This window comes from Solanum verrucosum, unplaced genomic scaffold (assembly GCF_900185275.1).
Source record: "Solanum verrucosum unplaced genomic scaffold, falcon-dt-bn FXZP01000196.1, whole genome shotgun sequence".
NCBI lineage: Eukaryota > Viridiplantae > Streptophyta > Magnoliopsida > Solanales > Solanaceae > Solanum > Solanum verrucosum.
The window spans coordinates 247,608-311,935 of NW_026020420.1; the positions used below are offsets into that span (position 1 = coordinate 247,608).

Consider the following 64,328-nt stretch of genomic DNA (forward strand, 5'->3'; position numbering starts at 1 on the left):
ATCATCTAGACACCTCAACTCGTCTCCGTTGTGTCAACTGAACACTCCAACTTACAAAATAATCATTTTGACACTAGAAAAATTCATGTGTCATGTCAGCATTGAGTGTCGCAAGACACAATAGGAACGAATTGGAGTGTTTAGTTGCTAGTTGAGATAAAGTTGAGGTGTCTAGATGTGCACTCTCAAAGTTGGAGTGCTTATATACCGGTTGGAGGCCAAATTTGAGTGTATGTTTATGTATTCAACTTGTTGTACTTCGATTAATTTCACGAGTACCTGCTACCTCCCACCATCACAAGTACTAGCTAATTCTATCTATCGAAGTTTTTCACAGATGTAAAGAAACCACCTAGTGTTTTTGCCACAAAGAGCATAAGAAGCCAGTAACGGATGTGAGCCTTTCAACCACAACAGTGCCTTCTACTTGAATCAGTGTTACTATTGACTTCTGACCAACTTCAAGTTTTTATATCAAAAAACACCAACTTGCTGATATATACTACCAGCTTACATACACCCCACAAAAATATGGGAAAACTTCAAAGCAACTCATCAAACAAATTCATTTTTTAAAGAGAAGGCATCTGGACTAGTTTGCGTTCACCTCGACTATTTCACCAAATACATGCTACAACATTCAGCTAGCACAAGTATTAAATAACTCATCCCCACCAAGGCTAAGGCAAATGGAAAGGACTCACGTGTCGTTATGTGTCTGAGAAAGCAACAAGCAAATTAATAGAAATTTGTACACTGCAAGAGGTCTTGCACCAATGGAGCAAGCAGATGGTGGATAAAATCATTAAATTTCTTGATATACCAAACAAAACATGGAAATAACTGCACCACAAAAAGAGAAGATAATACAGAAGCAGAACGAAGCCGCCTAGCCCTGAATATTATGGCATAAGAGCTTTACAGTCATCTTGTTTGAAGTATGTATCCTCAAAATCATAAGAAGAAAACTCCCAATTCAGTTCAGTCTGAGAAAGGGACATTACCTTCCGGAAAACATTATCCGTAGAATTTGTTTCTGCAGGTCTTTTGGACTTCACCACCACTTGAGGTTGCCAAATGGTCTGACATGCAAGATAGAACATGTGGAAAAGAGAATAGCTAATAAATCTACTCAAAGAGACAAATCACTCTATCATAGAAAGAAATCTACAGATATTATCAGTCATTCTAAACTGATGAAATTGCACCATGTTAGTAAATGATAGACATCTACAGATAAATACTTATCTCCGTTAAGAATAGTATATTGTGATTCAATTCCAGTCCAAATCTGTCTGAACTAACTCAAGACCTAATTGGAAAAGTTGGTTAGCTTCAGACTGTAGATTGGCGTTGGTACTTTCTCTCCAACAAGCAGCTTATCAAGTTAATATGTCGTAATCCATAGAATATTATATCAACAATGCAAAGTTAATAGCAGCTAAATAGAGGTAGTAAACCAAAGAAAGAATTTCCAAACATGAATCCACGAGCTTAAAACAGTTGATACTACATGCTGCAGAACAAACTTGTCGAAACCTTACCAGTGGTATAAATCTCTTAAGAGTCCCACGAATACTTCCACTCAAAATAGAAGAAACAATAACATTTCCATATCACATATTTGTTCAGAACTGGGCAAGCAAAGAAGAACATACTGCAGAGATTTTATTACTTTCGAGTTGTTCAAAAAGAAAATGAGCATGAAATTTTCCAAGGCAAGAGAATATGGACACCTGAAATCGGTCTACAAGAGGACACTGCACATTTCAATATCAATACATAAGTAGGAACATAAATTCATAGACCTCTAATAAAATAGTGGAACCATGTACATGGTAAATGCGAATCAATAATCACGGGCAACAGCCAGTGCATCGAATCAGTCCATTTTCGTTGCAACTAGGGCACCTCCTCAACTTCCCTTCCTCCTCTTCAAATACTTTTCGACTTCCATTGCAATTTGGGCAGGGTACAAACCTTGCATCGCCACAGCTTCCACAAACAAAACCAGAATGCTTTACTGCAAAGCCTTCCACGAGCTCAGCCAGTTCTCCAGCCTCATGAAGTTGCTTAATCTCTTCTGCACCACCAATGTACTTTCCTCCAATAAACACCTGAGGCAAGCTAACCATTTTTCCTTCCAAAATGCTTTGCAACTCTTTCCTATATGATGAATCCATAGATACATCTCTTTCATCCACACACACCCGAAAACCTCTAAAGATCGTTCGCACTATGCAGCATTCTTCATAAGTCTTCCTGATTCCTCTTAAACTAGTAAAATACAGAACAATCTTATCCTCTGTACCCTTTAAATGGGCATCATTATTGGGCAACAATGAGCTCAATAAACTTGCATTACTCGACTCTAGCTCTATTGTACTAACAATTTCAGGCTGTATTTTATCCTCCTTACCCTTTAAATGGAAATCATTTTCAGCCAACAAACTTGTGTTACTCGACTCTAACTCTATCGAACTAACAATTTCGGGCTTTGGACAATCTTCTGATTCTTTGTACACAAATCTTTTGGAAGACAATGCGTGTCTATAGCTTGAAGCTACATTAGGATCCATTTTAGCAAGCAATTGTTCCTCAGACAAATGCTTCCATAACGGCTTCGAATCCGAGTGCTCAACAAACTCATAGGTTTTTTTCCAACTCACTTGTATCCAATTCATTATGGATATCAAGACTCTTAGACTTAACCTTTCTAGGGGACTCAATCTTGGACTGCACCATATGGAAATCAAAGTCATCAAGTCCTTCCATGAGCTCCCAAGTGTTGATTACTGAATCAGGAGATAAAGGGTCTTGTGGTTCAGTCCCATTTAGGGATTTTGTCATTTGGGTAGGAGGGTTCTTGAAATTTCCATGGAAACTAGGGTTAGGGTTAGGGTTTGGAATTTGGGGGTCAATTAAAACAAGGGAACCATAAGTAGTGGAAGTAAGAGAAACCAAATGATTTGTATCTCCTTTGCACATAGCAGGATGATGAACCAAAGGAGTAGAAAGAGAAAGGGTTCTTGAAACTGGAGTTGAAGATGAATCTGAGTATGAATATGGAGATTGTGAATGTGAAGAAGATGAAGAATTCCATGGATTTTGTGGATCTGTCGTAACAAAGTCATAGGAACGAGAAGCTGAACACCCCATTAATGGATTAATCAATAAAGCTTGAATCTTTTGAACTAAATCCAAACAACACAAATAAAAATGAAATCTTTGAACAGAAATCAAGAACCCACAGGAAAAAAATGAATCTTTTTAGCTCAAAACAACAACTTAACAGTAGAAAATGAAATCTTTGAACAAAAAACAAGAACCCCGCAGAAAGAAATGAATCTTTTTACCTCAAAACAACACCTTAACACAAAAAAAATGAAACCTTTGAACAAAAAACAAGAACCCCACAGCAAAAAAAATGAATCTTTTTAGCTCAAAACAACACCTTAACATAAAAAAAATGAAATCTTTAAACAGAAAACAAGAACCCCACAGAAAAAAAATGAATCTTTTTAGCACAAAACAAGAACTCAACAGAAAAAAATGAACTTAATGAGCAGAAAACAAGAACTTAATGGACAAAAACGAGGTCGTTTTAGCAGGAACAAGAAGCGAATTTTTTGAACAGAAAGCAAGAATTTAGTAACAGAAACATTTAAATCTTGTGGCAGAAAAACATTGAGGTGAAAAGACAAAAAAATGAAAATCTTTTAGCAGAAAGCAGGAGATTTTACAAGGGAAAAAAGTGATATTTTTGACAGAAAGAAGAAATTCTTTTTGGGATAAAAGGGGCAATAGATGTCAAAGTACAGTTGGGAAGATGATGAATTGAATAACAGAAAGGATTGAAAATAAATGCAAGTTATGGTCTGCTTTGGGAAGTTAACATACTAACAGCCAACTTTCAAACTTTAGTTAATTAAATGAGAATAGTAATATAGTCAAATCTTTTTATAACACGCTTTCTCTATAATGGAGTAACATTTTACAGAAATTATGATCAATAATAATATTTCGTTATAACAATAAAAAAGTATCGACACAAAGGATGTTGTTATAAAAAACTTTGATGGTATTTTAGAAATACCAACAATAGTTATGATAGAGAGATAACATTGATGAGTACTATTTCCTTCTTAATCAGAAATTTTGGATTAAAGTTCTAGATATGAAATTACATGAGAAATTTCTGACGTAATAAAATTCTATTTTAAAAAATAATAATAATAATAAAGAAGAAGAAGATTATTATAAGTATTAAAAGAATATTTCTTGTTTTAACTGCATAATCAATCTACTTATGACTAATTCAGATGCACTTATTTAGGAAAAGTCTTAGGAAATACTATTATAATATATGGATAAAGTCAAGTGTTTTATGAAAATATTATTGCTTTCTTGAATCATTATTTTGTTAAATTTTATATTAACACACCCTGCAAAATATTTAATAACAAAAAACAAACAAAACATGTCAGATGTATAAAATATAAGGGTTAATGACATTTATTATTAATAAAAAAAATTGATCTAGTTACAATGATATCTTACTTACAACATCAAAACCTTTAGTTAATTGAGTTGGTGCACTTTTCATCTCTCTGACAGTTCATATGTGTTATGTTATTTGTCACTTTATATTAACGATAATATATTTATTTATATATAAATAGTCAAACATAACATATTTTCTACATAAAAGCCCAAAAATCATATTTTAATGAGAAAATTTCAGGAGCTAACGTAATAGACATAATAAGGCTATATAAATATAGTTTTGATAATTGTGTTTCATTGTTATAGTTTTGTTTGCTATAGAGGTTGTGGTTGTATATTTCTATTTGTTTTTATATTTTGATTGCGAATATACAAATAGGATAAGTATATATAAAGTATGTCTTTATATATTTAGCAATTTTTCAGAACTCCGTTTATATATTTCGCTTGCCAATATACAAATAGGGTAATTTTTTTAATGAATTTTTCATATATAGTATACAAATAGCTAGGATAATCATATACAAAATTCTGAATTTATACAATCATAAACTGAATCATACAAATTCCTAATTTATACAAATTAGATGAATAACAAGATTGGCGAAACAATAGCTGCAAATTAGAATTACCGTAAACATTAGCTATTCTGCCTAAGTTTCCCTATTTTAATTGATTAAAAATAGGATTGAATCATATATCACAAAAATCAAATACATAATTATTCATAAAATATAATTTAGTAATGGCTGTGGGGTTTATAACCACGTTTCATTTAATGTTAATTATTACTAAATCCTTAATTAAGATAGTACAAGTATTGAGCAACTGTCAGAAGAAAAAAGTAAGCATTGATTAATGATTAAGCTAACACCATGTGAACTCAATTGTCTACCAATTACTTTCTTCGTCTCATATTAATTGATTACTTTATTTTTTATACGTATATTAAGAAATCATGAATAAAAAAATAATTTTACTAATTAATCCCTTAAAAACGCCCTGAAATTTTTACAAATAAATGTGAATACTTTTTTAAAGAAATTACAAGAATAATATAGAAAAAAATTAATTAATTTTCTGAATTTCTCTAATATGAAACAACTATTTTTAGTATTGGATAGAAGGAGTATAAGCACACGATTTCATTAATTATCAATTAATAGAAGACCATTTCTCCACTCCATTCTTGTTTAATGAATATCATTAATTTCTAATCTAATATGCTATTTTATTGGATTAGATATCAACCTAATAAATGGAAAAGTGAGTACTAGACTACTAGTTATTGTATTATTAATGCAAAATATTATATATATATATATATATATATATTACTCTATTCAGACAAAAACTATTTGATTCACGTAAACCTATATATATTACTCTGATACACTAAAGAACAGAAAACAACGATTAAATTGGACTTGAACAACATACATAAAATAAAATTTACAAAATGATACAAGATTAAATACCACATACTTTATAATAATTAAAGATTTGTAATTGGATTTGGCAAACTCAAAGAAGCTCTGGATCTCTTTCAAATATAGCCATATCTTGTTCATCCAACTTGACTATAACTTCAACTCCACCTCCACTTTGGTTATCCAATAAATAGAACTACTCGTTGAAAGGCCCATTTTCCATGCTCACTCTAATGGGCCTGCCCCCATCCAAAGTCCCATGTCATTACATAGTTTTTTGGACAAATTACAGAAATCACATACTTTTAAGGTAAAATTACAATTTATTCCTTAAAAATTTATAATTATAGAAATCCCTCAAACGGATACAATAATATAAGTGTTGATGCGCGAGATACATTAATCGTTAAGTAAGATACATTACATTTTATACATGATACACTAATCGGATGTACATTTTATACATGATACACTAATCTGATACACGAAAATGAGGAATTTTGGATATTTGTAAAATTTATAGGGGATAATGGTAATAAGTAAACTAAAAGGTGGGATTTCTGTAAATTTTCCTTATTTTTTTATTTTTTTATTTTTTTTTCACTCGATGTCTATTATCCACATCGGAGCTTCATTATTCTTGATTCGCCCTGCTAGGGCTCCATTATGGGGAAAACGCTCTCTACCAAGGATTTTTTCATATCCAAAGCTTGAACTCGGGACGTTTGATTAAGGGAGGAACAACCTCACTACACCATTTGAAAACTAAGTCTCTTGAAAACTAAACACTATTCAAAAGATGAAGTAAAGAATATAGTTGAAAATTTTTGTTATCTTGAATTATTAAGGTAACACTTATTTAAGACAGTTTTTTTTTTAAAAATAAAACTAAAATGACAATTATTTTAAAATGGAAAAGTAAAAATTAGCCAAATGAATGATTTTAGTGGCTCAAATAGGTGCCTAACATCATTATTTAGTGGCTCTCCGAAGTCAGAGAGATAGGTGGGGGCCGTGGGGCTCTTTTTGACAAACGAGATAAAACACGTTTAATATTTCCTCTAGTCCGTAATAGATAAATTGTTGGATTTTTTTAATAATATAAAATAAGTGAATTATTCAAAGTTTAAAATAATTGTTCGGGGTTTTTTCTATGTTTATCCTTCATCTATTGAGATTCTTAATTACTTCACATTTTCTAGGAGAATAGTTTGAGAATAGTTCAAGATAATTGTTGGGAGTGGGGTCCCAGGTCAGGGTCGGGGTCTTTGGTTGAGGTTGAAAATCAGGTCTCTTGGGTTAAGGGTCCCGAGTTGGAGTTGGGAGTCGGGTCTTGGATCGAGGTTGGGGTAGAGAGTTGGGTCAGGGTCTTGAGTTGGGAACAAGACTAGACTCTCTACCCCGACCCGAGACCAGACTTCCAACCTCGCTGTACCCGACTCCCAACCTTTACCTAAGGCCTAATTAACCTCGACTTGGGACCTCAGTTTTGACCCCGATTTAGACTTGTACCGACTCTCATTCCTGACACCAACCCAAGACCTGACTTCAGTTCCAAACCCCAGATCCAAGACCTAACTTTTCACCCTCTGATCCCTAACCTTGCCCAAGACTCAATTATCTAACTCCTGATTGGAGACTCGACTCCAACCTTGACTCATGATTCGACCCTAACCCTGACTTGAGGCTCATATATGTGTTATTAAAGGGTAGGAATTCAAATCCAATGTCATATTATTTGTCTAGATTATACCTAAATGTTTTGAAGATAATACTTTTTTTACTAATCGAACACCAAAAAATAAGTAAGAAAATCAAACATTTTCCTTCCTACTGAACACACCCTTGATAAATCTCCAAAGACTACTATAAATTTAAAAGAGATAACACTCTTTTATTTCACATATCTCATTATAATACTATTCACACTTTCTATTTTATTTTCACGAATTATTTTACTATGCTATTTAAGAATTACTCTTTCTACATCAACATCAGTATTGCTTCTTACTCTCTCTTACAACAAAACCTCCAAATTTATATATATGAAAAAACACTAGAAAAATAATATAAAATTTGTTTTTACAAATTAATTTTTTTTGGGAGCCAAAGAATTTTCACATGTCTATTACCAAAATTATCACATAGAATAGACCCACAATCCATACTCATAATGGCTTGCGTACCAGAACTAACCATTCTTTAATTGTGTAGTTTTTTTGTCTTAATTTATTTATATATATGTTGAATTTTTATCTTATAAAATAATATTCGATCAGTAAAAATAAATACACGCTCATAGGAATAAACTCTATTAATATACGAGGGCGGAGCAACAATAGAGTTCGACAAAATTCACTAATTTTTTGTATTCAAACTTTGTATTTGTGTTAAATTTTTTATTTAATATGTACAAATAATCTATTCAATAAATTATAATAATAATGGAAAGTGGTTAAAATTACCCCTGAATTATGTGAAATAAACCACTTATACTCTCAATTACATTTTGGGATAAAAAATACCCCGCAGTTATCCCAAAAGACCACAAATACGCTCAACAGTTAACTACCCAAATTTTTAGTCACGTGACAAACCACATGGGACTAAACTCTCCACCTAAGCGTTGCCAACTATGATTTACTTTTAAAAAATTGGACATTAAGCGGCGACAAAAGTCACCACAAAATCTTAAAATATTGTCACTAAAGGGTTTGAGTGAATTTTTAGCAGCGACTAAGGTTGCAATAGCCATTCGCTAGTAAAACCTATTTTTTCAATAAAAAAATATGATAATTAATTTTCGATTGCAACCTAATTTTCTAAAACAAAATAACATGTACTATCACTATTAAAAACATCCAATATTATTACGAAAATCATCAAAATTACTTCTCGACTGAAATCTCCTACTACATTATTGTACATTTATGCATACATATACATATGACATAAAATAAAATAAATAGTGTCTTCAAACTCATCCTTGATCGATATCATTGGTGATTTTTTAAAAACAATGAAGAAAAAAAAACACAAAATCATAATTTAATGCTAAAAATCATTGAAAATCTTAGTGGCAATATTCTGGGCTTTTGTGGCGACTTTTATCGCTTCTAAATGTCTAGTTTTTTTTAAAAAAAGTGAATCCTAGGTAACAACGCTTAGGTGGAGGGATTAGTCCCACGTGGTTTGTCACGTCATAAAAATTTTGGATTTTTAACTTTTAAAGGTATTTGTGGTCTATTAGGATAACGGCGGGGGCATTTTTTATCCCAAAATTTCCTATTTCGCATAGTTTAGAGGTAGTTTTGACTCTTTAAAAAATAATTATATTTCCGTCTCTAGATTCTATAAATGGTAGCTCTAGTGAATAGTTTTACTTAACCAAATATAGAAAGCATAATGGTGCCATCACTTGTTTCATTGATTTCCAAGAAAATAATGAAACCTTCTATTCTCACTCCTCCTACTAAAAAATCTCACAAACTTTCATTTGTTGATCAAGTTGTTCATATGTCTATTTCTATGGCATTTTTCTACCCAAAAATTGGCAATTATGAACCTACACATGTATCTCAACTTCTTGAGAAATCACTTTCTATTACACTTTCATTGTATTATCCTTATGCTGGAAGATTAAATAAGGATGATCATAATTATGTTGATTGTAATGATATGGGAGTTGAGTTATCACATGTTCATGTACATTGTCCCATGTCTCAAATTTTTAGACAACCTTTCACTCATGCTGAACATGTTGTTTTTCCAGTAGATGATCAAACTTATGCCCACAATGAAAGGCAAGTTGGCTACAATGCAGGTAAGTTGTTTAATTTTGCTATACATTAAGAAATGCTAACGACTAACATCAACCAACTTTATCGTCACCATCACGCCAATCCCGACAATACGTATCAACCACCTCCATCATTATAATTGTCACCACTACTATTACTAGTCACTAACACCAATACCAACCATTACCATCACCTCGACTACAAACTATCTCCACCATCATTAGCGAATATAAAACTTTCATTTGTTTAAATGATGATTTTATTTTATTAAATTTATATATTTTTGTATTGTTTTTTGAATTGTATATTAATTATATTTACATATACATAAATTATACATATTTAAATGTTGAAAAACAAATAATTTTAATCATTCAATATATATATATGTTTGTTTTGTTACCTAATATATATATTTTTCTCTTTAGTATGATTTTATATAACATATTAAGGGGAAAAAAAGTTTTTAAAGAATATTTGATGATATTTTAATTTATACCATATATTTAGCTCAAACTTTTGGATGAGCTGAATTAAACGAAAACAAAACAGATTGAATTATTAATAGACGAGTCATGTATCGATGGCCTAATAATGTTGCCTTCCTTATTCGCGAGTCATGACTAATTCAGATTCACGACATGTTGATTAGGTAGGTCATTTTGATTGCGGAGGAATAGCAATTAGTGGATGCTTATTACACAAGATTGGAGATGGTTGCACCGCAAGTAATTTCTTCTACAACTGGGGAGTTTTGAGTCGTGACATAAATGCAATACCACCATCTCATTCTCATTTTGTTGAAGACTCTATTTATCCTCAATCTAAATCCTTCTATAGTATCAACTATCAAGTCTGAAGAATCAACTTATTTAGGAAAAAGGCTTGTATTCCGCATTGATAAACTAAATGCACTAAAAGCCAAAATTGCGCATGAATCAAAAGTACAAAATCCTACCCGCGCTCAGAAGGTGTGAGCTCTCTTCTTTACAAATGCGTTATAGATGCTAGAAAAGTGAATAATTCGGGTTCATTTAAACCGTCTTCCTTGTTTCAACTTGCTAACATGCGTCAAAGGCTCAACCCACCTTTGTCACATGACGCATGTGGAAATATTTTATTTAGTTATTTCGTGGAAATAAATAACGAAAGAGACGTAAATTATTTGAAATTGGTACGTGAAATGAGGAAGGAGAAATTGAATCTTCATACTAAGAAAAATGTGATTATCTCAAAAAGTAATTGAATCAATTGAAAAGGGAAATACACCATTTCATAGCAATGAAATTGATAATTATTTTTGTAGTAGTTTGACTGCATTTCCACTTTATGAAGTGGACTTTGGTTGGGGAAGGCTCCATTAGAGTGAGTATGGGAATTGGGCCTTTTAACAAGTGGTTTTATGTCACGATCCAAAATGAGTCATGAGTGGCACCACACTTAACCTTCTAAGTGGGCGAACCAATGAATTCAAACCCCAACATATATTACTTGTTAAACTTATGAAATACAAATCATAATGCGGAAGCTCAAAACTTATTAAAGTAACCAATCAAATCAACCTTTAAAGTCTATTACACATTATCCCCAAAACCTGAAAGTCATCACATCAAGGACATCTAATCTTCAAATACTAAGTCTAAGAGTATTAAAGACACCAAAATAAATGAATAAAATAGTTTATGCCCAAAACCTAAGGACATCATGTCATGACCAAGAGAATCCAACACGAACTAGAATGAATAGCTCACCCTGGAACCCGATGTGCTGGAGACTGGATAGAGCTGAGAGCGAGCCGAAGTCACTGGTACACTCGTTGCACTCCACAAAAAGAAAACAAAGAAAAACATAAGTAGGGCTCAGTACAGGGCAACATGTACTAAGTAGATATCTTCGGCCAACCCTAATATGTAATGAATAATAGTATAAAATCGACTATGACACTTAGCAGGTGGCGAGCAACAAACAACATGAACCAGTGTCAACAACACTAAAGTAAGTACGTAATCAGTCAACAATATCAAGATCACACATGATGACTCATGCCTCCAAACTAAGCTATTTTGGGAATTGAGTTCTTTGAGATTGAGTACATTCAGTTAATTCAATATGTTTTCCTCTTTAATGTTATCGTGTCGGAACGTGATACCCCGATCCAAGAATACCGTGTCGGAACGTGACACTCCGATCCAATAATACCATGTCGGAATGTGACACTCCGATCCAATGATACCATGCCGGCTCGTGGCATCCGATCCAATATATCATTAATTTATCATTTATTATCACCAGTTTTCACTTCATTAACAATATTTCATCAAGCCTTCTTTATTCAAGGCATCACTTCGATAGAGAGGGTTCAAGATTAGAAATTCCACGGTCTAAGGATTTCAGACCAACCACAAACCACACAACCAAGCTACACAACCACACAATCAAGTACATAGAGAACTTCACAATATCACTCAATGCATATCAATCACTATTAAGAGTCTATCTATCAAATAGAATAAACCATAACCTATCTCCACCGAAGAATCAAACTCAAGCAAACTACTTCTCCAATGCTTTTCCTTTCCTCAATGCCTCCGAACATTTCCAATCTATCAAGTATATGTGCATAATTTGTAAGTTAACGAGTCTATAAACACTCATATTATTCTATGTCTAGCCTAAACCCAAGAACTCACCTAATTCTATAATTAATTTCCTAAAGTTCAATCCTAAGGGTAGGTCTTAATTCTTCCAATTAGCATAACTTTAATGGAATTTAAATAATTCAATACACCTAAAATTTAAGTACCTATCTCAATATATCAAAACTTAATTTATAATAAGATAACTATAGAAAGAATTGAAAATTAAAGTTGAGTTCTACCGCCAGGCACCGGTAACCTTAATTAACCACGGAAAACCAAAACAAAATATAACACAATTAAAACACCTAGAACCCAATATTCCCAATTTTAACATATAAATATCAAAGTTGATTAACCCATCTTAATTATGCATTACCTCGAGAAGTTTTTATCAAATTCTGACGACGTCAAAGTTGAGTTCTCTCGCACATAAGTTGTATTGGGATAGAAATAATAATAACCTTCCTTTTATTTGATTTAACTTTTATTACCCTAATTGTATACCTAACTAATTATAAAAGTAGTAAAAGTGACCCACTATTAATTTTAATGCTATTTTGTTTAACCACCAACTAAATAAATTATTAAAACTACCCATTAATTCTATAATTGTAGTTACAAATAGTCCAAAATATCAATTTAGAATCTATCGGAAAGTATTTTATGAAATAAAAAGCTCTAGTACTTAAAACGACCAAACGGATCGTTATATTTAATTTATTGGATAACCAAAGTGGAGGTGGAGTTGAAGTTATAGTCATGTTGGATGAGCAAGATATGGCTATATTTGAAAGAGATTCAGAGCTTCTTGAGTTTGCTAGTCCAATTACAAGTCTTCAATTATAAAGTATTTGATTTTTGTGTTGTTTTATGTAATCTCCAATAGGTGTTGTATTTTTTAGTTGTTTGCTTTATGTTGTTTATTGTACCAAGGAGGCCGCTTTACCATGTAACATAGGTATCACGTGAATTCAATATTTTTTTATCGAGGCGCTATAGTTGTATTTATGTTATTTTGTACTATTTGGATATTTCGATCGTTACCATGCTCATTTTAATGGGCCTTCCCCAACCAAATTAAAATCCACTTTATATCTCTCTTCCTCATTTTGCTTTGGATCGAGGGTCCCAAGTTAGGGTCAAGAGTCCAGTCTTGAGCCGGGTTGGGATCCAAACTCGAGTCTCGAGTTGGGTTGGGATCGATCCCTCGAGTCAGGATTAGGACTCGACTCCCTACCTTGATTCGAAATCCAACTTATGTTCCCGACCCTGACCCAAGATCTAACTTTTGGCCCCAAGCCCGAGACCCAACTCCCGAATTCTGATCTCCAATCCTAACCCGGGGCTCAATTACTATCAAACTTCCGATTCGAGATTCGACCCCAACCTTAACCCAAGATTTGATCCTGACCCTGACTCATGGTTCAAATATGTGTTGAAGGGTGAGAATTCTAGTATGATGTCATACTATTTGCTTAGATTATATCTAAGTACTCCTGGAAATTGGAATAATATTTTTTTTCCTAATCCAATACTAAAAAGGAATTAAGAAAATCAAACATTTTCCCTTCGTACCAAACATACACTTGGTAATCTCAAAAAGACTACTATGAACTTCAAAAAAATAACACTCTTTTATTTCACGCACCTCACCTAGTCACATTTTCTAATTTTTTTCATAGTCAATTTTCTTACTTATATTGTCTATGAATTATTCTTTCTACTTAATATTGCTTCTTACTCTTTCTTTTTTTTTTTTTTTTTGTATTTTTTTATTTATTTAAAACATCCCAACAAAATTTAGCATGTTATAACTTTACTACAAAATGGTTTTTAACTGAATACTCAAAAATTGATCAGGATAAAATACCTAGATAGAAAAGTAACAAGTGAATGGCTTTAAGCCTTGGCAGCAGTAGCAATCATTCAAAGGCACATGTCTATTACCGAAATTATCACATAGAATAGACCCACAGCCTATAATGATTAATGGCTTGCGTAACAAAACTAACCATTCTGTAATTCAAATTTTTATCTTAATTTACAATTTTCGTAGAATTAATTAGCTCCAAAAACAAGATAGGAATAGACTCTATTAATCTATACAAGGGTGGAGCCACAGTACAAATTATGAGTTCCACAAAATTCATTAACTTTGCTCAAATTCTGTATTTATGTTAAGAAAATTATTTAATATTCTCTTCGTTCAAATTTGATCTCTACTTTTACTTGTCATTTTTGACAAATCAAGAAAAGACAATTTTCCTCCTATTGTGCCCTCAATTTATTAACATTGAGTTAGTGTCTTTGAAAAAATGAAATTAGTAAATATGTTTGAGATCCAATCAATTAATATGGGTAAAATGGTAAACTCGGTATATCAATCATTATTTTTTTAATAGGTGTGACAAGTCAAAATTTGACAGTTAAATCCGAACAGAAGAAGTATGTACAAATAATCTATTCAACATTTAGTAAATTAAAAAAATACATTTCACGACTTATAAATTAAAAATCTGACTCTGCCTCTCTCTCTAGACAGGTTCAAGAGAACTAAGAAGGAGCGTATCCAGGAGGAGGTCACCAGGTTCACATGAATCCATGCCCTCATCCCGAAACCATATATAGTAGTGTTATATTTTTAAAAAAATATTTAAATATATATATGTGTGAACCTACACTCAAAGTATCATATAATGACGTGCGATGATGATTGGGTGCAAGTCTCTATGTGAGATTAGAAATTTGAATATTTTATTTATCTTATTTATTTTCCTTTCTAAAATTGGGTAACACCTCTCCAAGTGGTTGGATCTAGAAAATAATTTTGAACCTATAATTTTAAATTAATGATTTTTAGTGATAAGAACCTAAATGTCAAATTGATCAAATTTATATCTTAAATCTATCTTTTGTAATAATGCACTCATCATCTCAAAATCCTGAATACGTCGTTAAAACTAAAATGCTATAAATTGTAGCTCTGATGTTGTTCAAGACTTGAAAGCATAATGGCGTCATCACTTGTTTCATTGATTTCCAAGAAAATAATCAAACCTTCTATCCTCACTCCTCCTACTAAAAAATCTCACAAACTTTCATTTATTGATCAAGTTATGCATATGTCTATTCCTATGGCATTTTTCTACCCAAAAATTGGTAATTATGAACCCACACACGTGTCTCAAATTCTTGAAAAATCACTTTCAAAACTTCTTTCATTTTATTATCCTTATGCTGGAAGATTGAATAAGGATGATGCCAATTATGTTGATTGTAATGACATGGGAGTTGAGTTATCACATGTTCATATACATTGTCCCATGTCTCAATTTTTTAGACAACCATACACCAATGATGAACATGTTGTTTTTCCTGTTGAGCAACCTTATGCCCACATGCATGAAGGAAATTTAGCTACAATTCAAGTAAGGAGAGTCAATTTGGTTTTTGTTTTGTTTAACCATCTATATTCAATTTAGGGATCATCATTTAAGTCACACTCACAGTACGTAAAAATTTGCAAGTCTATCCACATCAGAACAATTTGAGATATGCAGTATATGAATTTTCATATGCAATTGAAGTTCAAGCACATATGAATGAAGTTTAACTATTTCTGCCTAAACCTCAGCCATATATGACTGAATTCAGTCATGTTTACTAAAGTTTATGTACTTTTACTTAATGCTTATGTACATATTGTTGAAGTTTAACTATTTTTGCCTGAACTTTAGCCACATATATAGCTGAATTCAGTCATTTTTACTTAAGTTCAGCTACTTTTACTTGAAGTTTATGCACATATGATTGAAGTTCATTCATTTTTGCTATGACTTCAAATATGTCTGAGTTTTAGCCATATGTAACTGCAAAACATTTTTGTTTGATATCTTAATTTCAAACACCAGATATCTGAAGTTGTTCCATAATAGGTATTTTTGAAAATAGCTACAAGTTAAATATCAATGTCCAAATAGGATGTACCCCATGGAATTCTTACATATAGTATTCCCTATTAGTGGTGTCAAATGAGCAGAGTAAGCTAAATTTGACAAGTAAAACAGTGTGATGAGTAAATACACATGGAATTACTTAAATTGAATTTGAACAAGTCAAAATGAGATGAGTCAATAAATGACTCATCAAAAGGTTACTTGAGCGAAATGAATTGAGTCAAGATGAACTAAAGATACTCAGCATGTCCAACTCTTATATAGTTTTAATCATTTATTCAATCACCTAATAAAGTTTTCTCTCTATTTATTATCACTATATAACACATATTAAGGGAAAAAAGTTATTTTTAAAAATATTTTGAAAAGTTTCGAATGGATCAATTTGAACTATCCAAATCATCCTAGCTAGATTGTCTAAGTCAAAATGAACTAAGTTAATAAATGAGCAGATCATTAATATACTGCAACTTAAAAGGATTGGACGAACCATGAATTCATGAGCTAGCTAATTTGGTCATCCTTATAGGCGACTAATCCATATTCGTAACACTTTGATCAGGTAAGCTATTTTGATTGCAAAGGAATAGCAATTGGTGGATGCTTATCACACAAGATCGGAGATGGTTTCACCACAAGCAATTTCTTCAAAAATTGGGGAATTTTGACTCGTGATATTAATGCAACTCTATCTCTTCACTTTGTTAGAGATTCCATTTTCCCACAATCTATTGATCCTTCTGTAGTATCAACTATCAAGTCTAAAGAATCAACATATTTAGGAAAAAGGTTCATGTTCCCCGTTGATAAACTAAATGCACTGAAAGCTAAAATCGCGCATGAATCAGAAATCCAAAATCCTACTCGCGTTGAAGTTGTGAGCGAACTTCTCTACAAATGTGCTTTAGTTACCAAAAGAGTTTATAACTCGGGTTCATTTGAACCATCTTCCTTCTTTCAAGTTGCAAATATGCGCCAAAGGCTCAATCCACCTTTGTCACATGATACATGTGGAAATATATTTTTTGGTTATTTAGTAGAAATAAATAACGAAAAAGACGTAAATTGTCCAAAATTGGTAGGTGAAATGAGGAAGGGGAAATTGAATCTTCATGCTAAGGAAAGTGCCATTATCTCAGAGGTAGTTAAATTAATTGATAAAGGGAAAACACCATTTCAAAGCAATGAAGTTGATAGTTATCTTTGTAGTAGTTTGCTTAAGTTCCCACTTTATAAAGTGGACTTTGGTTGGGGAAGGCCCATTAGAGTGAGCATGGGAACTGGGCCTTCTAACAAGTTCTTCATTTTATTGGATAACCAAAGTGGAGGTGGAGTTGAAGCTATAGTCATGTTGGACGAACAACATATGGCTATATTTGAAAGAGATCCAGAGCTACTTGAGTTTGCTAGTCCAATTACAAATCTTTAATTATAAAGTATTTGATATTTGTGTTGTTTTATGAAATCTCCAATGTGTGTTGTGTTTAAATTGTTTGCTTTATGTTGTTTATTGTACCAAGGGGCAAGGAGGCCGCTTTATCATGTAACATATGTATTCACGTGAATTCAGATTATGTCTAAATACTTCTGAAAATTTGAATAATATACTTTCTCTCTCCCTGATTACTTGTCCACTTTTGAATTGACATACCTGTTAAGAAAGCAATTATTGACATAATGAGTTTACCATTTTACCCCTATTAATTATGAAGTGGATGAATTAAAAACTTAAGATTTTCAAAAATTTCTACATTTTTCAAAGTAATTAATTGAGGGTATAATAGGTAATGTTGTTCTTTCTTGATTTGTCAAAATTGACAAGTAATTATGGACAGCTAAAAAAGGAAAAATGGATAAGTAATTAGGCATAGATGAATTATTATTTTTACTAATCCAATACAAAAAAATAAGTAAGAAAATCAAATATTTCCCCATCAGACCAAACATACCCATGGTAATTTCAAAAACTACTATAAATTTCAAAGAACTAACACTCTTTTATTTCACGCACCCACATCTAGTCACATTTTCTATCTTTTTTCATAGACAATTTTCTTACAATATTGTCTACGAATTATTTTTTCTACTCAATATTGCTTCTTACTCTTTTTTTTTTTTTTTTGGAGCCAATCATTCACAGACATGTGTCTACTACCAAAATTATCACAGAATAGACCCACACTCCATACTTATACTGGCTTGCGTAACAAAACTAACCATTCTTTTATTTACAATTTACATGGAATTAATTAGCTCCAAACATACGATCAGTCAAATAAATACGAGGGTGGAGCCACAATACAAATTATGAGTTGGACGGAATTCATTAACTTTGCTCAAACTCTGTATTTATGTTTAAAAAAATATTTAATTTTCCTTTCATTCGGATTTACTTGTCAAATATTTTCTAATTTGATTTATACTTTTACTTGTCATTTTTTGACAAAATCAAGAAAGGAGAATTTTCTTTTTCCTATTATGCCCTCAATTTATTAACATTGAGTTAATATCTTTGAAAAATGATCAAATGAGTAAATATATTTGGGACCCTATCAATAACTATAACAACAACAACAACATACCCAGTGAAATCCCACAAAGTGGGGTCTGGGGAGGGTAAAGTGTACGCAGACCTTACCACTACCTCGTGGAGGTAGAGAGGCTGTTTCCGGTGGACCCTCGGCTCAAGTACATCCGAACCAAGTAAGAGAAGAGGAAACATTATATAAAACATAACATCCAATAAGAAAAAGGCATAATCAACAACGGAGACAATAACATCAAGAAAATACTGTGAGAGGCGAAGCGCAGTAAACAACATATGACTATAGGATCACAGACGAGAACTACAAGTGCCAGGCTAGGACTACTACAAACACTACCAACCCAAACCCTCGTAAGGAAAGACAACACGCTAACCCTACTAACCTTCAACCTTAATACGCGACCTCCACTCCTTCCTATCTAGAGTCATGTCCTCGATGATATGAAGCTGAGCCAAGTCCTGTCTAATCACCTCTCCCCAATACTTCCTAGGCCTACCTCTACCCCTCCGCGTACCCTCTACCACCAGCCCCTCGCACCTCCTCACTGGAGCGTCTGCGCACCGCCTCTTCACATGCCCAAACCATCTCAGTCTCGCTTCCCTCAGCTTGTCCACCACAGGGGCCACTCCCACCTTCTCCCGGATAACCTCATTCCTAATCTTATCGCTCCTAGTGTGTCCACACATCCATCTCAACATCCTCACCTCCGCAACATGCATTTTTTGAACATGTGAGTTCTTGATTGGCCAACACTCCGCTCTATACAACAAGGCCGGTCTAACTACCACTCTGTAGAACTTACCTTTAAGTTTAGGTGGAACTTTCTTATCACACAAGACTCCAGAAACAAGCCTCCATTTCATCCAAGCAGCCCCTATGCGATGTGTGACATCATCGTCAATGTCACCACTTCCTTGGATTACAGCCCCAAGATACTTAAAACTTTCTTTCTTAGGAATGATCTGTGTGTCGAGTCTCACTTCCCCATTTGCCTCATCCAACGCATCACTGAATTTGCACCCCAAATATTCCGTTTTGGTCCTACTCAACCTGAAACCTTTGGACTCCAGCGTTTGTCTCCACACCTCCAGCCTCGCATTAACTCTGTCCCGCGTCTCATCGATCAGTACTATGTCATCCGCGAATAACATACACCATGGGACCTTCTCCTGAATAGACCGCGTAAACTCATCCATCACCAAAGCAAATAGAAAAGGGCTAAGGACTGATCCCTGATGCAGCCCCATCTCAATTGGGAAATGCTCCGAGTCTCCTCCAACCGTTCTAACCCGAGTCTTGGCTCCACCGTACATGTCCTTTATCGCCCTAATGTAAATCATCGGGACACCTTTAGCCTCCAAGCACCTCCAGAGGACATTCCTCGGTACTTTGTCATAGGCCTTTTCAAGGTCAATGAACACCATATGTAGGTCTCTCTTCCTTTCTCTATATTTTTCTACCATTCTTCGCATAAGATAAATGGCTTCGGTAGTCGATCGTCCCGGCATGAATCCAAACTGGTTCTCAAAAATAGACACCCCTCTTCTCACCCTCATCTCCACCACTCTTTCCCAAATCTTCATAGTATGGCTTAGCAGTTTGATACCCCTGTAGATGTTACAATTTTGGATATTACCCTTATTTTTATACAACGGAACCATTGTACTCCACCTCCATTCATCTGGCATCTTTCCTGTCTTAAAAATAACATTAAACAGCCCAGTTAACTACTCTATACCTGCCTTGTCCGTGCTCTTCCAAAATTCCACCGGAATCTCATCGGGTCCGGTCGCTCTTCCCCTGCTCATCCTACTAATAGCACGTATTACCTCCTCTATCCTAAAACACCTACAGTACCCAAAGTCCCGAAGTCTTTCAGAGTGCGCCAATCACCCAACACAGTGTCTCTGTCCCCTTCTTCATTTAAAAGTTTGTGAAAGTATCATTGCCATCTTTGTTTGATGGAGGTCTCTTCCACCAATACTTTGCCTTCCTCGTCCTTGATACACTTCACTTGGTCCAAGTTGCGAGCCTTCATCTCTCTTGCTTTTGCAATCCTATACAATTTTTTATCCCCACATTTGTCCCCCAGCTCGACATATAAGCGTTCGAAAGCTGCCGTCCTAACCTTCGTAACAGCTAACTTAGCTTCTGTCTTTGTTGTCTTATAAACCTCCTTAAGCGTCCGCTTCTCTTCCTCATCTACGCACTCCACCCACTTTGTGTATGCCGCCTTCTTTGCTTCCACTAAGCCTTGGACTTCCTCATTCCACCACCAATCTCCTTTATGGCCTCCAAAGTTACCCCTTGATATCCCCAACACCTTTGAAGCAACTTTCCTAATGCAACTAGCTGCTTTATTCCACATGGTGTCCACATCCTCACTACCACTCCAAGCACCCATCCCAGTCAACTTCTCGCCCATCTCCCAAAAAAGGGCAGGGGTCAAGCCACCCCATTTAATCCTCGGTCGATCAAAAACAACCTTCTTCTTCCTACCCCTCTTAATTTCCAGGTCCATCACCAAAAGCTTGTGTTGGGTAGTAAGATTTTCACTTGGGATAACCTTGCAATCCTTACAGAGACCTCTATCACCCTTCCTAAGGAGTAAGTAATCTATCTGAGTCTTAGCTATCGAGCTACGAAAGGTAACCAAGTGGTTCTCCTTCTTCGGGAAGCATGAGTTAACAATCACCAACTCAAAGGCTTTAGCAAAATCCAGAAGCGAAGTTCCACCTCCATTTCTCTCCCTAAAACCAAAGCCTTCATGAACATCATCAAAGCCACTAGAAGTTGCCCCGATATGGCCATTAAAATCTCCACCAATGACTATTCTCTCGGTGCTCGGTATACCTCTAACTACCTCATCCAACTCCTCATAAAAGAGCTTTTTGGCCTCATCGTCCAAGCCCACTTGAGGTGCATAAGCACTAATAACACTTAAAGTACAACCTCCAATGACTATATTAATCGTCATCAACCTATCATTGATCCTCCTAACCTCCACCACTTGCTCCTTCAAATCCCCGTCTACAAAAATACCCACCCCATTTCTATCCCTAGATCCTCCCGAGTACCACAACTTAAACCCGTCGACCTCCCGAGCCTTGGAACCTACCCATCTAGTCTCTTGGACACAAGCTATATTTATCTTTCTCTTCTTGAGAATTTTCACTAGCTCTAAGGACTTCCCCGTCAATGAACCTATGTTCCATGATCCTACCCTCAAATTATGGGAACCCGTAACCCACTTACCACTATTTTCCCTCGTCCTTGGCCTCAACCGACGACATGACTCAATACCACCATCAGATACCAAATCCACTAGAAAGGTACTGAATCTAATGCAAAATCTACACAGGAAAGCACTTACTACTACTGCAATAGGAGTATAATCTAAAAAGATGGGATATCAACAACTATACTAAAGGCTGAAGTACTGATCCAAAATATATTCGAAAATAAGACAGTACAACTCCGAAAATAGAAGGTGGAGCCCTAATCTGAACTAAAATGCCAATCAAAAATAAAAATACAGATAAACAGAGTGTAGTGCAAAATGCACTATCCGGTAACCTTAAAATCTACTCCTATGCTCTTCAAATTATTGAAAGTACAGTGTAATTACTTACCAGCAATATTAACTCACCTAACAAGAAGGGATTCAAAGTAGCAAACAAAACGCAAAATCTGCAAGAGAGGGCACAGAAAAATAGATTCAGATAAAAAAGGGAAGAGAGATAGGATAGATAGAACCTGGTCGGTGCAGATGGAAGGCTTCGGTGGACTTTGGGCAATTTTCCGGCCAGATCTGGTTGGTCTCCGGCGACAAACAGTAGCACTACTGGTGCGCTGTTGTTTGGCCGGTAGCTCGCCGGAGTCAGAGCTGGATCTCGCTGGTTGCTGTTGACCGGAGCTGCTGCTGTCGTGGGTTGTTGTCGGCTGCTGCTGCTGTCCGGTGGTTGCTGGTAGTCCTCGTCGGCTGCCGGACAGGCGAAGAGAAAGAGGAGACGGAGAAGAAGAACGAAGGAGAGGGAAAGAGAAAGAGAAAGAGAACGAGGGGGCGGAGCAATCCCATCGGAGCTGCTGCCTGGTCGGAGCAGCGCTGGTGCTCGAGATGGCGCTGGCGCTGGTGTCTCTCAGTTTCGCCGGCGTCGACGGAGAGAGAGAGAGAAATCCGTTGGGTTTTGGAGAGAGAGTCGTTGGAGAGAGAGAGCAGTAGAGAGAGAAAGCTGTCTTGATTTTTAGAACAAAATCGACCCTATCAATAACTAAGAAGGGTAAAATGATAAACTCGGTATATCAATCATTATTTTCTTAATAGGTGTGTCAAGACAAAATTTGACAACAAAATTCGAACGGAGGGAGTATGTACAAATAATTTATTCAGATTCAGTAAACAAAAAAAATTACATTTCAGAACTTATAAGTTAAAAATTCTATCTCCACCTCTCTTGATAAATACATGAGAACTAAGATACTATAAATTGTACTAGCTCTTGATGTTGTTCCAGACTTGAAAGCATAATGGTGTCATCACTTGTTTCATTGATTTCAAAGAAAATAATCAAACCTTCTATCCTCACTTCTCCTACTAAAAAATCTCACAAACTTTCATTTGTTGATCAAGTTATGCATATGTTTATTCCTATGGCATTTTTCTACCCAAAAATTGGTAATTATGAACCTACACATGTGTCTCAAATTCTTGAAAACTCACTTTCAAAAGTTCTTTCATATTATTATCCTTACGCTGGAAGATTGAATAAGGATGATGGTAATTATGTTGATTGTAATGATATGGGAGTTGAGTTATCACATGTTCATGGACATTGTCCCATGTCTCAAATTCTTAGACAAACTTACACCAATGATGAACAAGTTGTTTTTCCTATTGAGCAACCTTATGCCAACATGAATGAAGGAAATTTAGCTACAGCTCAAGTAAGGAGAGTTAATTTGATTTTGTTTTGTTTAACCATCTATATTCAATTTAGGAATCACCATTTAGGTCTCACTCACAATATCTATCTACTTCAGAACAATTTTAGATATGCGGTATATGAAGTTTCATATGCATGCAATTAAAGTTTGGGCACATTTGAATGAAGTTCACCTATTTTTGTCTGAACTTTAGCCACATATATGGTTGAATTCTATCAATTTTACTAAAGTTCAGGTATTTTTACTCGAAGTTTATGCATATATGGTTGAAGTTCATCCATTTTTGTCTTGACAATTCAGATATGTCTGAACTTCAGTCATATGTAACTGCAAACATCTTTTTTGGATTGCTTAACTTCAAACACCGGATATCTGAAGTTGTTCCAGAATAGGTAGATGTGCAATAATATTTTTGAAAGTAGCTACAAGTTAAATATTGATGTCCAAATAGGATGTACCCCGTGAAATTCTTACATCTATTAGTATTCCTTATTATTGACTAATTCAGATTCGTGACATTTTGATCAGGTAAGCCATTTTGATTGCGGAGGAATATAGCAATTGGTGGATGCTTATCACACAAGATCGGAGATGGTTGCACCACAAACAATTTCTTCAAAAATTGGGGAATTTTGACTCGTGATATTAATGCAACTATATCTCTTCACTTTGTTGGAGATTCCATTTACCCACAATCTACTGATCCTTCTGTAGTATCAACTATCAAGTCTGAAGAATCAACATATTTAGGAAAAAGGTTCATGTTCCCCGTTGATAAACTAAATGCACTAAAAGTCAAAATCGCGCATGAATCAGAAGTACAAGATCCTACCCATGTTGAAGTTGTGAGCGCACTTCTTTACAAATGTGCTTTAGCTACGAGAAGAGTTAATAGTTCTAATTCGTTTAAACCATCTTCCTTGTATCAACTAGAAAACATGCGCGAAAGGTTCAACCCACCTTTGTCACACGATGCATGTGGAAATATTTCATCTAGCTATTTCATGGAAATAAATAACGAAAGAGAGGTAAATTGTTCGACATTGGTAGGTGAAATGAGGAAGGGGAAATTAAATCTTCATGCTAAGAAAAATGTGATTATCTTAGAAGTAATTGAATCAATTGAAAAAGGAAAAACACCATTTCATAGAAATGGAATTGATAATTATTTTTGTTGTAGTTTGATTGATTTCCCACTTTATAAAGTGGACTTTCGTTGGGGAAGGCCCATTAGAGTGAGTATGGGAACTGGGCCTTTTAACAAGTGGTTTTATTTATGCATAAATTATAGGAACCACATATTATAAGTACTAAATAACATCCTATCCCTTCTAGTTTTCTATTTACCAAAAATTTCTTAAAAATGATGTTTGCGGGATACATAGCGTTGTGCACGGGATACATTAGGTTTGATACATTCCACATAGCGGGATACATAGCGTTGTGCACGGGATACATAGCGTTGTGCACGGGATACATAGCGTTTGATACATTCCACATAGTGAGATACATAGCGTTGTGCACGGGATACATAGGTAAATAAGGGATTTTTGAAATTTTTGAAATAAGTAGGGATAAATGGATATTATGGTAAGTAAATGAGTATAGTTAAGTAATTTGTCCTTTATTTATTGGATAACCAAAGTGGAGGAGGAGTTGAAGCTATAGTCATGTTGGATGAACAAGACATAGCTATATTTGAAAGAGATACAGAGCTACTTGAGTTTGCTAGTCCAATTACAAATCTTTAATTATAAAGTACTTGTCTTTTGTGTTGTTTTATTTGCATTATGTTGTTTATTGTACCAAGGAAGCCACTATAGCATGTAACAAACATATTCACGTGAACTCAGTAATTTTTTATCGATGATAGGGTGAAAACGAGGTGTGTTGGAGGAAAGGAGCACACAATTAATGTTGTATGCCGCTTGTGAAACTTGTTTTTCCTACTTTTATTAGGATCATCATTTTCGAAAATATTTTCCAACCGAACATGAAAAAATTGAAAACTCCGTACCGGATACACGCTTCACACACACACACTAGCTTTCACACTCCAGCAATACCATAACAGATAGTATTAAGTAATCTCTTGCAGGTTTACTTGAAACATAAATTCAAGATCAACCAAACACTACACAAGCTTTTATAGAGTGAGCTCTCTCTACTGCCTGAAATATGATCTTTTACAAAAAGCAAAACATGTCAATCTATTGCCAGGGAGCAAAATCTTTAGGTCTATGTTAGTTTCTTGTGCAAAGCGTTGGACAGACGAGTTTATTGCTGCTCAGCTTTTGCAGCGTGCACTCTGTAACATTCTGACAGACGTTCAGCGACTCTGTTGCCAACAACACTGTCTATGAGTTCATACTTCTTATAAGTTGCGTTCAAGATCTCTGTCTGTTTTTTCGCAAGATTTTCCTCCTCCTCTAGTTGATGCTACACAGAGAGAAAAAATGAACTTCTAACAAACATGTTTACTTTAAATGTGAGATCCTCCGCCCATTTTTACTTGTCCAGTGGCACACCCCTCCAGGAGCAATAAATAGAATGACAAATTTATAGTATCACCCTTTAAATATAATAAATTCAATGACTATAGTTTATAATAAGGATAAATTAGGAACTAAGTGTTAAATTAACTCTTGATTTTCTAAACTGGACAAGTGAGAGTGGACGTCTATTTTTAGAACAGTGGACAAGTAAAAGTGTGACGAGAGAGTATTATACGCTGAAATGAATAAATAAAGTTTACCTTGAGGCAAAAGTTGGCTTCTTCTGCATGTTTGTTAATCAAATGCTTCATCTTCTTGGCGACCTCAAAATCAGGATCGCTGGAGTCCAACCATCGGCATACTATCTTCCTACCAGGTTTTATAGGACGGTCATCGAGCATCTCTGCTTCAGCAGCACGTGCCCTGACAGGCCTTGGCATACCACAGATCATAAATGAGGAACTGCTTATCTCGGAGATTATAGTTTTCGCCTGGTCTGCATTTTCCAGCTCAACCAATGCAGATAGTCCAACGTTCTTTGGTTCAAGGTAGTTTGGGATAAACTTGACCTGAATGACATTCCCAAATTGATCAAGTGAAGCTTTAACGACAGCTTCAGTAGCTGCAGGTGAAAGGCTGTCAATGAATATAGTACGCTTTACTTTCTCTTCAAAAGCAGCATACTCTTTCATTAAACTTTCCATGATGAGTAACAGCAAATTTCACCTAAGCAGAAGCAATTCACCAGAATCTTTAGAAAAAGAGGTAACCACAGTTCACATAATTTTGATAGCACAGCAAATTACTCGCGACACGAATATATCATCTTAGTGCTAATCATGCTGCAACCCAATTAACGTAGTTAAAGGGTATTATGTGTGTGCGCTCGTGTGTGTACACATTCGTGCTGGAACACCATGATGATGGCTGAATCGGATTGCGCCAGCACAGCTGTCCTCTCCAGTGATTTCTGCTCTTTTGACCCATGGAGCAAAGTTGCAAAAATATGAGTAGCGGAAGTAATCATTACGGAGTTGGGAAATGACACAACAGGGAGGGACTTGGCTGTAATATTAGAGAGGTTCACCGAAAATGGGAAAGAGAAAAGTGACTGCAAAATAGATGCAATTCCTATGATCTATACAAGCCAGAGTGCATAGCACCAATGTTTTTAGAAAGGTAGATATGCAAGATAGGAGGTTAACCATGTCAAGAGAAGCTTGCTGGGGATTACTTTATTTCCTATTTGCTTGAATTTGGCATTAGCAACTTCTCTTGGGGACTTCCAAGGTCCATGGACGTAATCCAAACTATAAACGGGTGAAGTTGTTCTATGATTTAGCAACAGCAAAAGGATTATGGAATGTACTCTGGTGTCTTGGGAGTAACTTAATGAGACACATTTTCTGGAAGAAAGATTAAATAAGTCCTGTAACTTCTCAATACAGTGGAGTTTTCAGACTTAATTCTGGATATGGATCCGAAAGAGATTCCATTGACAGGAGGAAGATTCACTTGGTCTGATTGGAGAAAACATAGGGAAGTTTTACAAGCTCGAACAATTTTAATCTCAGTTAATTGGGAAGAGAAATATGCAAATACAAGGGAGTCCTTACTACTGAGACTTCTGTATGATCACTTACCAAAAATGCTGGATTTGGATAGATAATCTAGACACCTATAAGATTTGAGAACATGCATTTTGAAAGGAAGGGTTTGAAGACCAAGTAAAGAACTGGTTGGATTCAAAGTCCAAGAAGTTGACGAATAGGATTTATCATGAAATGCTAAAAGGAAAACTAAGAAGATTGGCATCAAGAAAGGACACAATAGGGAAACATGAAAATGTAGAACATGGTGGATCAAGGAAGCAGACAAAAACACTAGATTTTGTATAGACTGGAAAATACACATCGCCGCTACTACAGTATCTTCAAATTGTTCATTACTGGCAGAATAATTGACAACACAAATGAGAATTAGAATGAAATCTTTTACTTCCAACAGTGGAAGAAATTCATCTTGCAGGTTTAGTAGAAGAAGAGAAAACTTAAGTAGAGAGTTAAGCAGTCATAGAAGCAGAAAATTCACGAGATATATGCTACCAGGTTGGATAGATGCACAACGGAGTTTATATTAAAAATGTTGGGTGATAGCTGATAGGTAAGAGAGATGTCCTGACAACCTTTTATTTTCAGGATGGACTAGATGCATCTTCAAGAAACGAGATGAGCTTGATTGAGCTACTAATTTCCACTCATTGTAGCTCAAATATAAGTATCTATAACTATTAGATTAATGTTGTCATAAAAAAAAAAAACTATTAGATTAATGCCAAAGTTGTTGCCTTTGAGGTTAGAAGTAGTCAAAGAATCGGATGCACAGAACATACTTTTTTGAGAAAACCAACAGATCACACAAAGTTAGGAAATGATTGTCTGGATGTGGATTGAAAGAGGACACCTATACTAGCTTGTAAGCTGGATATTTGAAAAACATGTAACCATGTGAGCCGGGAAAGGAGGATGAAACAATGAATCATCTCTTATTTGCATAGTGAGGTGGTAAAACTGTATAGATATCTGGACTATATTTTTCTCTCTGACTGATACGGCAATGCCTAAAGCCGTTATAAAGTGCTTAACCACCTTGAGGTGCTTTGCAGAATTTTAAAAGAAGTGTCAACTTAAGAACCTAACTGCTTACAAGATTCATCATCATGTAGGCAAGAAATATGAACCAAAACTAGACAATTTCAGAATAAAGATTCATAAAGCTTTTGCAGCACCAATTTGGTGCTTCTAATGTAGTTGTGACTGAACTATAGTACTTATAGAAACAAATCTGGCACAGGTCCAAATGCGCAACTATTAATAACATTACTAACAAAAAAGTCCTCACTGTCTTTTTACAACAACAGCAGCAAACTCATTGTTGTAACTAATGTTAGGGAGGCAGTTCCGATAGACCCTCAGCTGAATGAACAGAACGAACAGTGAAAAAGAAAAGGTAATAGCAACAAGCATAAACAACAACAAGATGATAAGATACCAAGGCTAAAAAAATAGCGAGCACCTAACAACATTGTTGTACACAAGGACATGATACATAGCCATTATCATTGCTACACAGAGACATACACTATACCTACTTGTATAAAAATCACATATGTCAAAGCTCAAGCATCATCCAAAATTCCAAATTACCTTCTCTGTATGAAATATTCATATTTATATCCATCAGTAACTTCAAAATTTAGTACTTATGTAGCACCCCCCCGCACCCCCCAACTCAATTTACCCAGCAACATTTACAAGACCTTACAAATGTTCAGTTAACAGAAAAGATTCAATTTTTTTGTTTCAAAAAGATCAAGAATCCAGTATAGTACAACCCCACCACCTCCAACATTGAGAATCTAGTATAATCATGAATTCAAGAACACAGATTAAATTTCTTCAACCAAACCTAAATCCCAAGTTCAAGAATCAATTTTTGCCCAACCCCACCCCCCAACAACCAAAACCCACAAAATAAAACAAAAAATTAAAAGGGAAAAGGGGTTTTCCGATGGTGATTTACCTTTGAGCTTCGCCCAGGTTGATGGAGCCTCACTGGAACCTTCTTAAGACTTTGGATTGTGCTATTATGGTGATTTTATAAATTTTCAATTAAGTCTTAGGAGATTTGTTTAGTTTCATTTTAACCCCCAAAACTATCTTGAAAATTACATATTGGGTCCATATTATCATCTTTTTATAATTATTTCAGGCTTGAATACAAGTAAATAAAGGAAAAGGACTATTGGAGGTTAACTTAATGGTGTAAATATTCGTACAAAATATTAAGAGTTCAATTGTAATAACATATTTAAACAATTATATTTTTGCAAAGTTCATATTTCAATTTATCTACCTAATTTGCTACATTTCCGAGAGTTTATACATTAACTATCACTCCCTTTGCGTTAAAATACACCTCGATGTTCAGTTGATTACACGTGTCTGTTGTCGATTGAAATAATATTTGACCGACTCAGCATTGAGGTGTTTTAATACCAAAAAAAGTGATAGTTTAAATAGGTAAAGAGAACAATGGATAGTTAAGATATAAAATTTGTGGAAAAACAATAATTTATATGTGTTTTTTCAGCCTCTTGTTGGGCAAAATTTATCCGTGTATGATGTTTATATCAAATCATACTTTATTAACCCATAAGCATATTAGTTGATCATCTTCTTACCTCCAGCATATAATATAATCATAATGAGTGTCCAAAGAAACACGAGTTTTCCACTACTATGAGATTAGAGCTTACAAAGAGAAAAAAATAATGGGTAACTGAAGTCGAGGTTATTGGAGATGTTATTCCAAAAAGAGAAACCCATAAGTCTCCTAACATGTATTTTCCAACAAATACAATATTAACATATTAAATTAGGAAAGAATATGGAATATTAACTATAGTTTAGTGATAAAAATATACAAAAAGACATGGTCCATAGAAAAAAATAGTATATGATAAAAATTTATTCGCACTCAATATTTATAAAACATATATAATAGATTAATTAGGATGGTATACACAATGTTTCAATTCATATGATGCATTGTACAAAAAACCAGTAGACTTTTTGTTTCGCTAACTTTGTATCATCTATCGCAAGTTGGAGTACATTAGTTGTGTTCGATATGAACTAGAAAAATAAGTTAAGTTTTTACTTGTGTTCGATAAATATTATTCTAAAAGTATTTGTATATAATCTAAATAAATATTATAAAAGTGACACTGAAGTGGGGTGGTGGAGATGGAACTATGGGTGACGGTGAAGTTGAGGTGTACTGAGAGTGGAAAGACACAATCAATATGTAACATCAGAAGTAAACTCGTTTTCCCTACTTTCAATTTTTTTTTAAAATCATTTTCCTTGATTTGTAAGAAAATTTTCCAAGAGAAAATATTATTCAAAAATTTTGATCTACCGAACATGAGAAAACCGAACACACCATAGAATTCAGAGCAGCTAAGTAAGGCCGGTCATCATGGCACACTTGCTAGTCAATGGGAGGGGTAAGAAGTTTGTGTTCCGGTGTACTCTTATCACTAACCCTGAGAGAGGCTATACTCTAAGAGCCAACCGACTCATTATCCCTAGAAGCAAGGATCAAGAAATATCAATGTATCAGGGGCTGAACGTACCTTCCACCCCACGTCCTTGCGCGGGTGTTCTCAGTCTAACCACATGAATCAATACTACCAAAAGAAACCAAAGCACTTTTAAAGTCACAATTCTATTTACAAGCAACTGGACCAGCAAACGTTGAGGTCAATACGAAGCTAAAACCATGTTGATGGGTTCAGAAACCAATTTAACAGAAAGAGCGAACAGTCTAAAGCACAACTTGCTTCGCTATGGACATTAAGTTAGAAGACTTGAAATAAACTATACCCCTAAACCTGATAAGATTACATAGACGGGTTAACTCTGCAAGATGGTAATCTGAATAGTCATTCAATCACTGCAAAGATCGTCAAAACTCACGTCTTCTGATATAGTATCCAATTCGTTAATGGCTGCCAGATTGGGACGGATATTAGTATTGGTATATACTAAGCTAAAGAACTCAATATCAGATGCCACACAACTAACCTTGATTTTCTTGTTCTCCCCTATCCTGAGGATCCAAAAAGTTGTTGGTATCTGTTGCAAGAAAGGCTGATCCAGAGTAGCCCTCTAGAATCTCTGTATAGAATAGAAAGTAAAAACATATAACAATGTGAAATTGATGACGATATTACTCCAGAAGAGAAGGGAGCACAAACCAGAAGTGTTGGGAAAATCAGCTGTTAAGTCCGAGAAACTGAAGTTTCGAGGAATCTTTCCCAAGAAACCAAAGGAAGAAGTATCAACACCCCAGGGATCCTCAATCACTGGTTGTACACTTGGCTCAACATATGAATTTCCAACTCCAGGACGAGCCTGCTGGAGAATGCCCTCACCACCATAATTGCCTGAATAACCAGCTGAGTTGATCATCCCCCCATTTGGTCCTTGCATCATTCCCAGGTTTGCATGCTGAGGCAATAGCATGTTTGGTGATAAATCAATGCTTCTTGCATGAGCAGAAACATCCATAGCAGCTTGCGCATATGATTGGACTGACGAAGCATCATTTGTGTAAACATGAGGTAAATTGTCATTAACAGTTGGGTGCATGTTGGCAAGCTTCACATTGGGCTCAGCATGCTCTGTTGCTTGAGAGGCTGAGTTCTGTGCTACTGTCAATATGTCATAGTACATAATCACTTACTTTTCCTTATCAGTATTTAATAGGATGAAATCGTACAAAACTTAAAGCGATATAACAGGTATACAAATGCATAAGATGTTTTTGTTTTCAGGGTTGCAATGTACACTCCTTCACTCTGAATCTAAACGAAATAAAAAAGGGAAACTAAAATAATAACATACATACCATGGGTATCTCACTTCTGACATGCATCTAGAAACTAAAGGAAGATTTTGAGACTACGATGTCGATGATTTGGATGAAGCCTAAACTTCATTTGTTTCCTCCATTTCTCTCAAACTTTTACTCAATTTTACTTATCAAAATTAAGAAAAGAATTTTATCATATTCACCAACTTCAACAAGTATGAATGATCTCAAGTTGAAAAGGCAATCACAGTGCCGAAAGACAGATCCTCTGGGACACTTTTCCTGAAAAAATCCTTCCCATAACTATCCCTAATATTCACATTTTGATCTGCCACTTTAAACCCTCAAACCTTTCTTTGACTATCCAACCTAAAATCCTATTCTATTGTATGAAAATACAAAGCAAGGAAGCTGAAAATTGGAAAAGAGTGGGAAACTATAACAAATTTTATGATGGAAAAGAAAAACACAGGCATAATAATTATTTCCAAGAAGATCAATAGGGAATCTATGAATTCATATCTTACCTGGTTGAATCTGAGATCCATTAGACACAGGAACGGATTCAGTTGCATACATACGCATTGACTCAGCCTGTCTCTCAAGCAACTCATTGAATCTCGTAATTTGATCTTTTACTATCAACCTCGTATAATAAGCCCTGAAAAACTCATGGTTTTCTTCTTCAAGCCTTTGCCACACTGGAAAAGAGATCAAGATGTCAAATTAACTCCCCGTAGACACATGAAGCACATAGATCACAACCATCAACTACTCGAGATAAGACAGGCCAAACACATTTTAAAACAAATACTAACAATAATTTCATACATTTTTCAACTCCATCAGAATAAGCTTAAATATTTTATTTCTGATTGTGTAACTTATATTATATGGAGAATGACTTGTTCCTTTCTATTCATCAAGACAAGATTCTTATACAAATACTATGCTTCTATGAAAGGAAAACTAATCAAAGTAAATCAACTAAGAATCTGCTCCTATAATTAAATTAGCTATATATGGAAGATATAATATTTACACCTATTATATTCTATAACACTCCCCCTCAAGCTGGAGCATAGATGTTGATCATGCCCAGCTTGTCACAAAGATAATTAACTCGAGCTCCATTTAACGCCTTTGTGAACAAATCAGCTAGTTGCTCTCCTGTCTTTACATAACCGGTGGAAATCAAGTTATCTTGGATCTTCTCACGAATAAAGTGACAATCTACCTCGATATGCTTTGTTCTTTCGTGATACACAGGATTTGAGGCAATATGAAGAGCAGCTTGATTATCACACCAGAGTTTTGCTGGTGTAGAATGTCTCATTCCAATTTCTGTCAATATGTGATGTATCCACATGATCTCACATGTGGATTGCGCCATAGCTCTATATTCAGATTCTGCACTGGATCGCGATACAACACCTTGTTTCTTACTTCTCCATGACACCAAATTACCACCAACAAAGACACAATAACCAGTAGTAGATCGTCTATTGGTTTTACATCCAGCCCAATCAGCATCAGCAAAGCACTCAATGTGAGTATGTCCGTGGTTACCATATAAAATGCCAAGTCCAGGGGATCTTTTCAAGTAGCATAAGATCTGTTCCAAGGCTTCCCAATGTTTGACTGTAGGTGCAGACATGAATTGACTAACAACACTCACTGCAAAAGCAATATCTGGACGTGTTACTGTGAGATAGTTTAGTTTCCCTACTAACCTCCTATATCTCTCTGGATCATCAAAGGGGCTGCCATCATCACGGGTCAGATGCACATTAGGGACCATTGGAGTACTACAAGGTTTGGCTGCGGACTTTCCAGTTTCCACAAGTAGGTCAAGGATATACTTTCTCTGAGATAGAAAGATTCCCTTCTTGCTTCTAGTTACTTCTACTCCCAAAAAATATTTTAGTTGTCCCAAATCTTTTGTGTGGAATTTAGTATGCAAGAATGACTTGAGTGAAGAGATCCCCGAATAATCACTTCCTGTAATAACAATGTCATCAACATATACCACAAGAAGAATAATGCCAATTGTTGATTGTTTATAAAAGACTGAGTGATCACACATGCTCTTTTTCAGCCCAAATTCCTGAACTACTTCACTGAATTTGCCAAACCAAGCACGAGGGCTTTGTTTCAAACCATACAAGGATTTCTTTAGGTGACAAACTTTACCATACTCCCCCTGAGCAACAAATCCAAGTGGTTGCTCCATATACACTTCTTCTTGGAGATCACCATGAAGAAATGCATTCTTGATATCTAGCTGGTGCAACGGCCAATTCTTAGATGCAGCTAAGGAAATAAATAAGCGAACAGAAGTGAGTTTAGCCACCGGAGAAAATGTGTCTGAATAATCCACCCCATAAGTCTGAGCATATCCTTTAGCCACTAGTCGAGCCTTAAGTCTAGCCACAGAGCCATCTGGATTAACTTTGACCGCAAAGACCCATTTGCATCCCACTGCCTTCTTTCCTTTTGGTAAATCCACCAAGTCCCAAGTGTGATTCTCATCTAGTGCATGTATCTCCTCAAGCATTGCATTATACCATCCAGTGTGACTCAAGGCTTCCTTAACTGTCTTAGGAACAACGATAGAGTCTAGAGAAACAATCAAAGATCTAGACATAGAGGATAAATGACCATAGGAAACAAAATTAGCAATGGAGTATGGAGATTTGCAACTACGTGTACCTTTGCGAATAGCAATAGGGAGATCAAGATCTTCTGGAAGATCAGACGAATGAGGATCTGATGACAAAGGGACTGGTGCAGAACATGTATCAATGGCTTCTCGCCTCCTCGAGTAAACTTGTACAACCGGGGGTCTTACTACCGTAGATGGTGCAGGAGCTGATGGTACAGTATCCGATTGATCCTCAATAGATGATCTGAGAGATGGAGGGACAATATTTGATTCTTTTGTCAAAACACGGGTGACCTCATAGACTAACCACTCATCTTCCTCCCCTTGACTTGTAGAAATAGGAGGTGCATAAAAAAAAGGTGGCCTCTGAAAATACCACATCAGTTGATACCAAATATTTGCCAAGTTCAGCAGAATAACATCGATAACCCTTCTGAAGACGAGAATAACCCAAAAAAACGCACTTCAATGCCTTTGGATCCAACTTAGTGACAGATGGTCGAACATCTCGAACATAACAAGTGCTTCCAAACACCTTAGGTTCTACTGGAAATAGTGACTTGTTTGGAAACAGAACACTGTAAGGCACATTACCAGCAAGAATAGTGGATGGCATACGATTAATCAGAAAACAAGCCGTAGAGACTGCATCTGCCCAAAACTGTTTAGGAACCTTCATTTGGAACAAAAGTGCTCGAGTTGTCTCAAGTAGATGCCTATTCTTCCTCTCAGCAACTCCATTTTGAGAGGGTGTATCAACACATGAAGACTGGTGGAGAATACCGTGTTGTCTCATGTATGATTGAAATGATTCTGACATATATTCTTTAGCATTGTCACTCCTTAGAATACGTATCGAAGCATTGAATTGTGTTTTGACTTCAGCATAGAAGGCACAAAAGTGAGTAAACACTTCTGAGCGACTCTTCATGAAATAAATCCAAGTCATACGAGAAAAATCATCCACAAAAGTAATAAAATACTTATGCCCAGTTTTGGAAATGACAGGGCATGGTCCCCAAACATCAGAATGAACCAACTCAAAAGCTGACTCAGCCCGCTTATTAACCCTTGGACTTAATGAGCTGCGATGATTTTTTGCAAATCGACATGACTCACATTCTAATGAAGAAATATTTTGGAATTGCGGACAAAGCTTCTTTAGCAAAGGTAGAGATGGATGTCCCAATCGACAATGTGCTTCAAATGGAGACACAACACTAGAGCAGGCAACAAACTGAGGCCCCCATTCATCCAAAATATAGAGATCGTCAGATAGATGTCCTTTACCAATAACCTGATTCGTCTTAAGATCACGAAACAAACAATGATCCGGAAAGAACGAAATATAACAATTAAGGTCTCTGGTAACTTTGCTAACAGAAATCAAATTGAAGGCCAACTTTGGTAGACTTAATACTGATGACAAGGTAATAGTGGAGGTTGGTTTAACAGTCCCATATCCATCACTGTTACAAGTTGATCCATCAGCTACAGTAACCGGAGAGGGAGCTTTGTGTGACTGAAAACTAGTAAAAATGTTAGAATTACCGGTCATGTGATTTGAGGCACCTGAATCAATCACCCATTTATTTGAAGAGGTGATTAGACATGTTTTATCTGATTTAGTAAAGGCATTAACTGAGGTGGATTCCTTCAATAATTTCTGATATCGAGAGAATTCAGCAAACTCCTTTGAGGAAATCAAAATCATTTTATCAAACCTTTGAGTTCCCTGATTACAGTCAGTCATATTCCCAACAAAACGCTCACGGTACCAAAATGAATTGGTGGACAAACCAACAAGTCCCAAACAGACTATAATCCCAAAGAAAAGACAATACAATCACCAAAATAAAATGACTAACCAGATCTGACCGCTCCAAGACCAATCTGGCCGAATAATCAGAAACGAAGGGGATGTTGACCGGAAAAAACAACAATGTCTGAGAAGCCAACAGATTTTCTGGACAGCAACCCAAAAATTAGAAGGATGGACAGGTCGTCTTCTTTGATACTGCGTTTGAAAGTTTCGAGTTCCGACTAAATAACCTTATCGAAACAGCTCCAGAATGACTCAAGCTTCAGATTTGAGTTCACAAACAGATCTCCCACAAATATTCTTAGCACCCTTCTTGAATTTCCAGAATTTTGAAGCACCAGCTTCACTCGAGAAAGGCAGACAATCAAGCTTCAGATTTTAGAGTTTCAATCCGAACCCAGATGCCACAAAATGGATTCAGTACACTTAGACAATCAATTTCTCTAACACAGAAATGGTGTCCAGATTCAAAGGTGAAAGATAGAGCTCTCAACTACTTCCCCGAAGCCACAGTAGCTTCCGGCGAAGTCACAGTGACTTCCGGCAAAGCCAAATCCCAGCTTAGACAGTTGCTCTGATACCATGTAACTTATATTATATGGAGAATGACTTGTTCCTTTCTATTCATCAAGACAAGATTCTTATACAAATACTATGCTTCTATGAAAGGAAAACTAATCAAAGTAAATCAACTAAGAATCTGCTCCTATAATTAAATTAGCTATATATGGAAGATATAATATTTACACCTATTATATTCTATAACAACAACTAATACTACTCTGAATAGAAGTAGGGGGAGGAATGCCTTCCATAATCCCTCTTCAAATAATTTTCTTCCTACTATTCATCATAATAGAGTTAATTCCTTAAATGGTCATCCAAGTAATCAAACTAACCCAACAAAGTCTCTTTTGTTTTTTTTATCACAAGCAAGTCCTTCAACTATTACTTTATCTCTTATGAAACTATCCTAGCCTTTTAAGTTTCTATTATACTCACCTATTTTGCTTAGTTGGAATCTTAAATCCCATTTTAATGACAAACCCCGTTACGTGAACCCACCCAAGACCCAAAATCTGACCCAACAAAAAATTCTATCGTATGGAATTCCAGTATTCCACGAACATCAGAAGATCATTACAATACCTGTCCATTAATCATAAAACTCAATCTGCTACATTTGTGTGGATAATCATTTGGCTACTGATTGTCTGACATGCCTGAAGTATAAAATGACAGAAAGGAGGCTAGTTTTCTTTTTTGTGTTTATTTTTATTTGTTTGGCGCCAACATCAACTGATACAGAAGGCACAGTCATTTGTTAGGTTGTCCATGAAATTAATCAGCATATGGTTCATATATTACTAATTGTTCTTTATTGTATAATATAATTATTTGGTGATAGTATTTAAGAAGGTTACAAGACGAGGTTGGATTTTTAGTGAACTTCTTCTTTAATTGAAAGAATAAGGAGTCTTAGACCTTATTTGTTTTTAATACGAATAAGACATCAGAATATATAAATATCCACATGATTATTAAGATACTGTATCTTTATGTAAACACGGTATAATTAAGACTATTAATGTTCTTGTTGGTCAGATTTTGGGTCTTAGGTAGGTTCAATTAATGGGGTTTGTCATTAAAATGAAATTCATGATGCCAACAAAGCAAATTAGGTGAGTTAAGTAGTTCAAAAGGCTAGGGTGATTTTATAAGAATAAAGTAATAGTTGAAAGATTTTTATCATAAAAAAACAAAAGTGATTTTGTTAGGTTATTTCCATTACTTGGAAGACCGACCATATAAGGAATTAACTCCATCATAATAATTCTCATAACAGATCGTTTTTCTATTTTATTTCCTCAGATTCATTGTCTTCCAAATTAAGTAAATTTTAAGAAATGAGAGTACAGATAAACTCTGAAAAAGTCAAAAGCATACTATTAACAAAATATAAGGAACAAAATAGAAAAAGAGAGGACCCACCAAATTCAGTGAAACTAGGCTGAATCTTTGCCTGATGTAAGAGGGTATCAACAGTTTCCTTCTGGTTCATGTAAAGCTGTAAACATCTTTCTATGAGATTTTGCACCTGAAATCAAAGAAGCTCATTGTTAGGAGAGAAAGCACCATAACTCTATGATCCTATAAGATGCCCACATCCCAATGAGAAACATCTCGGGAGGGTGAAATGTACGCAAACCTTACCCCAGACTCCTGCCTTGTATGAGGTAGAAAACATGTTTCCGACATATAAACAAAAAAATAGAACAAACTACAAAATTCAGTTTTTTCTTTCTCTTTTCAAACATGTAACACAACAACTACTCAATCCAAATCCCAACCAAGTCGGATTCATCTATACGAATCATTCACTATGCATGTAGCAAAATTTAAACCATGCACATGCCGAGGTTAAGATCACTCCCTCTGACCCAATTTATGTGGCACTTTTCGGTTTTCTAGATTTAAATTATGTTAATTTTGACCAACATTTTAAAGGGTTAGGCAACAATTCTTGCGGGAGTGACGTATCTTTTGCCTTGAAGTAACTGAAAGAGTTATAAGTAGCAAGAATTATATCTACAGATTATGAAATTATCCACGCAATTCAATCAAATACTTTCTTTTTTTTATGCCAAAAAAAAAAAACTTGCTGTATATGCTCAAAGAAAATTGTGCCTGCTCTATCTCTTTCCATTTGATTCAGGGCTTATTAAATGATTCATACCGAGAAACAAGAAAACGAATGTTATGATTGTAGCACAATGCTTACCAGTTGTATATCTTCACGCGTGATTTTCCTAACCTGCTCACCAGACATTTTTTCAATCTTCCAATGTTAAAAAGCTCAGCAGAAACTTGATGCAATTTCTGTTGACAAGGCCAGGTAAAGAAAAAATTCAACTCTTGCTACCAAAAATAAATAACAATTGATAGCACCTGATATGTTAAGGTAACTTCTAGATAATTAGGGTGTAATTAGCAAAGCACCGCAAAAAATAAATAGTAAACAATAAGCTAGTACTACACATATAAAAGACCCAACAATATGGCATCAAGCAAAACCACAGCAAACTGCAGGTTGTACAGTTAAGGAGAAATGTCTAAATGCAAGTAACCCTATGTGTTAAGAATATTGTGAAAATATCGTAAGCTCAATTAGGGAGATTCATTATCAGTTAGGATCAATTAAGAAGATTATTTGCTTGCAATTATGTACTCTTTGAATTCCTTCTATTTTAGGATGTTGTACATCACTGTTTAAACTCCAATTAGCTTGACGTAACAATGAAGCTGAAATATTGCCCGGACGTCTTTTCTCCCCTTTTCTGCATGGTACTAGAGATATGGTATTGAGTACCATATCTGAAACTTCAATTTTTTCTATGTTCGACAAAAGAGAGACAGAAGAGACAGAAAAGGAGAAGTAACAGAAAAATCAACTTGTGGAAGAATACTTTTCCTCCACAATCTCCTCTCCTACAATTAGTGCTGCGATATTGCATGGTAGATGTAATCATGTCTCGCCGGCATTTCCAGCACATTTGACGTTCACCATTAAAGGATATGACGACCGTCTGATCAACAAATATGAGATATTACAACCTCCAATCAAAAAACATTGATCAAAGCAGATGCAAAACTGTGCAATTTGCTATGACATTCTCTTGATCCCAAGCTATTTAATCTATTCCTTTTCTGCAAGACCAGTTGTAGAATATAAACTACGTCTAAGGCATTGTGTACGAGTTAGTTTTCCGATGAGGAGCATAGCATATGAATTCACCATAGTAAAACATTATGTGGTAGCGTATGGACCTTTCTTTACTTCTTGTTGAGGAGTTCTACAGAAACCCATGGGAGAACTACGGAAAATTTACAGGGTGAGAAAGATGGATATTAGGGAAAAAGATGCATGGAAAACCACTATGTTTATATTGGATGAATTGCAGAGAAAGGAATATATGTGTGTGTGTGTGTGTGTGTGTGTGTGTGTGTGTGTGAAGGCATTGAAAAAACAATGTGGAGAGGCAAGAGCATTATGTTCTTCTGGTGAAAAGAGAAGATCCTTCTGTGCATATGTAGTTAGATATACCTTTTTTAAACTCCAACCTAATCCACTTACGTCAGCTGTAAAGCTTTTAAATGCCATCCTGTCGTAAACGTTAACATCCAAATGACTTTTGACTTATTAAAGCAAAGGATAAAAACTTGGTCATAATTGACATGTAACACTTGTTTTAGAATAATTGGCATGTAAAATCACTTCTCCAATGTGAAAACTTAAACCATAAGTTAGTTGGGGAAAAGTTAGAATGTTTTTTAAAAATTTGGGTATAGGGGTCGGTGGACATGAAGAGAATCTTTAAACGTGTTTTGGGATAGGCAAGGGCTTTTCACACTTAAAACACAGTTTTATTAATTGCCTACTTATTTTTTTAAAAAAAAATCCAACTCACAAATTACTATCATGTAACCAACTGACTAATAAATAGTAACAGAGAGAGAGGACTCATATAGTCTCCAATATGAAGAAAAATACGAGGAAAAAAGGTAGGGTGCAAGGGAAAAATAACGCTGGGACTGAAGCCTATCATTCTAAGTCTACGTAGTACATACATGTTTTTGTCAGTGTCAACAGATGCATGATAGGCGCAGTTCGTATAATATGTTAAAATTAAAATAAAATTTTGCTTCACTTTCCCTGTAAGAGGCACGGGCGGAAATGTTTATAGAGATAACTTTACGTCATCCCTTCAGGGACAATGCATAAAAGAAGTTTACTTCCAAGAAAATGGATAATAAAGAACAAAAACTATTTTTTTCTGTTTTTTTTTTTTTTGATGACAAGGGAAACCTGCAGCCGCTACCCTTTGGATGCGCACAGGGTAAAACCCCCGCTCCTATGCAATAGCTCGCAAATTTTTGATTGATCAAAAACTTAATCTTCCATACCCTAACAAGCAGTGGTCAAGGTATAAAAGGAAATTATAGCTTAAAAGAACCCAAATATAGCTTCATTTAGGAATGTTATCTATTTGTTTTTTGAACAGGTGTAGAAATTGTATTTATTTGAAGGCATGACCTCATTGTGACAATTTGAACAATTCAATTAGAAGGTGCTATAGATTACCAGTACAAGATAGCTTCCATATATCTCTAGTAGACGTGATATCTTTCCGAATAGTAGTTCACCTTAGAGAGGAAGCTTCAAGAGATCAATAATGCACAGAACATACCCAAGAGGCGAAGCTTCAAGTATCTTGGGTCCATAATCAAAGGAGACAAGGAGATTTATAATGATGTTGAACATTGTATTGGAGCGGGGTGGGTGAAATGGAAGCTTGCATCTGGGGTACTTTGTGAGAAGAATGTGTTGCTCATTATTGTATGGGGCAAAGTGTTGGCCAATTAAGAATGCCCACGTTCAAAAAATAAATGTAGCGGAGATAAGGATGCTTAAATGGATGTGTGGGCATACACATGAGAGACATTATTAAGAACGAAGTTATATGAGGTAAGGTGGGAGTGGCCTTAGAGGCGAGAAAAATGAGGGAAGCGAGACTAAGATAGTGTGCGCATGTGAAGAGGATGTGCGTAGATGTGCCAGGAGATGCAAGAGGTTGGATGTAGCATAAATTAGGAGAGGTAGACGAAAGCCGAAAAATAACTGTGATACAAATTCAACTTCTGAGAACATGAACTTAGATGGGAAGGTGTGGAGATGAAGAATTAGAGTAGAAGGTTAGTAGGTACCTGAATATTGTCGCACTTTATATGGGAGAGATATAGCCTATGGGATTAGGCTAATATGTTGTTGTTGTTGTATTAGTTCAGCTTAAAGGAAATATAACATCATCTACACTGCTATCACCTTGTTAATGACAAGTATTCTCTCATCGAATCACAAGGTATTTATAACATAAAAGACACACTTAATCATGCAATTCTAAGTGAAGGCAAAAATACTACTCCCTCTGTCCTATTTTTTACGACTCACATTCCTTTTTAGTCAGTTCCAAAAAGAATAACACATGTCTATATTTAGTAACAATTTAACTTTAAAATTTCCAATTTACCCTTAATAAAATGATTTACAACCACACAAACGTTATCACTTATTTTAGACCACAATTTTCAAAAGACTTTCTTTCTTAAACTTCTGTCAAGTCAAACTAGCTCATATAAAATGGGATGGAGGGAGTATGTGATTTCTTGTCGTAAGTCCAAGCCTCGGTGAACAAAGTTACCGAGACTCTACTTGCACTAGTGAGAGGTCTCACACGTGCTTCGTGAAATTAGTGGAGATGCACAAGCTCGCCCGGACACAAACACCATGGATATCAAAACAAAAAAATGACACATTTTATCATAGCCACCACAACTCTATGATCCTATAAAATGCCCACATCCCAATGAGATACATCTTAGAGAGTAGAAATGTACGTAGACATTACCCCAAACTCGTACCTTTGAGGTAGAGAACATGTTTCCAACATATAAACCAAAAAAAAAGGAGAACAAACAACAAAATTCAATTTTTTCTTACCATTTCCAAACATGTAACTCAACAACTACTCAATCCAAATCCCAACCAAGTCGAATTCATCTCTACAAAATTACTAATCATTCACTATGCATGTAGCTAAATTTAAACTCATATCACTCCAACATTACAAAAAAATTCAATTTTTCAACCGATTACAACTTCTCTACGTTTACAAATAAGTTCAGTTCAGCATATCAAGGGCAACCATTTTACAAAATTGAGTCTCAACGAAACTTTAACTCTGCTACAAATCATCAACACTTACAATATATCGCCGGAAAAACCTAATCGGAAACTCACCTATCGTTGCCGGTGCCGGTGCCGTCTGATTTCTGTTCACCGCTTCCTCGTTTTTCTCCTTTTTTTCGCAAAGTTCTTCGAATAGATCACCGAAGGACAAACTCATATTACACTTTTTCAGTTTACATATATATTTGATATTATTGTCTATGAAGTCCCTATACTTCAGTTAAATTAAGAATTGACCCCTTATCCAAAATAAAAACAGTTACGACAGTTACCTATCTTTTTCAATAGTGATTTTTATAATTTTAAAGATTTTTCCTTATCAACTTTCAAAGATTTTCTATATTTGATACTTAGATTTTTCATATTTATGGTAAAAATATAAATAAATTTTTATAGTAAGTTTAGTTTGTAACTTCATAAAAATGTTACTTTTTCAAAAGTGATTTAGAGCCTGTTTGGATGGGCTTTTAAGCTGGTCAAACTGGCTTAAAAGCCAGTTTTTGACTTATTAGAGTGTTTGACAATTATCAAAATGACTTATTTTAAGTCAAAAATGACTTATTTTAAGCCAAAAGCTAAAAGCTAGGGGGGGGAGCTTTTTTTTTTTTAACTTAAAAGCACTTTTATGTTGACCAAGTATATTACCTTTTTGCCCTTAATTCTTTTATACAATTTCCAAATTGCCCATATTGAATTATTATTATTATTATTATTATTATATTCTTATTATTATTATTATAATAATTATAATTATAATAATAATTATTATTATTATTATTATTATTATTACTATTACTATTACTATTACTATTACTATTACTATTATTATTATTATTATTATTATTATTATTATTACTATTACTATTATTATTTTTATTATTATTATTATTAAATTATTATTATTATGTTTATTATTATTATAATTATTATTATTACTATTACTATTACTATTATTATTATTATTATTATTATTATTACTATGACTATTACTATTATTATTATTATTTATTATTATTATTATAATAATTTATAATTATATATAATAATATTATTATTATTATTTATTATTATTATTATTATTAATATTATTATTATTATTATTATTATTATTATTATTATTTTATTATTATTATTATTATTATTATTATTATATTACTATTATATTAATTACTATTATTACTATTATATTATTATTATATTATTATATTACTATTATTATTTTTATTATTATTATTATATTATTATTATTATTATTATTATTATTATTATTAATTATTATTATTATTATTATTATTATTATTATTATAATTATTATTATTACTATTACTATTACTATTATTATTATTATTATTATTATTATATTATTATTATTATTATTACTATTACTATTACTATTATTATTTTATTATTATTATTTTTTTTATTATTTTATTATTATTTTATTATTATTATTATTATTTCTGAAATATGAATTTATATTCCTCTTATAAGGTGGTAAAGAAATATGTGAATGATAGAAAAATATTATTACTTATGGATGTAAAACATAAATTAATTTTGTTTTAATTTTTTTTTTTAAGTATAAAAACCTTAAATTAATCATTTTTTTATTATGTTAACAGCTTAAAGGGTATTTCAGACATTTTGATAAAAAAAAGTGTTTACCAGCATTTATTTGCCAAACACATCAACAACTTTTTTTTCAACTGCAACACTTTTATCCAAACACATAACTACTTATTTTAAAAATAAGTTCCAGCACTTTAAAAAGTTACTTTTTAAAAGTTACTTTTTTTAAGTCAATCCAAACGGGCTCTTATAATTTTAAGATTTTTTTTCTTATCAACACACCAACCTTCCAAGTTTTTTAATTGTTGAACTTAGTTTTTTTTTTTTTTATGTTTATGGTAATAGATACACAAAACATTAAAATGTATAGCTACCTTATTTATATATGATAACAATATAAATAAACTTCTACAATAAGATTAGTTTGTAACTTAATAAAAACGTTAAACTTTTTTCAATAATGATTTTATATTTTAAGATTGTTTTACTATTAACTTCCGTGACTTTTCAAGTTTTTTTATATTTGATATTCAATTTTTCATATTTATGATAATAATTGCGTAAAAATTCAGATTATTGATATGTGGTAACATAATAATATTAATAAATTTTTATAATGAGTTTAGTTTATAAGTTGATTGATAAATATGTCTAAGTTCAAACTAATAGATAACTATCACGGCATGTTATTATTTTTATCAAGTTATCAATTATAATACTTATCATTAAATACTTCATATATATCACTTGCTTCAATTAATATGCGGATATTAACAATCATACACTTACTTTATTTTTGTTTGTCACTAAACTTTACTCATAATCAAATAATAGAAATTGATTCTCCTAACTAACATATTATTCATGAAAATACGTTCATGCAAAATATTAAATTATATCAAACATTTAACTATTATGTCGTGAATTATTTTAAATACAATTTTTTTTCTTTCACAAAGGTATGAGGAGTGATCTAACATGAACATTCATATAATGTTTTCGTGATTATTTAAAAGAAAATTCACACTCGATATTTATATCAAGTAGCAACCCTATTATATGATGACATAATTGAATTTAAAATAATGAAACATTTTCTCCATCGTTTTTCCTATTATTTTTTTAAAAAAATAAGAATAGTATGACAACCTATAGACTTAATTGGCAATAAATAGCCCTTTTTTAAAAAAAAAATCGCAAAAAAAAAATACTAAATAATTTGATAGCAGATTATTTTGAATAATCTTTTGCTAGTTTTAAGGAGAAATGGTTGGAAGTTAGAAGAGAGATGATATTAAATATTTTTTAAAAAAAATTAAAAATGTCGATATATTTAGGCTAATATGTGCCAGTTTTTTTATGGAAAAATTGTGCATTAGAGCAAACTATTAATTCAAAATAAATGATATAGCTATAGTTTCATTTAATTCTAATTCGTAACAAACACATTGTCATTCGCCTCTCTCCCTTGAATCTCGTTCGCCACTCTTTGGAATCTCGCTCGCCACTTTCTGGCTCGCCTGTCTCACTTGATACAAACACAAATGTATAAATATTGTTTGTATTTGTATAAAGCGAGAGAGAACTATATATACAAATACAAATACATATTTCTTTGTCCTATACACTTAGAATTATACAAATACAAATTCCCCCTTGTCTAGTTCTCTTTTATCTTTCTCTCTTTCTCTCTTTCTCTCATTCTCTCTTTATACAAACACAAATTATAGATTGTGTATAATTTGTGTTTGCATAAAGCGAGAGAGATATATTTGATAGACAAATGCAAATGTTTTAACTCGATTTAATTGTATATAAATTCAAAGATACACAAACACAATCATTGATACATATATATAGTAGTTACATATATACAATTATCTAACTGATATACATATACAGTTGTTGCGATTTTATACAAATGAGATGTCTGCGAATCAAAGCACAAATAGCAAAACTGTAGTTATAGAGCGCTAATATGATTTTTATGTTTGTTATTCCTAAAATTTGCTTTATTTTTTATTTGTTTATTAATTGCTAATTAATATTGGACTATATGTTGCCAATTGTACGTAACGGTTGTCTATCTGTTTCAATTCCTCGAATTTTTTTAAAGTTTTCCAAAATTTTGTATCTCAAGGTGCAAATAATGGACTTATTTGAGCCCATAGTGACATGAAAAGTGTAAAGCCCAAAAGATTATGACATTAGCCAGAGTTATTCAGGGCCCATAACAAACAATAAGGCCCACTAAACAAAGATTGATTGAAGATGCTACTAATAGCTTGTTTGATCAAATTCTTTAAATTTGATTTTAATACAAAAAGATTACCACTCAGGCTCAGGGGGGAGCTATAGCCACCTCAGGGTGTTCAACTGGACACTTTTCGTCAGAAAATTATGTTGTATATATATGTCAAATTCTACATTTAAAAGATATATATTTAAAGTTGGACACTCTTGACAAAAGTTTCCCTTTGGTATAGTAGTATTGAATGTCCATTTGAATGAAGGAGTTTTGAATTCGAACCCTAATAGCACAATTTTATTTTGTTAATTTCTGACTCCGCTATTATTCATAAGATTATGATATCATCTTCTTACTCAATAAACAACTCATTTTATGATTTAACCACACTTTCAAAATGTCACCTCATTTATATAAATAAAAAAGATAAATCTTTTTCAATTCTATTTGACTCTAGCATCAAATCATCTTTTGAAGAAAAAAGGCAAAAGAGACTATTATTTTCAACCATCCAAAGCAAAACCTATCCAAAATCTTTCTTCTTTAAAGAAATGAGGATTTTGAGATAGGTAAACACTTTCTTAGAAAAAATAAACAAGATTAGACATGAAACTTTAATAGTCAATGTTGCAACTTGCAAGCAATTGATATATGAAAGTTTTTTATATTCTTTAATATATGAATACTTTAAGGTTAAATATTCAGCAATTACACGTAGAAAAGATCATTCATAAGTAATCGAAGTGTGATTATCTTTCCATGACAAGTGTTTTCTAATTTCGATGAGTAGCCGATTTTATAATTAAAGCGACATGAGCACTTTTAAGACATCACCTTTTTTCTTAATTAAGAATGAAAAGTGTTTTCAATTTCATTTGACTATATAGCATTAGATAATCCATTAGAAGAAAAAGGCAAAAAAGAGGCATTATTTCAACCATACAAAGAAAAGCAAAAAAACTTATTCAACAAATCAATTGCTATCTTGAAAAGTTACCCAAAATCTTTCCTATATAAAGAAGAAGATTTTGAGGAAGCTAATCACTTTAGAAAACTTTAATAGTCAATGTTCCATTAGTCAAAGTTAGTACTAATTCTTTTAAGAAATTAATATCACAAAGTTCTTTTTCATATTCCTCATGTAAATACACTTGAAAAAAGACCCTAGCCCCCTTCCCCACACAAAAAGAAACATATAAAATATATAAAATACCCTTTTCTTTTGCTTCGTAAGATCTTTTAACTATATGAGAATCTTATTACCTTCCTTAGTTACTTTGAAGTGGAACTACCACCCCTTTTCAAATTGATATAGCAAAAAAATATTTCCTTTTTTTCGAAGAACGTATAAGCCTTGGTGGCAATCGAGTTTTCTAGTGGTAACCGTGGTGGTTGGTGGTGATGGAAAATATGATATGGCAATCAAAAAGCTAAAAAAGACGTGGCAATGATGTGTCAATGATATGGTTGCCACGTGTTGCTTACATGGAGCGCGTATAATATATTCTCCACCATGGAACTAGTCAAAGGGCAACAAGGGGGACATAATTTCCCTTCAAACACGTTAAGGAGGTAATAGAACCCTAGTTAAAGATCGTAAGGCGCAAAAGGTAAAAAAAAAATCATAAAATTGAGGGAAAAAGATGTTATATACTATTTGTCTATTTACAAAAACAAAAAGACAAGTCATGTAATCCCTCCTTAGATTAGCCTAAACAAAACTAGCTGAATTTTTTTCCATGGGAAATGTGTATAATAGATCTTCTACATGTCAACTTAATATTTGTATTATCCAAGTTATGTAAGTAACAAGAAAACATTATATAACAAAAACCCCAAAAAAAGAATTAACCTAAAAATGTTACTTTAGCAAATTTGTGGAGGATAAAAAAAAAGTGAAAATTATAATATATGCATATCATTCATTAGATTAGATAGCAGTAAGGCTACTTAATCTTTGTCTTGTTCTGTCTGGTGATAGCTTTTCTTCTATGGCCTTTCTCTTGTTGTTGTTGTTACTATTGCCTTGTGATTTCTGTTGTTGTACTATGTTGTCTGATTCCTGATTTTCTTCTGATGGAACAACATATGTTATTTCTACTGATTCTTGATTGTCTTGTGTCACAATTATCTCAGGTTGTTGTTGTTGTTTGGGGCTTTTACATTTGGTTTTCATCATATGAGGTCTAAGTTTATTAACATCTGATAATCTCACTGGCTTCAAGAAAAATTCTTCTGCCCCTTCTTCTAAGCATCTGTAAATCAATCAATACACAATTGAATTAGTCTTGGAACAACAGTAAAGTTATCGACCTATAGGTCATATGTTTGAGTCATATAGACACACAAAAAGAGATGAATTTGATTGTTCTGTTCTTACCTACTGATTCTTGAAGGAACATTTTCAGATGACATAATGACTACTGGTATGTTCCTCAGAGATGCAGATTCCTGTTCAAAAGAAGAAAGAAAAACTGTAAATTGACCAAATTGGTACAAGAATTAGACACTAGATCTAGATACAAAGAGCAACATGAAAGGGCAAGAGCGTAAGATCTATTGTATGCCTTGCCCTGCATTTCTGCAAGAGGTTGTTTCCACATCTCGAACTTGTGACTTCCTAGTCACATGGAGACAACTTTCCTAGTTACGCTAAGACTCACCTTCTAAATACAAAGAGAAACATAAAAGGGCAAGAACATAGGATCTATTGTACACCTTGCCGAGGTTGTTTCCACAGCTCGAGCCCGTGACTTCCTAGAGGCAACTTTCCTAATTACGCTAAGGCTCACCTTCTAAATACAAAGTTAAAAATAGGATCCCAAACAGTGTAACTAAGAAAAGCCCCTTAGACACAAAAAGATCAAATTTTTACAACGTCAAAACTAAGTTTGTTGGGTAAAACTGAATAAACAACACTTGGGTGTAAAAAAGATTAGATTTTTATAATACCACAAACAACATAAATGATTAAAATTATGTTCTAATAAACTAATTAGCATGAACAAAAAATACCTTAATTTTCTTGAGCAAATCATAGCCAGTCATCCCAGGCATACAGTAATCAGTAATAATAAGATTGATTTCAGCTTCCTGCAAATCCAAGAAACAGAATAAAAAGTTCAATTTTTTCTGCTAAAATTCATACAAAATAATTCAATCAAATGAAATTAATTAAAATTACCTGATGGTTATCAAGAGAAACACAATTTGTTTGATTCTTGTCATGTTCTTGTAATCCAAGAAATTCTAAAGCTTTACTTCCTGAATCTACTGTTGTAACTGCACCAACAAACATATAGTCGAATTAATTTTGTCATATGATCACTCAACTAACAGTTATTACGAGTTTGTCAGAACTCGTACAATCAAATTACCAAAAGCTTTTTTTTCTAAAATTCCGAACTCATAAACTCAAAATTCTAACTCGGCATATCAAAATCAAGAAAGTACCTTGACAAGCAGAGGTTTTCAATAACATCTCAATGAGTTTTCTGTCAATTACACTGTCATCAACAGCTAAAACATGAAACTGAGACTCAACAGCTGCCATTCCCATTGTTACAATTTTTTCACAAAAAAAAAAACAGATCTTTAAAAGAAGAAAAAAAAAGAAAAAGTTGGTTTTTTTTGCTTTGATGGGATTCTTGAAAAAGAAAAGAAGATGAGTTTGTTGGAGAAAAAAGAGGAAAGTTTTTGCCTTTGTATAGAAGTAAAATAGCAAACAAAATCTCCACAACTCACAAAGCAAGATCTGACCAAATCTCTCCAAATTTCCAAGATGATTTATTTTTTTAATTACAAGGCAAGCAATGGGAATTTTTTTATTTTTTTAAAAAAAAGGTGATTTTTTTAAAAAAAATTTAAAATTTGGAAATATGGGTTTTGATACTTATAATGTATTGATTGATGGGAAAAATGATTCTTGAAGATTTGAGTTTTGTTTGTATAAATATTGTAAGGGAAAAAAGTATGGTATAAATATTGAAAGGAAAAAAAGTTTTAGAGGAAAAAGGGAAAGTGGGGGTCAGGGTATTTTGGAAGGTGGAGGGGTAGGGGGTGGGGTGAGGTGGGGGAAAAGTGGGACCCACCAAATCCACCCAAAAGATACAGGTGATGTCAGCAGTGATACCTTTTTCCTGGTGTGAAAATCTTGTGTGATGACCATATCTTGAGCAGGTGCAAGGTGGTACAAAAGTGTAATGTTTTTTTTTAAGAAAAATATTTTTATTGAAACAATTTTATTAAATGTTATAGAAATAATAAATTATAAACTTAATTTATATGCAATGATAATATATTTGATAAGATGGAATGAAAGTCGTATTGGGGTAGAAGATTAGTAGATAGTGGAGTGTTGTTTTACTTCTTGACGTGTTTAGGTTTGGTTGTGTCTATCGATTTTAGTATTAGCTTTATTTTTGTAATCTCTTGCTTTTGCTTTCTATCGTCATTTGTTTTTCATACTTACTTTAATTTATTGTATTTGAGTGATCAAGAGTCCTTCGGAAACCTCTACGACATAATGATAAGGCCTGCATATATTTTATGTCTCTTCCTCTGTTCCTCATATCTCATTTATAAAATTACATTGAATATATTGTTATTATTATTGCAATGATAATATAATATATAACATAAATGAATCCATAATTTCTAAAAAAGAAAATATGGAAAAAGATCTGAAAAATACTCCAACTTTGGTCAAAATTTTTGTTACGATACCAAACTTTATGGAGGACCTTTTACCCCCTGAACTATTTAATAATGTATTTTTTACCCTTGAACTATTTAATAGTGTATTTTAAAGGTATATATGTGCCCACGTGGACACATTACTATTTATCATTATGCATTATTTTTTATGTCCACGTGGGCACATATATACCTTTAAAATACACTATTAAATAGTGCAGGGGGTAAAAGGTTCTTTCCAAAGTTTGGTATCGTAACAATAATTTCGGTCAAAGTTCGGATATATTTCAGACTCTTTTCCCTTTTATTATGTAAGAATGGATCCATGTTCCTCACCATTCAACCAATGTACCATTCAACCTTTGGCTTACGAAGGCAAGCAGATAATATTATATCAATTTTAAAAAATATGTATACATAATTCCTAATTTTGCAAAAAAAATATGAAACTCACGTGAACCATGATATACCCTACGAATCCACCCTTTGACAATATATCTACTAAGGTTATACGAAATTTATTTATGATTATCGACGATAAATTCAAATTGAAGTGCAGCCTATAAGTCAAATATTTATAGATATTTGATAAAATAAAAATTCATGTACAACATCTTGATAGAAATAAATGAATTCGTGTGAATTTATAGAGCGCTAATTTATAAGCTAAGTTCGCCCCTAATTATTGTTTATTTAGCATTAAGACTACTATTTAATAATCTCATAAAGGTGAATCCTACTTGATTTGATCCACTTACATTGTTCACTATTTAAAGCATCATAGGTTAGTTGATATAGTACCACTAATAATGCAATTCAATTATGGGGAGATTAAATAACATGTGCAATCACACAAATTTGTTGGTTTGAATAAAGATATTTGGTGACTTACATTAACTACAATTTATTGGCCTATAAATTTGGGAGATCCAATAGCTGAGAATTGAGATAATATAGGCTAGGTGAATTCTAGTGGACACAAAAAAATAATTGTCACAAAATTAGATGGTTTTACAATTTTATGATCACCTTTAAATTAGTTACTGAGATTTTGAAAGATTTGTGAAATTTTAGAGTGACTAATTTGTCTAGCCTATCTTCTTATCTTATGTTGATTATTCATGCTTGATTCAATAATCAATCCCAAATTCATAATTTTGTTGAGGAAAGTCTGATTGCTCTTTCAATAGCTTAGAAGAAATTCACAAACTTCTTTGACCTTCAAGGCTTATTGAAGTCCTTTTTCTGTGTATATTTAGGAATACGATTATCAAAAGTCGATTTCAGAACAATGTTAAATTTGAAATTTTAATTTATGAGTCGACTAACGTAAAACCTTAATAAACTATTTTGAAGCTTTTTTTTTCTATATGATGTATGATATTATGACTAGATATGAAACACAATAACACAAGAAATTACTATTTGCATTGTTATAAAATTTAAATTGCAAACCCCGATGTATAATTCAAGATTCTCACCACATGTTTTTCCTAAAATTATTCCACAATCCGTACAAAATATGTGGTGTTGATTCAGAGTACTTATTAAAATTATTCAAATGGATTTCAAATTATTACCTAGATATTATCAATTTGTATGTGAAAAGTAATATATTAAATAGCCATTATGAAATTGTGATGAAAGTGGAAGATAAATGCTGTATTTTTTGTTGTTCTGAGATGTATCCCCATGGATATCATGGAACTTTACAACAATTTGATTGATAATAAATAACTATTGAATACGAATAATTTTTTATCGATATATAAAAATGGAGCTAGTTAGGAACTTGTATATATAGCTGGTTCATGTTTTTATAAAAGAATTATAAAATATAAAAGAATTATTTATATATATATATATATATATAAAATTACAGTTTTCGAACTCCAACATATATGCACGGTTCATGTTTACTATAAATTTTTTAAAGAGTATTGTTTTTTTTACCTTGATATGAAATATAATTTTTCTCATGTTTTCAACATATTCATCAATAAGACATTTCCACCAAATAAGTATGACTAAAGAAGGCTGAATTTTATCATTCTGCAAGTGAATAAACCAAATTATAATTTCACATAAAAAAAGTTGAAGAAAAAAATATCAACTAAGTAGTAAATAAGGTCTAAACTATTGGATTTAGTTCGTTTGAAAAGTCACAAAGTAATGGCCAGCAATAAGGTCTAAACTATTTTTATGCATCATATCAACAACTATGTATTATTATTATTATTATTAGATTTTTAACAAACAAGAAAATAAAACGAGAATATTTTTTTAAAAAAAAAAAAAAAAACCCTGCAGGGCTCATTGAAATTTGAGCCTCGTTTTAGAAAACATAATTTAAACGGTGTTAAAAATTATTACCCTTTTAATTTCATAATTAATTGAGTTATCCTTTTGAAATTTTCAAAAAAAATTGTTACCCTCTTGATTTCGGCCTCTTCATTTTGCTATCATTTGTTCAACTAGTAATTGGATGGAGAATAGAGACAAGACTTTTTGACCATAGAAAAGAAAAAAAGAGGATTTGGTCATGCAAGAAGATTTAAAATAGAAAAAAGTAATAATATATCATCATATAGGGACCTACATAAGATTCTTCAAAATATGAAGGCCCATAACTGTCAATTTTTACTTTTTTAAGTATAAAAATTTAACATGCCATAGCTTATTTATCTTAACTTAATTGTTAAGTTGCTAATTTAATTTATTATGAGTATTTACTTCTAATTAATTATATTTTAAATGAATTAATAGTATTAAGAAAATTACACTATTGAAACACACTTTAAATACCTTCTGATTTTTTTTGAGTAGAAGGGTAAAGTGAAAAGAAAAAAGAAAATGTGAGAATAAATGGTATTAGTTATTAGTATTCTATCTGACCTAATTAGTTTTAAAAAATGTTTTCTTTAATTCACAAATAATTTAACTTAGTTTTCATTTTATTTTTAATGAGTGGGTTTCATAGTTTTACAAATGTTATAATACGTTTAAGATTACAAGTTTAAAACTTAACTGCATAAATATTATAACATAAGAGATCGTTTGATTTAAAGACAAATTAAGTTGGATTAACTATGTTATATTTCTTATTGATTGTTTTTTATTTGTCTTAAAAAATAACATGTATTACATAATTTTAAAATAAAAAATAAAATATTTGTTTACAAAGATACCTCCCACCTTATTTAGTAAAAAAAAAGATTAAAAACCTCAAGAATATTTTTATCAATTTAGTTATTTTATTCCGAAATAATTAATTATGATACTATTATTTCACCACACATGGAATGAGTTATCTTATTAGTAGGGATAAAATTACACTAAATTTTAATCGAATAACTATTTATGTTTATTCAATTTTTCCAAAAAAAGACCAAAGTGTTTCTTAGTTCGATATTCACCTCGAGATCTGACTAATTAATTCAAATTCATATCGAAAACTTCAACATAAAAAGTCATTAACCGTTTCTCATCAAAGCAACTCCATGAATAATGAATGATAACTTAATGAATTCTTTGATTCAATTTATTTGTCTTACTTTCTGTTTTAGTCTATACAAAACGAACTTCTTTATTATTTTTTGATAACTCTTTCATTCTCAACTTTCTACATAACATGTTTAAGACTATAAGATCAAAGAACATATCGGTACATTCCACATATCTTCAATTTAAAATCACCCAATTCAAAAATCCTATTTATTTTTTAAAATTTCGTATCAAATCAAAATCAGACAAATAAATTACAACAAAACGAGTGCAAATTACAAATATGATATTCTCAAATACTCACATGAATAAATAATGTACAACATGCACCAAAGATCGTAAATAGTATGTGTGTCTATGAATAAAGATTCCCAAACTCACCATATATTGTCTGGTACAACCTGTCTCACTTAATCCACACTCCTAAAATCATAAATACGATATCCTGTCTTGCTTGAGTCCAATTTTTTTTATTATATCGGATTTTTTTTAATAAAAAAAGCAATAAAGAATATAGCTCCTCCATTCATATTATATCACAAAACAAAGGGTATATTAATATTTCCTCTTGTTTTTCTTTCCAAGAGTCATGTGATTCAATGATATAGTATAATGTCCATTTGGTCATGAATATTTTTACTAAATTTGAAATTGAATTTTGATTTTTTTCGGAATTTGAAATTTTTTTATAGGTTGTTTCCGCAATTTTCATTCTAAATCACGATCACAATTAGAAAAATTAAAAAATAATTCAAATTTGTATTCCTATCCAAGTTGTTATATATTTAAATAATCAGTTGTGTTACATATATACAATTATATATATATATATATATCAATAATAATATAGTACTATATATATGCTTTGAAGATAATTTATTTACTCAAATCCCAAAAAAAGTAGAATAGAATAATTATATTATCACTAGACAAAAGCCAAACATCTAGGGTAATGTGTAGATTAACAAGTCCCTTTCTACTAACTTAAATATAAAGTGGATATGTACAAAATATTTAAATTTTTAGCACTTTTCTCTATATGGAGTGGGGTTATAAGGTTGGGAAGTGGGGTTATAAATTAATGTATACACATAATTTTTTGAATCTCTTTTATATATATAGATAAAAAAAAACTTTTAATTAATATATAGTATTCTTTCAATTCGCTTAAAGAAGTTGGAACCTTGGAGTTACAATAAAATCATTTTTGTGTGATTTATAAGTTACAAATTCGAGTCGTGAAATCAGTTATTGATGTTTGTATCGTAATATGGTATCTACGTTATGCCTCTGGAGTGTCACCCTAACTTGGATATGGTATGAATACGGAATGCTTCATACAACCTATTATCTTCTATTTTTTAATTTTTTTTGAATCTGCTTATTAAAAATTTGACTCGTGTGTGAAATCAACTACTAATGTTTGTATCATAATATAGTATATACGTTATGCCTCTTAGAGTGTGGCCCTAACTTGGATATTACATGACACAAAATACTTCATGTAACTAATTATCTTTTTTCTTCTATTCTTCGAATTTCCTTATAAAAAATTTCGACTTGTATGTGAAATCAACTATTGATGTTTGTACTGTAATGGTATCTACGTTATGCCTCTTAGAGTGTCTTCCTAACTTGGATATGGTGTGAACACAGAATGCTTCATATATACAACCTATTATCTTCTTCTTTTTTTTAATATGCTTATTAAAAAATCTAACTCGTGTGTGAAATCAACTACTAATATTTGTATCATGATATAGTATATACGTTATGCCTCTTAGAGTGTGACCCTAACTTGGATATTGCATGAACAAAGAAATACTTCATGTAACCAATTATCTTTTTTGTTTAATTCTTTGAATTTCCTTATTAAAAATTCTGGCTTATCCGTGAAATCAACTACTCAACTATTGATATTTGTATCATGATATAGTATTTACAATATGCCTCTTGGAGTATGGCCCTAACTTGGATATTGCATGAACATAGAATACTTCATGTATCTGATTATCTTCTTTTTTTCTTATTCTTTGAATCCACTTACTAAAAATTCTGACTCGCGTGTAGAGTGTTGGGGTGGGGGGATGGACCTTTCTAGGCTACTACCCCTTCATGTTTAGGACAAGGAGAGTATATTATGAAAAATGCAAACAGATAGATTCCAGCAGATTGTGTCCACCCCTTGAGGAACCTTGCATGTTTTCTCTTCCTATATTTCATCATCACTTTTGACCCTACCAATATTGTTTCATCAACATTTCCATGTTTTGTGGATCCACAAAAACCCAATTTATAGTCTTTTTCCCTTATTTAGGTGTATTATTGCTTTACAAATTAACATATAATAAAGTTTCACATGTTCAACATTCACATCACAATTTTTATTATATCAAATTCGCGCAACGTAAAATTCATCAAAAGTACTCTTTATTAGGGTTCATTCATACTTAAGATTTAAACTCGATGATTTGATTGACCTAATCAAAACTCTTAAATAAGATTAAATATTTTGTCTAATCATCTTTTTGAGATTTGACATTGATTTGATGATACAAGTGAACATTTAATAAAGTTTCACATGTTCAACATTCACGCAACATAAAATTCATCAAAAGCAAAAGAAAAGTACTTACTATCAGAATTGTTTCATACTTAAGATTCAAACTCGATGATTTAATTGACCTAATCAAAATTCTTAAATAAGATTAGATATTTTGGCTAATCATCATTTTGAGATTTGACATCAATTCAATCGTACAAGGTTGATGTCAACTAATTTGACATTGTTGTTTTGCCTAATTTTGTTTCTTTTGATTAACATTAGAGATGATTGGACCGGTTAAGAACACACTATTATAATTAATATAGTGATTAAAAAAATAAACCTTGTAACTAAACACATTATATATACATACACTCAGACAATACAAAAAAGAAAAGCTAATTACTTTTATAATAATAGTAGCCATGCATACATATATACAAAGACGAAATTTAGGAATATATTATATCTTTTCAGTTTGTAATTTAAGCAAATAGAAAAAAAAAAACAACAAAATTTAGGAACTTTATATTCATTATGAACTGTTGAAATTATTAGTTACACTACATGATTAAAATAATTTCTCTTTTTTTGTTTGTTAACCAATAATTTGTCATATATAACCCAGCTACCATGGCTAGTAATGTTCGAATTAAAAGATAAACATCTTAATATTAAAATGAGCATATAGAGAATTAAAGTGCGTGCTTTTGATGAAATTGAACTATTAAAAATCAACATGTTTGTTTTATCACCAAAAAAAAAGAGTTTTCTTTAAAAAAAGAGTTTTCTTTAAATTTAGTTTATAATTAATTGTAATAATATGTATAGCGTGTACTTATCACAATATATATATGACTCATCTAATTAATTTAAGGTTGTCTTAATTATATTGAAAAGATACACTGCACAAAGCACTAGCAAATATAAATATGTAACGACCTGATTTCTGTCGTTATGGAAAATCCAATGGGGAAAGAATTGGGGCCAAAAACTTTTTTGTAGTATTTGGATTTTTTTCCAACCTAGTCCAGATTTGGACGGAATCGGAGTCATTAAGATGTAGGGAAATCTGGTAACAAATGAGAGATCTATTAATGAATTTGATTACATGAGTGGATAGTTAAGACGTTAAGGATTCCGTACGACTTTACGGAATTGAATTTGGGCGAGTAGAGCTCTTGAAATCGATCTTGGCGTAAAGGGAATTTACTGAGCGTTGTGGGTTAGAGTTGTGTTGTGAAATGAGAATTTTCAAATTCTTGAAATAACTCTCTATCTCGAGAATGTCGCTTTGGCGGGGCCGCTGTGGCGGGTCCGACGCGAATTAAAGTCGTTAATAAACCCCTAAACGACCTCATTATGCACTTTTCAACTTTTAGAGTTAAGGATAGCCCCCCATGCGACTCCTACTAGTTTTTCACCATTATTGAGGCTAAAGGTAAGTTTTTCACTCCCCGAATCCATTTTTTGATCCGTAGAACGTAATAGAATGGGTGAATATTAATGGGGGAGGGTTTTGTTATAGATTCTATGGTGGAAACAACCCTAATTTGGATAATTAGGATCATGAGTTTGATCTAGGGTTCATCGAATGGTTAGTATTTCGAGTAATTAGTAATTGTTTATTGATTCTCGTATTATATTGAATGTTTGTAGACCAAGAATAAGCGGAACGAATCTGGAAAGGGAAGGATCAAGTTTCTTGGGGTTTCAAGCTTGTTTCGAGGTAGGTGAATGTTGTGATTCTATGACTGTGTGATTTATGTTTGTTCTTACTTCATTATGATACATGTATGTATGCGAATGTTGCATTATTGATCACACTTGTTGTAAATGAGATAGATGGATATCATTGCCATGAAATCATGACTTAAATGTATGATCTCGATAATGTACTTGTGTTTGTGATTGTGGTGTGTGAATGGGATCAGATTGTCACGTTCCGGTATAACTAACTTGGATCGAATTGCCACGTTCCGGTATAACTAACTTGGATCGAATTGCCACGTTCCGGCATAATTATGGGATCGGTTGCCACGTTCTGACATAAATATGGGATCAGATTGCCACGTTCCGGCATGCTAACTGTTTGGGTTTAGGTTCCATGAGAGGACCATTGAATTGGGTTCCGTAAGAGGATTATTGAATTGTGTTGTGCATCTACTTGTGATGAGTTCGTTCATATCTAATGATGATTGATATTGGAAGACGGTATGTTGCTCTAAATTGATATAACTGTGATATGTAAGAATCATGAAGTTGTTCATCGTTCGTATATGTTGATGATATTGTATATGTTCGATATGTGCATGTGATTATATTATTGTATTGACTAATGTATGTTACACTTATTGGGATAGCCGCGTTATCCTATCAGTACACAGTAGTTGTGTATTGATACTGCACTTGCTCTTATTTTTGTTAAGTACAGGGCATCTTCCGGCGGCTATAGACAGACCTCGTTTAGAAGATCAGTGATTGCCGATTTGAATTCAAGGGTGAGCCAATTCTTCCGGGATGCCTTGAGTTCTCTTTTTGTCTAGTCCATCATATTCGGACTTAGACTAGTTCTTTAGATAATTTTCTCGTTTAGACTTATGAATCTTGTTAGAGTTTTGGTACATTGACTTTCAGGTTTTAAGTATTTAATTTCGCATTTGTTTATTTAATTAACTTGCTTCCGTAACTTAATGCCTTGGTTTTCATAAAATTTGTTAGTTTGGGTTGTAGTAATGGTTCTCCCACCGGAGGGTTTGTGTAGGTGTCAATCATGACGGTCTGGGTCGTGACAAAATATTACTCTTAATTTGGAGATTATCCAAATCAAGCAAAACGCCACATTAGTTTAATTATTTTAATTGTTTGGGGTTAGATGCAATTTGGACAGATAATGTGGGCTAACTGGCAAATTATATAAAAAAAAATTCTAATAAAATAGGATAAAAAAAAAAAAACTACTTGTGCTACTAGCTATAACTAATGTACATATTTTATTGTTTGGTAAAAGATAAGACCAAAAAAGGTGACCTCTATAGGGATTTGGGAGGCTTTTTTTGTTTAATAATTAATGGATTTTCCACAAATGGAAAATCTTTTTGGAATTTGGATTTTATATACAAACTCAAAACTATTCTTGATTTGTGTTTAGGTTCAATTTTAAATTAGTTCAAAGTTCAAACGATTTTCTCTTTTTTTGGAGAAAAGTTGAAAGTACCTATTATTCCATTTGAATAAACAACTCAACAAGAATTAGGACCTTTTTACAAGTTTTGAATTAAGTAAACTCAACTTACTTTAATTTAATGGTTATTTCGGTATAATAATCCATTATAAACTATTCAAGGAAAATATATACTCTATTCAACTTCATATAAGGTGTATTCCGTAGGCGGAAAATGTTTTTTATGAAAAATAAGTTTAAATTTTTTAAAAACTAACTAAGAGGTGATTATAGTCGTGTCATATAAAGAGACTAATTATTATTTCGTTTACTGGTATGTGACTATTGACATACATACTCTTCCTTTTACGGCATGCTTGGGGCTAACAACTAGAGTGTGGATAAAATAATAATAATATAATAAATATTTATCGAATAGTCATTTAATTATTATTTATATCTTAAGATATAATCTTTATTCATTCAGATGATAAATAATTTAAAATAACATTTTTAGAAATGACAATGAATAGTTTGAGACAGATGAAGTAAGTAGTACCCTTTATTTATGTGAAATTTTTCGAAATTAATTTCCACGCATATGTAGATGAAGTAAAATAAATGAAAAGGTAGTATATAATAATCAATAAATCGTCAAATTTTACAATGATTATGAGGGGATTATGCTAAGCTAGCAAATCTCCATGGTCTTCAAGACTATATTGTATAATCTCTTAGGAAAATGACCTATTAAATCTTTCTAATTTTTCACCACTAACCCCACCATAGACAACAACAATTTTTTTTTTTAAAAAAATTAAAATAACACAAGAGTTAAAATATTTCAATTTTTCTATAACAATTATCAAGTATAATAAAATATCGTTATAACAATCTAGTTTGTTTTTTTGAAATTAGTAACAAGAAGATATATATATATATATATATATATATATATATATATATATATATATATAGTCGAAAATATCAACTCTTGTGGTAGTAAGAGTGGTAAACATTACCTTTGCTAGGAAAAACCAAGTGTTTGATCAGATCAATCAAGTTAATCAAGGTCTATATTGTCGAATAACGATTGGCCAAGGTGATTTTCATCATGTACCAGATACAACTCTTGTGGTAGTAAGAGTGGTAAACATTACCTTAGACTAGTGTATATTACATGTTTTTGTATAACAATAGTAAAAAAATATTCAAACAAACGATGCCACGATAATATATTGAATTGAAAGGTGGTCCCAAAGTACCAAATCAATAATTCCAAAGAAGGATTTGGTCTTAAAAACAAATGATTCTTTTGATTTTGTTTGGGAGGTTTTTTCTAATTGAAAGATTCTTGCCGGATATTGTGGGTCACCTATGCTTTTTTCTTAAGAAAAAAAAAGAGGTTTGGTTAAATATTTACTCGCATTCAACGTTTATATCAAATCAAATAATTTAGCTTAAATGTTGAAAATATAGAATAAGAACTCATATGATTTTCCATTGTTAGGTAATAAGTACATACTATATATATATATATATATATATATATATATATAAAGAGATCTATATAAAAATATATATTTTATTTTTATTAACTTGATATAAGTATTGAGTACAAATAAATATTTACTCTTTAACTTTTTTTCTTATGGTGTTGAAGTGTCAGTCTCACTTATTTCAAAATTTTACTCAAGATTTTATCCTTTTATTGTGGGGTTGAGGTGTGTGTAAGTTTTTATTATTGTCTTATTTTGAGATAGGGGCGGAGCTTTAGCCTGATAAGGGTGTGCATGTGAACAACCTTCGTCGGAAAATCACACTGTGTACGTAAGTCAAAATTTATTAAATACAAATATATAATTCATTTTGCACAATCTTAACATTAATAGACGTTTTGGCGCAGTGGAAAGGACGTTCAAAAGGAATGCTGAGGTTGGCAGTTCAAATCTTGTTGCTATTATTTTACTTCTTTTGTTTGTCAAAATCACCCAATCTTTTGTGGGTCCACCTAATCTCAAGTTACGCAAATTAAAGTTATAATTTACTTTCTTATTTAGGAGTCATTACATATTATTTATTTTATATTTTCTCCATTTCAATTTATATGACATTGATAATGTGCTTTATATTATATTTATATAGTTTTTAAATATATAAATTTTGTTTCAAAAGCTATTATTTCTGCATTCACGGTCTAAGTTTAAAAATTTGAATCTTGAAACTTTAAGTGTGCTACATAAATTGAAAAAAGGAAAATAATAAATTTAACTCAAACCTTAGCTTGGATATATATATATATATTTTCCTCTAAGTAGGTTATGCGGAGGTTTGAAAATAATAATTCATAAGGGGTTAATTTTTTCATAGTTTCATAATTGAATTTGGAGATTTGATACTTTTAATTAGAATTTTCACACATTTTCTATTAGAATAAAAGAAATTTAATATACATACATTGAAATAAAAAAGTAGCATAATCGATAGGTTGAAAAGTAACTTTAAATTTAAGTAAAAATTAATTTATTTATTTTTTGAATATGTGCATGTGT

At 32.8% G+C, this 64,328-nt stretch overlaps 4 protein-coding genes and 1 pseudogene across 4 annotated transcripts; 1 reads left to right on the forward strand and 4 right to left on the reverse strand.

Annotated features, from left to right (window-relative positions):
* Window positions 1-1,004: 1,004 nt before the first annotated feature.
* Window positions 1,005-3,866, reverse strand: LOC125841087 (uncharacterized protein At5g39865-like; annotated as a pseudogene).
* An 11,520-nt stretch (window positions 3,867-15,386) lies between these two features.
* On the forward strand, window positions 15,387-17,760 carry LOC125806891 (acyltransferase Pun1-like). Its single transcript, XM_049486647.1, has 2 exons — window positions 15,387-15,803; window positions 16,894-17,760. Exons 1-2 carry the CDS (start codon window positions 15,387-15,389, stop codon window positions 17,758-17,760), a joined length of 1,284 nt encoding a protein of 427 aa, XP_049342604.1.
* An 8,124-nt stretch (window positions 17,761-25,884) lies between these two features.
* Window positions 25,885-30,023, reverse strand: LOC125807008 (uncharacterized). Its single transcript, XM_049486760.1, has 3 exons — window positions 29,899-30,023; window positions 26,577-27,042; window positions 25,885-26,260 (listed from the first exon to the last, which is right to left on the reverse strand). The coding sequence occupies exons 2-3, from the start codon at window positions 27,018-27,020 to the stop codon at window positions 26,099-26,101; spliced, it is 606 nt and encodes a 201-aa protein (XP_049342717.1). The 5' UTR covers window positions 27,021-27,042; window positions 29,899-30,023; the 3' UTR covers window positions 25,885-26,098.
* A 1,600-nt stretch (window positions 30,024-31,623) lies between these two features.
* On the reverse strand, window positions 31,624-44,198 carry LOC125841100 (uncharacterized). Its single transcript, XM_049520110.1, has 7 exons — window positions 44,104-44,198; window positions 40,027-40,124; window positions 39,237-39,342; window positions 33,285-33,458; window positions 32,141-32,596; window positions 31,968-32,060; window positions 31,624-31,891 (listed from the first exon to the last, which is right to left on the reverse strand). The coding sequence occupies exons 2-7, from the start codon at window positions 40,072-40,074 to the stop codon at window positions 31,830-31,832; spliced, it is 939 nt and encodes a 312-aa protein (XP_049376067.1). The 5' UTR covers window positions 40,075-40,124; window positions 44,104-44,198; the 3' UTR covers window positions 31,624-31,829.
* A 5,438-nt stretch (window positions 44,199-49,636) lies between these two features.
* On the reverse strand, window positions 49,637-51,819 carry LOC125841101 (two-component response regulator ORR9-like). Its single transcript, XM_049520111.1, has 5 exons — window positions 51,323-51,819; window positions 51,054-51,151; window positions 50,885-50,962; window positions 50,250-50,320; window positions 49,637-50,124 (listed from the first exon to the last, which is right to left on the reverse strand). The coding sequence occupies exons 1-5, from the start codon at window positions 51,426-51,428 to the stop codon at window positions 49,800-49,802; spliced, it is 678 nt and encodes a 225-aa protein (XP_049376068.1). The 5' UTR covers window positions 51,429-51,819; the 3' UTR covers window positions 49,637-49,799.
* Window positions 51,820-64,328: the final 12,509 nt, after the last annotated feature.

Excerpts from the sequence above, each read along its gene's own strand:
- LOC125807008 (XM_049486760.1), bottom strand. The coding sequence starts at position 27,020 with ATGGAAAGTTTAATGAAAGAGTATGCTGCTTTTGAAGAGAAAGTAAAG. Across the intron at positions 26,261-26,576 it reads AAGCCAACTTTTGCCTCAAG|CATCAACTAGAGGAGGAGGA; the intron begins GTAAACTTTATT and ends CTCTCTGTGTAG.
- LOC125841101 (XM_049520111.1), bottom strand. The coding sequence starts at position 51,428 with ATGGGAATGGCAGCTGTTGAGTCTCAGTTTCATGTTTTAGCTGTTGAT. Across the intron at positions 51,152-51,322 it reads GAAAACCTCTGCTTGTCAAG|TTACAACAGTAGATTCAGGA; the intron begins GTACTTTCTTGA and ends TTGTTGGTGCAG. Across the intron at positions 50,321-50,884 it reads ATTTGCTCAAGAAAATTAAG|GAATCTGCATCTCTGAGGAA; the intron begins GTATTTTTTGTT and ends TCTTTTGAACAG.
- LOC125841100 (XM_049520110.1), bottom strand. The coding sequence starts at position 40,074 with ATGTCTGGTGAGCAGGTTAGGAAAATCACGCGTGAAGATATACAACTG. Across the intron at positions 39,343-40,026 it reads CGCGTGAAGATATACAACTG|GTGCAAAATCTCATAGAAAG; the intron begins GTAAGCATTGTG and ends CTTTGATTTCAG. Across the intron at positions 31,892-31,967 it reads GGGAGAACAAGAAAATCAAG|CCATTAACGAATTGGATACT; the intron begins GTTAGTTGTGTG and ends CCAATCTGGCAG.
- LOC125806891 (XM_049486647.1), top strand. The coding sequence starts at position 15,387 with ATGGCGTCATCACTTGTTTCATTGATTTCCAAGAAAATAATCAAACCT. Across the intron at positions 15,804-16,893 it reads GAAATTTAGCTACAATTCAA|GTAAGCTATTTTGATTGCAA; the intron begins GTAAGGAGAGTC and ends CACTTTGATCAG.